This window comes from Medicago sativa, chromosome 7 (genome assembly GCF_051527215.1).
Source record: "Medicago sativa cultivar Bolivia chromosome 7, Bolivia_mono, whole genome shotgun sequence".
Classification (NCBI taxonomy): Eukaryota; Viridiplantae; Streptophyta; class Magnoliopsida; order Fabales; family Fabaceae; genus Medicago; species Medicago sativa.
Genome location: NC_140755.1, coordinates 9,123,759 through 9,185,793, shown reverse-complemented (window position 1 = coordinate 9,185,793; position 62,035 = coordinate 9,123,759). Strand labels below are relative to the sequence as shown.

The window sequence follows — 62,035 nt, the reverse complement described above, 5'->3', positions numbered from 1 at the left end:
TCAATAATTCCATATACAAAACAAATCCCCATTCTTTTTCTTTGTTTTGTTTGCTTGCTTGTTCTTAATAGAAATATGATGAAGTTTCAAAAACATGATAAGTGAGAAGGCTAACTGCTAAGATTAAAATCATATGGATAGGAATAACAATGACAAAAACTATCTTTACCAAGGATGGAACTGGTTATTTGAAATTTGGAAACATCCCTCCTTGAACTCTGATTGTCGTATACCAAAAGACAACTTGGAATGGGACCCATAATACAATTGAAGGAAATACAAGTTATTTGTGCGTCTCTTACACCTTATTCAACAAAGAACCAGAAGAAAGAACTCTACTTATTCAACAAAGAACCAGAAGAAAGAACTCAACTGAGAAGCTTATAGAACCTGTTCTAAGGATGCTCCCTTTCCTCATCCTTAATGAAGGGAATGCTTGTGCGGACCTTGGCCATGATAGCATGATTAATATTTGGTGGGATTATTTACCCTTGTTTCTTAGAGATGTTTTTTTAGAGATAGTCACGGACTTCCAAACTCTTTATTTCCTAAGATCACTTGCTCTTTATTCTTTCTATTTTTGTCCTTTTTGAGGGTTTTGGTTTGGTCCCCCTCATGTACAATTTTTCCTTTTTTAATAAATTTTTGAGCAGATGATATAGGATGGGGGATGCTATGGGGTGTCAACCTGGTTGGGATGCATAGTTACTTGATGCCATTCTTTGCTCATTAAAAAAAAGTATGCTCGTTGGTAACTCTCGTTATCACACGTCAATTCACTACAATTTGATATTTTGTTGCGTATATACACTGCATAAGATAAGCCTATAGTATTTGTGGACATGAAAAATGGAAAGCTACTTCCTATAGAATGCAATTATATTTCCTTAACAGCAAGCTATGAAGGAGACATGAGGATTTTCTTTTCCATCTTGTTTTGCGTTTTTTTTTTTGTATAATTTTGTTTTTCTTTTTAAATACACTATTTCAATATTTGAGTTGTTGTTAGATTAATATTTACTCTTTCATTCAGGTTTAAACCAGGATCTCCAACTCCTTTAACCCTTAACTCAAACCAATTGAACTACCCAATCCCCCTTACGTCTAGATATATGTATGTGTCTCTAAAGTCGTCTCTTAGAATCAATTATGTAGTCTTGAACATTAGTTTCCTTTAGTGTGCGAGCTTTTCTTCATCAACGGGTCAACGTTAATGTCTTTTATGCTTTTAAACATGGAACTAAACAAATAAAATACAACCTTAATTGAAACTGAATTTTTTTCTTTATAGTGAAAATATTTTAGTCCTAGAGAAAAGTTGAAAATTTTAATTTATTTTTGAGAATAAAAAACAACTTTTAGTTCTTGATAAAAATATACTACAACAACTTGGAATAATATACTTTATTTTTTTTTTTTTGACAAGAATAATATACTTTATTTATACTTGAGAAAATAACATAAAACTAAATTAACATATTTCTAAAATTACATTAAGGTCCTCAAGAAAAAATAGACATAACATAGATAATAAAATAAGTATTTTATACGAATTACAAATAATATTAGGAGAATACCCTCAAAAAGAAAAACTACAAAGCCGGAAGCTTAAGTTGCTTGCATCTCTTCCCCTCCTAATTTCTGTTTTGTAACCGTTTCTAATTAATCATTGTTTCATGTATATGTTTGTAGTTTTTGATCAGGTTGGTGCTTCGAAGTTTGCCAATGCAATTATCAATAAGTTGATAATATATGCATTACTAACCTGAACTTTTTTATACTGTCATAAAACATACTTAGAAGGAGAGATATAATGTGGCGAAGCCTTCAATATTATTGTCGTTGCATCTCAAAGGCTTAAGTAGTGTAATCATTCTGGCTATTTTCAATTGTAATCTTATTGTTTCAAATTGTATTGTTTGTAGTTTTCATTTTGGCTATTTTCAGTTTAGGTTTTTGGTATAGTTCTCACATAGAAATCGCATCAAATGAGAGGAAAATGCTAATTATTGAATTTACCCCTCATGTGATGCAAGTTGTTTGATGAGTAAATACTTCTGAAGCTAAGTAATTATCGCTAAGGCATAGGTTGTAATCTTTTACCTTTATTGTCTATATGCTTTACTCTTTGGTTTTACCAGCTTTGGTGACATATCATTGTTTTTGTTATCGATGTGTGTAATGTCTATATTTATTTTTTGAACTGTCTAATCTTACGTAACAAACTATATTTACAATTCCAGAATTGCAAAGTTCGCAATCAAGTTGCCTCTGGTTTGAGTTAGAGATGGAAATTAGTGGAACCAGCGTCTGCTCTATGCAGATTTGACAATAGCTAATTCACCTTGCATATCATTAGTAACTTTTCTATCCATTTTAGGTTTTGAATGGTATTCATAAATTAGCTTGATGCCACGGTTTCGACTCTAGGATCCGTTGCTCGATGATCTAGTCAGTTAGTGCATTAATGTATAACTGTGGGTCTGGTTTCATTTGTTCATGATTTTTTCTTGCTAATGCACTGGTGTGTTACTATTTGGCTCTAGTTCGGGTATGCCTTGTGCTTTAGTTAGAGTTGTTATAAATACGCATCTGCTTCTGTTTTTATACCAGACAGGCATGTCTCCCATTTTAGGCGACTGCACATGCCATACAGGACAGAATTATACAAAAGCATACATCAAGTACCTATTCAATGCTCATGAAATGCTGCCATAAACTCTGCTATAAATATTTGAACTTGCTTCCATGAAATCATAGTCACTAAAATATATACTATATTCTTTTGATATACTTCTGTTAATCTAATTTTTTTTTCTTAGAACAAATGTTACAGTTTATTCAAAATACAGAAAACTTGCAAACAGACAAACATACATTTGGAATACATTACCAACAACATTTTATCACATATGCAAATAAACTTTGACATTGACTTGTTGAATTATACGACACTCAGCATGATTAAGTTTGAAGTTTAGCTTTCAAAGGTTCAAAATATGCAATAATGCTTTGAGTTCATGACTCATGAGTTGCTGCACTGAAATTTCACTCAGCGAAATGTTTAATGGTGCAAGCTCTTTGACAAAACTCTGTGACACACTTTTCATTGATGGTCGAGCGCAAGGGTTGAGATTTAAGCATCCAAATGCTACTACAGCAACACGAATTATGTCAAGTAAAACCTTCACATTATTTGGAAGTGGGAGACGCTGGTCTAATACTTCACATAATTTCATGCCTTGAGTCGATGCTAACTGAAGTGATGCAATTATATCACCAGGGTGTCTTCCCATTAAAGTTTCAAGTGCCACTACTCCAAAACTATATACATCACACTTTTCACTCACAACCATGGTGTATGCAAGTTCTGCATATTTATCAAGTCACCATAAGTAGGTTAAAGGATGCAAAAAAAAATAAATTGAAATTTACTACTCAATAACTATATTTCCACATATATAAAGAAATACTGACAATGCATTTAATGTGTCTATTTTGTGATAAATATTCTAAAAATACCTTTGTTTATGAATTTGTCCAACTCTTACGTCACAACTCTCAATAAACTTTGAAAGAGAAACATATATTAAATTTATTATAAAAAAATTTAACTTTAAAAAAGTGAATATATGTAATTAATAATTTAATACGAGACTTATATTAAGGGACAAAGTTAGTAGTACAATTTTCAGAAATACGTAGTAAAAACTAATGAACATCTATGTTATTTGGGTGGATGATGAATGCTCATGTTATGTATCATACTTAAATGGAAAAATGCAATAATAAGAGACTAAAGACCAATGAAAAATTTACCTGGAGCTATATATCCAATTGTTCCAACAACTATAGTTCGATTCGATGAATCATATTGAAGGAGTCGAGATGTGCCAAAGTCAGAAACACTAGGCTTCCACTCAGAGTTTAGCAAAATATTGCTGGTAGACACATCTCTATGCACTATTGGAGGAGTGCAATCATGATGAAGATATGATAGACCAAATGCAACACCTTTAACAACATTAAGCCTTTTTCTCCAATTGAATTCAACGGCTTCAACTTCATCATACAAGACAGAGAACAAGCTACCTTTCTCCATGTACTCGTAGATCAAAAACATGATTCTTCTGTGGAGGCAAAATCCATAAAGCTTCACAATATGTCGGTGCTTGATTTCTGATAATATTCTCACTTCATTTCTGAAACTCTCATCAAAAGACGGAACCTCTGCTTCATAGCTGTGAAGTTTCTTTATTGCAACAACTTTTCCACATGGTAACTGTGCCTTATAAACACTTCCATATGCTCCTGTCCCAAGGCAATATCTAATGTCAAAGTCTTCTGTTGCTTTAATAATGTCATCGTGTGCTATTTTTCCATCATAATTCCATATACAAAACAAATCCCCACTCTTTGTTGATATTGTTGTGTTTGCAAGCTTGTTCTTGATAGAATTTTGACGAAGTTTGAAGCATATTAGAAGTGAGAAGGCTAAGATCAGAATCAAAAGGATAGGAAGAACAATGACAACATCATAGTTTATATTATTACTTCTGTTGTGGATATATGTTTCATCTGTCCAGATTATTGTGTTAGAATGATCAGTACAGTCTGGAAGAGGACCCTTTAAATGATTGAAGGAAATGTCCACATAATAAACATTACAAAGAGATTGGGGAACCACTCCAGTAAGATTATTATTCCTTAAATTAAGCTTAAAAAAATATCCAAGTTGAGAAGGGATTTCACCGCTAATGAGGTTGTGGGAAATGTCAAAGGTTTCTAATTGGGAGAGATTTGTTAACAAAATTGGAAAGGTCCCACCAATGGAGTTGTTACTTAATAGAAGCACGTTCAATTTGGATAATTGATGGAAGTTATATGGGAGGGAACCAGTAAGAAAATTGTCAGATATGTCAAGGTGTTCTAATTGTGTAAGATTTGTAATGGAAGTAGGAAAACTTCCATTGAGCCTATTGTAAGATAGATCTAATCTTGTGAGATTTTGCAGGAGCCCCAAACCATAAGGAATGGATCCTTGAATGTTATTATATGAGATGTCTAGGTACTTTAATTGTTTGAGATTTCCTATCAAAGGAGGTATCTCACCTTTGATTCTATTTTTAGATAGATCTAATCTAGTGAGATTTTCCAGGAACCCCAAACCATAAGGAATGGATCCTTGAATGTTATTATAAGACATGTCTAGGTACTCTAATTTTTTAAGATTTCCTAGTGAAGGAGGTATCTCACCTTCGATTCTATTCTTAGATAGATCTAATATAGTGAGATTTTTCAAGAACCCTAACTCAAGTGGAATGGAACCGTGAATGTAGGTTTTAGAGATGAGTAGGTACTCTAATTGCTCTAGACTTCCTATTGAAGAAGGTATCTCACCACTGATTATATTGTTAAAGATGTATAGTTTCTTTAACTGTGTAAGATTTCCAAGCGAATGAGGTATCTCACCTTCAAGAGAAGTATAAGACATATCAATATAAGTGAGTTTCGAGAGAAGACCAATTTCTTTCGGGATAATCCCTTGTAGTCCAACTCCCAGGACAACTAAACTTTCCAAATTTTGGAAAACAGACAAGTTGAGCGTTGCAAAATGAATCTTAGACGTTGTTGCAAAGTATTTGTGGATTCCTTTTATGCTTCCAGCCTTGTTGCAAACTATCTCATGCCATTTACAAAGATTGGAGATGTTGAAATATGCATCAGACGTGTTCCACCATCCACTATTCATTATAGTATTTGCTTCCATTTGAAGTTGAGATTTCATTGTGGCAGATTGAGTACCTACAATGAAAATCCAGATAAGAAGAAAGACCATCCTCATTTTTGGACCATAGGAATTGGAAACTAAATATTTTGTCAAGTTCAATTTTTGAGATCTAATGAATTGCATACATTGTTCTAAGATGCATATAAAACATTTATAATGGTGTCATTCTCAAAGATCAATATTCAGTACGATTTAATGATTTGACTCATTGATTGTGCTACACGTGCCACGACATTAGATATTAAAGTCTTGTGTGAACATGGAAAATATTCAAAAGCATCATTTATGAAGGATACATGTTTTTCTATTTTGCATCATTCGTCGAAGGTGAGATTACAACAATTATTCGGTTCTCTTTGTGGTACCACTGGGTACTTCCTTCGAAACACAATGATTTTCAAAGAAAAATTCCTACGAGAAACACCTATTAGAATTTAGAACTTAGAAAGAGTCAACAAAAAAAACAGTTGGGTCAGCTCGGGACGTTCCCTAAAAATTCCTACCAAAAAAACCTATTAGAATTGATAAACTAAATATTAATTCAAGCTTCACTACTAAGCAAAAACAGACTTGTCCATGCATTTTATAATTTTGTCAATGACATAACCATAATAGGAAAATTAATTTAATTCAATTAAAATATAAGTATTATAACTAGAAAGAGAAATTTAAATTTATTCAAAACATGGAAAATTACATTACATACACATTTGAAATACCATAATTATAACATTTTCTAACAACTTATGAAAATAAACTTTTACAATGACTTTATTGAGGTCTTATTTCTAAGACACTCAACTTCCTTCTGAAGTGTTCCCAACGTGAAATAATCCTTTTAGTTCACTAATGAGTTGCTACATTGAAATATCACTCAAAGGAATACTTGATGGTGTAAGTTCAATGGAAAAACTCTCTCTTTTTTTTTTTTTTGAGGAAAATGGAAAAACTCTCTGACACCCATTTCATTGTTGGTAAAGAGCACGGATTGAAATTTAAGCATGCAACTGCTACCACGAAAACACGAATTATGTCAAGTAAAACCATCACATTATTTGAAAATGGGAGATGTTGGTCTAATACTTCACATAATTCCATGCCCTGAGTTGATGCAGATTGAAGTGATGACAATATATCACCAGGGTGTCTTCCTATTAAAGTTTCAATTGTCACTACTCCAAGTTTTGCATATTGATCTAATCACCATGACTAACAAAAAATCTACACTATACTAGAAAACATTTTACTCCCTCCACTTAGAGAAACTTGAATTACATTCCCGTCCATTCTTATGTTAAAATCTAAACTAATCTAACACACTTTAAATAAAAATAGTATTGCGGGTTTATTTTAATATACCACAAGTCTAGAGTTCTCCAGTTTCTTTCTATGTAAAGGCTTTGCCACATTGGTTACGTCTAAATATAGACATGCGTGTGTCTCTAAAGTCATCTATTGACTTAGTCGATCACAAAGTCCTGTGCATAAGTGTCCATTTTAGGATGCAAGTTTTTCTTCGTCATCGGGTCAACTTTACGCTCCTAAACATATAATTAAACAAATAAAATACAACTTATTTTTCTTTACACTGAAATATTGTTTAGTCCTTGATAAAAACTGATTGATAAGAAAAGAACAACTTCATATCTAGACAAAGTTGATTGGTGAAGCTCCCTTTCATAAGTCAAAGTTGAAGAACCATATGAAAAGAAGTACTATACTGTACCAGCCTTTTCATTCCCTTCATGATTATTGAAGGCTTGTTATGCAAATCAGGATGATCATTAGAATTAATACCTTTATATTGAATGAAGGACTAGATTTTAGAGTAAAGATTCATTTTTATCTCAGAAAATTGAGACCAAATTTATTTCATGAAAAAAAAAACTTTTATTTCCAAAATTTTATTCTCCTCAAATTTAGTTTTTCAAAATTGCACCTCACCGGAGTCTATATATCAATTTAGTCTATTTATTTCCAAAATCAATTGCGTTGAAAGGGGAAGGAGGAATCCTGTTCCAAATAAGCCAAATTCAGCCCACAGAATCTCTCTATATTATATAAATTTACGACCTATTTTTCAAGTTTCAATATTGTAGTGACATATGTGGCGCTCTTGAGAAACACTCTTGAAAAACCAAGCATCCTCAAGCATTTGGATTTCAATAACCTTCCATATTTATATTTATAACCATATAAATCATTTATATTATAATTTAATGCGATATTAGTATTAATAAAAAAAAATTTCTAATACAAAATATTATTGTAACATTGACCAATTGATACCCTATTAATTTTTTTTCCAATCCATGAATTTTTTTTATGCGGTAATAAAATTAATAAAATGAACTGACTTTTATTCTTATTTTCATATTGATACCCTGTTAGATTTTATTTTTGCCAATCCATGAATTTTTTTTATGCGGTAATGAAATTAATGAAATGAACTAACTTTTATTCTTATTTTCATGATGATAATGTACTAATTTTATTGTGAGACAATTTTATTATCGTATATTTATAATGGATATCAAGGTATCTCTATCTCTATCTCTATCTCTATCTTTATTATAAACATTTACCTTACATCAAATAAAAAGTACACATGGCATTTTTACATTGTCCATTGCATTTAATGTTTTTTATCAACCAATTAGAATGGATCATGACTCATAATTTTTTTATTAGCCAATCAAAATAGATCATGACTCATTTATTTTTTATGAGCCAATCAAAATTGATCATGACATGATTTTTTTTCCCTATATATAGACAATTTGTTTTTCATCATCTTCATCTACCATCTTATTCGGTGGAATGACAGTAGTTTTAGGTGGTGATTTCAGGCAGATATTGTCTGTTGTCCGAAAAGGAACGAGGCAGGATATTGTTGATGCCTCAATCAATTCATCAAAGATATGGGCTTATTGTAATTTGTTGAGGCTTACTGTTAATATGAGATTGGGTGCATCTTTGGTACCTGCAGAGCAGGAAGAAATTCCTAATTTTGGCAAGTGGATACTCTCAACTGGAGACGACAATGACGCTTCAGATGAGAATGGTGAAATGAAGGTAGAAATTCCTGAATATTTGCTCATATCAGACACAACAAATCCGTTGATGTCAATTATAAACTTTGTGTATCCTGATTTGAATGATAACATTGGTGACCAGCTATTTTTCCAAGAAAGGGGAATACTCGCACCAACACTTGATTCAGTTGAGCATGCTAACGAATATATGATGTAGCTGATTCCAAGTGAAGAGAAAGAGTATTTAAGCTCTGATTCTGTTTGTCGATCGTGTGAAAATTATGATGTCCAAAGCGAGTATTTCACAACAGAATTTCTTAATGGTATTAAGAGCTCTGGAATTCCAAATCACCGGTTGAAACTAAGGGTGGGATGTCCGGCTATGCTGATGAGAAACATCGATCAGGCCAATGGACAGTGTAATGGTACGAGGCTGACAGTTACACATCTAGGGAAGAGCACGGGAGTTGCTACTGTAATTACAGGAGAAAGGGCAGGTACCAGGGTATTCATTCCCAGGATGAATCTTATTCCGAGTGATCCAGAACTATCCTTCAAATTTAGACGCATGCAATTTTTATTGACGCTTTGTTTTGCGAGGACAATAAATAAAAGTCAGGGTCAATCTTTATCTCGAGTGGGAGTTTATCTTCCTAGGCCCGTGTTCACGCATGGACAACTCTATGTCGTTGTCTCTCGAGTTACTTCTAGAAAAGGTTTGAAGCTGCTCATCTTGGATGAAGATAATAATGTTTGCAAGGAAACCAAAAATGTTGTGTATCGTGAAGTTTTTCAAAAAGTATGATCATTGGCTATGTTTTAGCATTGTTGTTGCTATAATTTAAAAAACTAAAGTTATGTATTGTTTGGAAGTCGTTTTTCTTTTTTAATTTCTTTGTAAGGCGTATTGGTAGACATGGCAACAAACCTCGCCCCCGCAAGACCCGACCGCCCCCGCCCCGAATTTAACGGGGAAAAGCCGATTTAACCGGGTGCGGGTACGGGTGTGGGGGAAATTTGGAGTTTTAGTACGGGGGCGGGTGCGGGGTATGCTTACTCCCGCCCCGCACCCACCCCCGCCCCGCACCCATTTTTTAAAACTTTCTTTCTTAAATTTTATAATCTTATTTCCATAAGTACCAACCTATTTTAATATAATATTACTCTTTAGAAACATATTTATTATAATTATTTTGCTCTTTTGAAAAAAGTTTATTAGATAAATAATTATTAATATAATTATTGTATTTTTGTTGCTATGAAAAAATGAAAAAATATGCATTTTTTAAATATTTTATAAAAAATAAAGTTTTCGCGGGTGGGGGTGGGGGCGGAGCCGGGAGTTGAGGGCGGGGTTGGGTGTTCAATTTTTACCCCTGATATGGTTTGGGGACGGAGGCGGGGGCGGGTACGGGTGCATGGAAGCGGGGGCGGGGACGGGGATTCTCAAACCCGCCCCTGGTCCGCCCCGTTGCCATGTCTACGTATTGGTCATTACAGGACATGCATTTTCTCTATAAGCAGATCCTCCTGCCATTGACTTTTAATTGATGCACTTTTCAGGTATAACAGTACGCAGAACTTTTTTTTTACATCATTGTTACCCCAAAATACAAATTTACATTTGACCATTGGTTTTGTAAAAAATAAAAACAAATAACAATCGACGTTTCTGTAGCCCAAACTATATTTAGACACACCCATAAAAAATTTAACGTTTGCATTCACAGGCTATGGGTATACATCTGACACTGACTATTATATAAAAAAAATATAATCTTTTTAGTTTTTATGATTAATAAAATATATTATGTCAACAAATAATAATATACAGTACGTCGGCGTATTTTTGCATAAATATTACACATGCTAAGTTTAACAATGAGTACATCTTATACTACAAATAATTAGTATAAGTATAAATCCAAATACTTTAATCGTTATGTGCAATGTTTAGATATTTCAAAATATATACAAAATTAACAACATTAAGATGATATTTTTTCCATATCAAATTTAAATTATAACCACATTTATAATTTTAAGATAACATAATATAAAATCTATACATTTGATCAAAAAAGTTTTTTATTTCCCGTGCTTGGCACGGGTCACTATACTAGTTATTAATAAATCAGATAGTAAAAACAATATGGAATAAAAAAAATTTAATTAATATCTCAACTCATAAAGATATAAACTAAATAGATTTTAGCCTCTAATAACTCAAGCTTCAAGAACACCAACAAAAAGTGTAATCATGGCAGACATTAACGGAAAGATTTAACAAATTTTGCTATTAATACCCATAGAAGTGTGTCTACTACATACCATTTGCTTCCATTTGAATTTGAGATGTCATTGTGGCTGATTGAGTTCCCAAAACCAAACCCCAAATAAGAAGAAAGACCATCCACATTATTAGACCTAAGAAATTAGAAACTAAATATTTTGGCAAGTTCATTTGTTGTTTTAGATCTAATGAATTGCATATAATGTTCTATGAATGAAAAACCTTTATAATGTAGTTATGTGAAAATTCACTACAAATTGATATTTTGATTCATTTTTTCCGCTACGTATATGTTACTGCATGAGAAAAGTTGTTAGTCAAGCTTTGAAGCCTCTTCTTTCGTATGTGTGGACATGAAAAATTGAAAGAAAATTTCTATAGAATGAAATTGTATTTCCTTAGCAGCCAGCTTTGATGGAGACACGGAAAAAAAAAAATTCCATAGACTTTGTGGTATTATTTGTTTCTAATGCAGGGGACCCCAATGAAGGAATAATCTTTCCCCTCCATGAAATATTTCGTTAACAATTTGTATATCATATTAAATAAATTTATTAAAATATTAAGGAGGATGACTCAAATTATTTCATTGTATTTGTTGTTTGTTGCAAAAGATGTACTACAGTAATATTTTGTTAACTAAATAAATAATAATTAATATAATTGAAAATTTTAAAGGAGGGTTAACCCATTTCTTTCTATGTAAAGGCTTTGCCCCAATGGTTACGTCTATAGACATAGACATGCATTTGTCTCTAAAGTTGTCTATTGACTTAGTCAATGATAAAGTCTTTTGCATATAAGTGTCCCTTTAGGGTAATGTTTTTCTTCGTCATCCGGTCAACTTTACGTTCCTAAACATATAACTAAACAAATAAAATTCAAGTTACTTTTGTTTAAACTGAAATATTTCTTAGTCCTTGATAAAAATTGATTGATAAGAAAACAACAACTTTTAGTTTTTTTTTTGTCAAAAACAAACAACTTTCTGTTTTTGAAAAAATAAACCGAAACAATTTAGTCTTTATTATTGATTTTTTGACATAATTTATTCTCTATCTTATTTATATTTTATCTGGTTGACGAGGAAAAGATAAAGGGGGGTAAAGATAGTGAAAATTTTATAAAAAGAAATGTGCGTTTTCAAAATATAACATAAATGCAAAATTCTTTTTATGACATTTCTTTAATGTCTTTTCTTTCCTCTATTACAGAATATATTTAATATTGCTACTCTCCTAATTGTTCTTTTTACGTGGTTTAATTTTCTTTTACTTGTAATAAAAAACTTATTATGTTATTCCCTAGTAGTTTTAATTCAAGTTAGTTGAGATTAACTCAAAGTTAGTTAAAATATAAAGTAGTTACATAGTTTGTCATGGTTGTTAGCTATTTTTAAGCAAGGTTTTTTAGTTTTGTGTGATTACTTGATAAGCAAGTAATGTGAATAAGTTTGTATATAAGTATAATGTAAACACACTTACATTGCTAATGAGAATAACAGGTTTACAATCAACAGAATATTCTCTTCTTCTCTCTCAATCTCTCACTTCCCTCTTAGAAATTCTGATTGTAAGTTATCTCTGCTGCGCTACCATTCCCTTCACGAATCTCATAGTTGTTCGGTATGCTGCATTATTACTTTTTCCATGGTTATGAGTTGGTTTTCTAGTATAGGTTTGGGATCTCGGAATGTGTTCCTCTCAAGTTTGAATCTTTTTTATGCGAATTTTTATGTGCTAGTTCATATAGAGTTTTGCTCCGGTTGTAAATAGGCCCTCCGCTAGTGGATATCGGGATTGATCCTCTCGAATTAGTTGGTCCTTGGATTTTTCAACTTGAGGTATATATAGAATCATATGAAATTGAGTCAGTACCCCTTATCCAATGTGTTTTGCAATTGATTTGCTGCATTGTTTTGAAACTCCTTCCTGGTGATTTCCTGGATGATTTGTGAAGCTCCCTTTCATAACCAGCCTTTACATTCCCTTCATGATTATTAAAGGCTTGTTATGCAAATCAAGATGATCATTAGGATTAATCCCTCTATACTGAATGAAGGACTAGATTTTAGATCATAGATTCATTTTTCTCTCTAAGAAAATTGAGACCAAATTTATTTCATGAAGAAAAAAAAACTTTTATGCTCCTCAAATTTTGTTTTTCAAAATTGCACCTCACCAGAGTCTATATATCAACTTAGTCTATGTCTCTTTATTTCCAAAATCTAGATAAATATTTCAAATCCATTGGTTTCAAATTATATTTCCTTCCATGTATAAAATCAATTTTCAAATCCATTTTTTTCCTTCCTTCTGCAGATTTTAAACTTGAATTTGCTACATGGACACAGTTCTCAAAGACTTGAGTTCTTTTATGACACCCAAATATCATTTCAGAACAAGATTCAAGCCAACCAAAATATTCAAAACTTGAAACCCCATTAGTTTAGAAAATAGATAAGGGAAAGAAGACAAAATCAAACTAACAGCAAGAAATGCAAAACAAAAACAATAGACAGTAGAAAATAGACAAAGCATTGAATGAAGAAACTAGCTCATGTTCTATTTCTTTAGTTTAGTACGAAAAAGTGTTAGATATTTTCCTCAGATGGTAAAAACAATTTGGAATAAAAGAAAAGTTGAACAAATATCTCAACTCATGAAGATATAAACTAAATAGATTCCAGCCTCTAATAACTCAAGCTTCAAGAACACCAACAAAAAGTATAATCATGCCATACTTTAACATAAAGATTAATTTAACACATTTTGCTATTAATAGCCATATAAGTGTGTCTAATACATACCATATATATTTATTTGATAACTTTGTTGAGTCTAAAAGAAATGGCTTCAAAAAATCATTTGCATTTTACCTGAAGCCTTGAAGAATTGTACATAGGTATGGTGAGTGTCATGTTATTAGGCTCTGCTTCTTTCATGATATTTCTTTGTATTCATTTTAAACTTGTTAATTAATTACAAATAATAATACCTCAAGTAGACATTTAGCCAAAATAGAACATTCAAGCATTGTATACCTCCAATACTTAGCAATACTATACTACTAACTGTGAGCATATTTCTGCAATTAATTTAAGCACTGTATTTGCAGAGAGGCATTATAACTATCTTTATTCTTTTAATTCAATTAAAATAGTAAGTACTAGAAGTAGAAGTAATTCAATTTTATTCCAAACAAGGAAAATTTACAGTAAACACACATTGGAAATACAATAATAACATAATTTATAACATTTTCTAACAACTTATGAAAATAAACTTTTACAATGTCTTCATTGTGAAGGTTTTCTTTCAACGGTTCCCAATATGAAATAATGTTTTTAGTTCTTGACTCATAAGTTGCTGCACTGAAATTTCACTGGAAAGAATGTTTGATGGTGTAAGTTCAATGCCAAAACTCTCTGACACACATTTCATTGTTGGTCGACAGGAAGGGTTGAGATTTAAGCATGCAAATGCTACTACGACAACACGAATTATGTCGAGTAAAACCATCATATTATTTGGAACTGGGAGACGTTGGTCTAATACTTGACATAATGTCATGCGTTGAGTTGATGCTAATTGAAGTGATGTCAATATATCCCCAGGGTGTCTTCCCATTAAAGTTTCAAGTGCCACAACTCCAAAGCTATATACATCACACTTTTCACTCACTACCATAGTATATGCAAGCTCTGCATTTATAAAATCACCATGAGCAGGTTAAAGGATCCACAAAAATAGGTTCAAGTAACTACTCTTTCCTTTATATTACAAAGAAACTTAAGTCTTTTCTATGTTAGAAGCTCTCTTTTTTTTCAACATATATTAGGAAACTGAGCTAATAATTGATGTGAAAAATTAGAACCTTATGTACTTGGTATTAAAAAATAATCAACATGTAAATTATGTATCTAGATTATGAACATGAATGTTTTGTATCATATATAAATCCAAAAAACAGACAAACAATATAAAAGAAACGAATAAGTTACACGGGGCTTGTAATAAAAAAGGAATTACCTGGGGCTATATAACCAATTGTTCCGGCAACTATAGTTCGATTGGATGAATCATATTGAAGGAGTCGAGCTGTTCCAAAGTCAGAAATAGTAGGCTCCCACTCAGAGTTTAGCAGGATATTGCTAGTTGATACATCTCTGTGCACTATTGGAGAAGTGCAATCATGATGAAGATATGATAGACCAAATGCAACCCCTTTAACAACATTAACCCTTTTTCTCCAATTGAATTCCACGGCTTCTACTTCATCATACAAGACAGAGAACAAGCTTCCTCTCTCTATGTACTCATAGATCAAAAACATGATTCTTCTGTGGAGGCAGAATCCATAAAGCTTCACGATATGTCGGTGCTTTATTTCTGATAATATTCTCACTTCATTTCTGAAACTCTCATCAAAAGCTGGCACCTCTGCTTCATAGCCGTGAAGTTTCTTTAATGCAACAACTCTCCCGCATGGTAATTGTGCCTTGTAAACACTTCCATAAGCTCCTGTTCCAATGCAATATCTCATGTTAAAGTCTTCCGTTGCTCTAATGATGTCATCATGTGCTATTTTCCCATCATAATTCCAAATACAAAACAAATCCCCATTTTTCGTTGCCAAGGTGTTTGCATGCTTATTCTTAATGGAATTGTAAAAACGTTTTAAGCAGATGACAGATGAGAATGCTAAGATTAAAATTATAAGAATAAGAACGACAATGGAAACATTATGCTTTAGGTTATTATTGGTACTTTTCTTGTGAGGTGACCATGGAAGGAATTTGTTATATGAATTGGTACATCCATCCTTGTTCCCTATTATCGTATACACAAAATCAATACAAGTTGGAATGGGACCCGTATAACAAGTGCAGGAAATGTCCACATAATAGACATTACAGAGTGATTTTGGTAACATTCCAGTGAGATTATTATTGCTTAAAATAAGTTGTTGAAAATGGCCAAACTCATAAGGGATTTCACCACTAATGAGGTTGTGACTGAGGTCCATAGAAGTTTTGTAATATGATAATGGAAACATTTTGGAAGGAAGGGTACCATGGATTAAATTGTGGGAAATGTTAAGGATTTCTAATTGAGAGAGATTGGTCAATAGAAAGAAACTAGATGGGAGAGAACCAGAAAGAAAATTGTCAGAGAAGTCAAGGTATACCAATTGGGTGAGATTTGTAATGAAAATTGGAAAGTTTTTATTAAGTCTATTATGAGATAGATCTAACTTGGTCAGATTTTTCAGGAACCCCAACTCAAAAGGAATTGATCCATTAATATAGTTGTTAGAGATGTCTAGGTACTCTAATTGTTTGAGATTTTCTAGTGAATGAGGTATCCCACCTTTGATTCTATTCTTAGATGGAAGACTACCAGTGAGAAAATTGTTTGAGATATCAAGGTGTAGTAATTGGGTTAGCCTAGTAAGGGAGATAGGCAAGTTTCCATTGAGTTTGTTGTGAGATAGATGTAATCTTGTGAGATTTTTCAGGAACCCCAACTCATGAGGAATGGAACCTTGAATGTCATTATAAGAGATGTCTAGGTAGTCTAACTGTTTGAGATTTCCTAGTGAAGATGGTATTTCACCTTTGATTCTATTGTGGGATAGTCTTAATGTAGTGAGATTTTTAATGAATCCCAATTCATGAGGAATGGAACCTTGAATGTTGGTGTAAGAGATGTCTAAGAACTCCAATTGTCTAAGATTTCCTATTGAAGGAGGTATCTCACCTACAAGAGAATTGTCTTGCAGAACAAGATGAGTGAGCTTGGAGAGAAGACCAATTTCTATTGGGATAGTCCCTTGCAGTCCAATTCCAACGACATAAAGGGCTTCTAAATTGTGGAAAACAGACAAGTTGAGCGTTGCAAAGTGAATCTCAGGCATTGTTGCAGAATATTTGTTGATTTCTTTTATGCTTCCAGCCTTGTTGCATATTATCTCATCCCATTTACAAAGATTGGAGATGTTGAAATATGCATCAGACGTGTTCCACCATCCACTATTCATTATAGTATTTGCTTCCATTTGAAGTTGAGATTTCATTGTGGCAGATTGAGTACCTACAATGAAAATCCAGATAAGAAAAAAGACCATCCTCATTTTTGGACCACAGGAATTGGAAACTAAATATTTTGTCAAGTTCATTTTTTGAGATCTAATGAATTGCATACATTGTTCTAAGATGCATATAAAACATTTGCATATAAAACATTTATAATGGTGTCATTCTCAAAGACCAATATTCAGTACGATATTTAATGATATGACTTATTGATTGTGCTACACATGTGTCACGACATTAGATATTCAAAAGCATCATTTATGAAGGATACATGTTTTTCTATTTTGCATCATTCTTTGAAGGTGAGATGACAACAATTTTTCGGTTCTTTCCACACGCTATAGCAAAAATAGGTATCTCGAAAACACAATGATTTTCAAAGAAAAATTCCTACGAGAAACACCTATTAGAATTTAGAACTTAGAAAGAGTCAACAAAAAAAACAGTTGGGTCAGCTCAGGACGTTCCCTAAAAATTCCTACGAAAAAAACCTATTAGAATTGATAAACTAAATATTAATTCAAGCTTCACTACTAAGCAAAAACAGACTTGTCCAAGCATTTTATAATCCCGTCAATGACATAACCATAATAGGAAAATTAATTTAATTCAATTAAAATATAAGTATTAGAACTAGAAAGAGAAATTTAAATTTATTCAAAACATGGAAAATTACATTACATACACATTTGAAATACCATAATTATAACATTTTCTAACAACTTATGAAAATAAACTTTTACAATGACTTTATTGAGGTCTAATTTCTAAGACACTCAACTTGCTTCTGAAGTGTTGCCAACGTGAAATAATCCTTTTAGTTCACTAATGAGTTGCTACATTGAAATATCACTCAAAGGAATACTTGATGGTGTAAGTTCAATGGAAAAACTCTCTATTTTTTTTTTTTGTTGAGGAAAATGGAAAAACTCTCTGACACGCATTTCATTGTTGGTAAAGAGCACGGATTGAAATTTAAGCATGCAACTGCTACCACGAAAACACGAATTATGTCAAGTAAAACCATCACATTATTTGAAAATGGGAGATGTTGGTCTAATACTTCACATAATTCCATGCCCTGAGTTGATGCAGATTGAAGTGATGACAATATATCACCAGGGTGTCTTCCTATTAAAGTTTCAATTGTCACTACTCCAAGTTTTGCATATTGATCTAATCACCATGACTAACAAAAAATCTACACTATACTAGAAAACATTTTACTCCTTCCACTTAGAGAAACTTGAATTACATTCCCGTCCATTCTTATGTTAAAATCTAAACTAATCTAACACACTTCAAAGAAAAATAGTATTGCGGGTTTATTTTAATATACCACAAGTCTAGAGTTATACTGTTTCTTTCTATGTAAAGGCTTTGCCACATTGGTTACGTCTAAATATAGACATGCGTGTGTCTCTAAAGTCATCTATTGACTTAGTCGATCACAAAGTCCTGTGCATAAGTGTCCATTTTAGGATGCAAGTTTTTCTTCGTCATCGGGTCAACTTTACGCTCCTAAACATATAATTAAACAAATAAAATACAACTTATTTTTCTTTACACTGAAATATTGTTTAGTCCTTGATAAAAACTGATTGATTAGAAAAGAACAACTTCATATCTAGACAAAGTTGATTGGTGAAGCTCCCTTTCATAAGTCAAAGTTGAAGAACTATATGAAAAGAATTACTATATTGTACCAGCCTTTTCATTCCCTTCATGATTATTGAAGGTTTGTTATGCAAATCAGGATGATCATTAGAATTAATGCCTTTATATTGAATGAAGGACTAGATTTTAGAGCAAAGATTCATTTTTATCTCAGAAAATTGAGACCAAATTTATTTCATGGAAAAAAAAAAACTTTTACTTCCAAAATTTTATTCTCCTCAAATTTAGTTTTTCAAAATTGCACCTCACCGGAGTCTATATATCAATTTAGTCTATTTATTTCCAAAATCAATTGCGTTGAAAGGGGAAGGAGGAATCAGATAGTAAAAGATAGTAAAAACAATATGGAATAAAAAAAATTGAATTATCATCTCAACTCATAAAGATATAAACTAAATAGATTTTAGCCTCTAATAACTCAAGCTTCAAGAACACCAACAAAAAGTGTAATCATGGCAGACATTAACCGAAAGATTTAACACATTTTGCTATAGACACCAACAAGAAGTGTGTCTACTACATACCATTTGCTTCCATTTGAAGTTGAGATGTAATTGTGGCTGATTGAGTTCCTACAACCAAACCCCAAAAAAGAAGATAGATCATCCACATTATTGGACCAGAGAAATTCGAAACTATATATTTTGGCAACACTACTAGAATCTCTCGATTTTCCTGCGGAATTACCTGCGGATTTGGGTGAAAATTCCGCAGGAAACCAATTTCCTGCAGATTTTACCAAGGATTTAGGTTCCCAGGTATAACCTTCGTGGGTAATTGTTTCCTGAGGATTTCAGTAACCGCAGGAAACGTTCCTGCGGAAATTTCCTCAGTTAAAGTGCAAAATATCCGCAGGAAATCATTGGGCAGAACTGGATAAGTTTCCCTGCCCGTGTATGCGCTTCCTGTGAACATACGGCAGATAATTCCGCAGCAAAAATCCCCAGGAACTTGAATATTCTGGCAATAATACAAATCTTTAAGATAAGCTGCAACGTATATTGAAAGCGAACCTATCAATAATACAAATCTTTCAGACTAGAAACAATACAATGTCTCAATTTGATAACCATTATCACATAAAAATATTTATTGTAAACCATTTGATAAACATTTCGGAAAAACTTATAACAACTTCAATATATTTGAATACAAGTATGCCCCCACCCATTATAGAAAACTAAAACCTTGAATACAAATATTTCTACTTAAAATTATTTACATATGATAGAATACAAGTGTCCAGTAAAAGCTTGTTCTTTCTCATCATAGCTTGCTCCTCCTCGAAGATTCAACCATAACCACCGCAGACAATGAAAGGAAAGCTCTCGACACTTGCACAAAAACACATAAGTCCTCCCTCATTACAATTTGATATTTGAAAACAGAGTCGCAATTCAGAAGTCTTCAAATCCATAACTGGAAGAAGGAAAAACTGGACTATAATAAAAAATATTAAGGTTATTAGTATTTAACTAAATTGTTGAAGAGATTACTAACCTTTAAAAAGGGACATTCCCAGAATCAAACTCGGGACCTCTTGCACCCAAAGCAAGAATCATAACTCTAGACCAAATGCCCTGATATCCGTCCTATCCACATCACATCAGTAAACAAGTTAGTGATAATATTTCTATCTATCTAATATCTACCATATGCATTAGAATCACTATGTTTTCTGATCAGGATTGAAGCAAAAAAAGCATTCAAATCAGACTGTTAGCAACATTCTATAGTGTGACCCAGAATCAACATTGTATACATTTAGAAAGTGAATTTATTCTCTTGTGGTACTTCACCTAATATAAATCAAAAGGTACGAACAAAAGTGAAAGAAAAACTAAATTGAATAACACAAAATTGTGCACATATTAGAACTAGCATAGTGTACAAGTGATATAAAGCAGGGAATTAAATATCACCAAAAAGAAGAAAATAATATAAGGAAAATAATGAAGTACTCATTAACAACCTTTACATTCATCCTTAATTTCTATTTATAAAGCTCATACTCTTATTTATTAATAAAACAAAGACCCACTAAGGCACTTATCTATCATACAACATGAACTGAAACCAACTATCATTAGCATTTCAACAAAAGGAAGCTTTAAGCGTGAATTTCAAATCTAAATCAATCCACCCCCTAATGCCAAAGATTTTCATTAATGTTGGAGCTATATAAAGAGAACATGAAATGGTTAATCATTTGGTTTAGAGAATTGGTACTCACCTCATTATAATAGGCTCATAAATCAGAACATAGCAACATCATTTGGACATCTCCAAACCAAATTACATCCCCATGCAATTAACACGGTCAACTGACATACACCATTACTATACTAAGCTATCAGGAATGGCAGGACAGTCAGCATAAACGCCTCATAGGAGAATGTTGCAGAGCTAGTATACCCAGTATCCTTCTCCTTGAATTTGTCTTTTAGCCCCTGCAATACACACAGTCAAAAGTGAGGTATTTTATCATCCAATGAGGAACATATTGTACGCTTGATTTCTAGCTCCCTGAGTTAGAGCAAAATTTAAGGTTCAATTCAGCAATCAATAAGATTTTGGTATATGTTGGTGAAGATAAATGGGTTTTTAAGTTTTAACATGCATCTCTAGATAAAGGTAGTCCATAAAAGACCAGAACACTAGGTACATAGAGCTACGAAGACTAACCTTATTCGGTCTAATTTCATGTCTTTCACATATTTTTCTTTTGTAGGCAAAACTGGGCAGCTACTGCTGTTTAGCAACAACTGCACCAAAAGAAACTACCAGAAGTGAGTTGCCAAACAAGGCTCATGCACCCCATCGGAATCAACCATCTAACCAACATCTGTTTGACGTTAGTTGTTATTGGTAATTTTATATAGTTTTATAATATGAAATGTGATATTATCTTAAATCAAATCAGTTCAAATCATTCACAATAATGAACTTATAGCTAAATCATTCATAATAATGCCAACAGCTGCAACATACTCCATGTAGTACCAAATCAGTAAACAATTCTACAAACTTTACCAGCTCTTGTTTCTTGAACAAGCCCCAATCATAGCAGACAAAGTAAACAGATTCCTCACAATCATTTCATCGAACACTTTATGTGCCTTCTCTAAAATTCAATTTTCAGTAAATAATGAATGAACTACCTCTAAAAAACTAAGCAACAATAATTTCACATGCATAAACAGTGCAAAAAATACATCAAACAAGTAAAATTCACTTAGCATCAATTTTTTTTTTTTTTCACAATCCTAAAAAACAATTAATAATTGAAATTCTCTTTTTCTAAACTCTCATCATAACTTAGAATAATTAAGCAAATTCTCAATTTTCACAGCAAATACAGAATTGAAATCTAAGAACAAATTAACAACAACACTATCAACTATCACATATCATTGAATAATCGAATTAAGCAGCAAAATTTTCGAAATTGATAAAAAGGAAACAAAAATTGAAATTAGGTTTTAAGCAAACAAATTCAGAAGACGAAAGTGCTGAAACAAAAGCAAAATCGGATCAAGAAATTGGAAGTGAAGTAGAGAAAACTAACCGAACAGTAGAAGTAAACAATAAAGGTGGAAAAGAAATCGGGAGTGATCGGAGAAGCACCGTGCACGGCAGCGAGAACCTACGTGAGAGATGAGAACTGCGCCGTGAGAGTGAACGTTGAAAAAAGGTTTGGGGATAGTGTTTGCGTGTTCTGTTGTGATGAAGCAATGATTCAGTGAACGTTGAAAACTAATATATCAATTAATGTAATAATTCAGAAATTAAAAACCTAACAATTTTTTAATTTTAAGTTTAAATAAATCCGCAGGAAAATCCGCAGGAAAGGTTACATAAACATTCGCAGGAAAATCAGCAGCAAAAGCAATGGTTACCTGCGGATGTTCCTACGATAATAGAATCCGCAGGGAAAGTCTACTGGCTAACAATTACCGCAGCAAAATCCTCAGCAATTCCTGCGGATTTTCCTACCACAAGTTGTTCCGCAGGAAATTTCGTCTGGCTATCGTTAATGGCAGCAAAATCCTCAGGAATACCTGCGGATTTATTTCCCTAGGAAAATCCGCAGGAAAATCGCGAGATTCTAGTAGTGCAAGTTCATGTGTTTTTTTTTTTTTTTTAACTAATGAATTGCAGATAATGTTCTAAGGTGTATGAAAGGCCTTTATAATGTTGTTGTGAGACTAGCATGCTCGTTGGCCACACTCATTCTCACGCACCAATCTATAAATCTTACAAAGGAGAAGTCACCAATTTTACTGTGCGTTCCTCTTCAAGTGAGATACGCTCTTCTCCTTGGTTTGGTTGTCTTTTCAAAGAAAAAATAAAGGCAGAGCAGCTGCCAGTGCAGTGGTGCAGGTGCAGGTGACAGAATTTGCAGTGCAGCACAGGGCCTTTCTCTCCAAGGCTATTTCTCTCTCTCACGCTCCAAGCCCTTCCTTTCTCTCCAAGGCTCTTTCTCTTCCCTCATGTAGTATTTAAAGGCAAGAGCCTTGCCTTGCCATCACATTTTGCAAGCCAAACATATTGTGCTGTATTATGCATTTTCATGATGTTTGATAAATTTCCATTTTCATACTCTACAATTGATGATGCAGGTCTAATATTATATGTGATACAACGAAGAGCTTATCTCATTGGTATGTATTCTTTTTTATTCTTCTTTACAGCATAAGTAGAAGTGTACATGAACATCTTTATGTCACTCTCCATCATGCAACTTTATGCCTCTTCTCCATCATGCAACTTTATGCCTCTTCTTTGTCTCCCATCCATAGGTTTCCACAGCCAACTCAAGGAATTCTTGAAGGAGGAACCATGCCAGCAGAAAGCAGCATGAAGGCAAGTCAAAAGAACACAAAAATTAGAATTATACTTTTCTACATTGACAGCTACATCTATTTTATCCCTAACAATTATATTTATAATTATACTTTTAACCCTTTATTGTCTTATGCAGAGTCACTCTTCATTCACAACATTCTTAGTACAAAACAGAGGTATATGGCTAAATGTATATGGCTAAATATGTGTGTGTGTGTGTGTGTGTGTGTGCGCATATATTATTAGGTGAAAAAAATGATATCCTGTTCTGCACAAAACAATCAAAAACCAATTGCAAGTTAAAAATAATAAACTTTCTTCAAATTCGCAACAGCTTACAGTTGAATAATAAAGTGAATGAATGAAAAAGAACTCAAGTAGATTACAAGTTCTACACAATTGTTTTCATTTTTTTACTTACAGTGATAATGTGTATTATGGGCAGCAGCAAACAAGCATGTAACAAGTCCTCATCAGATCTGCAGATTTGTGTGGATCCTTCATCGGACAATTCCTCAAAGCGTTTGGATAGCAGCCAAGCAAGCATGTCGACAAGAATATGATCTGCAGATTTGTGTAGATTAAGAAAGATGCATCATATCCACAAATTCCACATAATCAAGGGAATAACGTGTAACAAAGTTGTAAAAATCAAACAAATTCATTTGATGAAATGAAAAGGATATTGAAGAGTCTTAATCATTATGATGCCCTTGGATTTAGCTGCCACAAAAAGATCTATGCAGAAGCAGTTTTGAAAAAGGAATACCGGAAAAAGGTATTCATCGTTATCAAAAGAAGGCATGCAAAACTGTATCTCGAAAGAAAAATGTAAAAAATTTGGATACCCATTTTTGTTTGATTCTTGCATGGAATTTGGATCCTCATCAGCAGCTTTGACAGCTCCTTCATCACACAGTTTCTCAAGGTGACACCTGCAGATTTGTGTAGATTAAAAAAGTAGCATCAGCCATAAGATATTAGCTTCAACAAGGAATTATAACATATCATGTTGCCAATTTATTAATTTTTGCTTCAGTAATTTATTCATATATTATTATTAATATTATATATTTCAAATGTTTAATGAAAGGAAGATATGACAAGTCCTAGAAGCATGCAATGGAATTCATGTTCACAATTTGACTAAGAGAGTCGATTAAAAGGCATGGCGAAAGAAGTATTGACTTGCAAGTATTCTCCATAACCATCTTTTGAAAACTTTTGTGGTTATGAAAAAGATCATAACAAGTGAGTGTGTTTGTTACACGTGGTTTCATGGGAAGTTTGAATCGTAAAACAAAGAATTTGAGTTATAGTCAAAGGAAACAACAACCAGATTCAGAAGCAATGTTGTAAAGGGATAATTTGCTACCTCTGGCTTTGCACTAACAAAACTCAAAGTATTAACAAGACTTTTAAAAAAAAAACAAAATTGATAAGAGCAGAAACACAAATCCAAAGGCAAAACGATGCATTAATAAGATTTTTTTTAAAAAAAGGGACTCACCCAACTGAAATTTACAACGAATTTTAAAATTCAATATGTCATATGATAAAGTTTAACCATTTCCACCTCTTCCACAAAAAACAGATAAAAAAAAACTTTTTTCAAGAATATTGAATTATTAATATATACCTAATTCATTTCCGAGTTCAATGGCATCATTTTGATGGCTACTCTTCCTTCCTGCCAGGACTACTTCCACAAAGACACGTGCTCTCTTGAACTTTTATAACCTTATCTTACATTTTGTCTTTTGTATTTGTTACCTGCAAACATGCCAAAAGTTTCACAATAGACGATTTACAAATAGTATTGGACAAAATTTGTAACATTTTTTAGCAATGGCAGCAAACATAGTTTGAAAAAAAAAGGGCCAGATTGTATGTCAGATATGGCAGCAAGAAAAATATAGCTATAGCAGAAAAGGCCTTAAAATGTGGGAAGAAAAAACAAAGAGCTATCATGTAGGTCAGGAATATAAAGCCAGATTGTATGTCAGATATGGCAGCAAGAAAAATACAGCTATAGCAGAAAAGGCCTTAAAATGTGGGAAGAAAAAACAGAGCTACCGTGTAGGTCAGGAATATAAAGCCTTCCCCATATCAAGTTCAACCTTCCCCCGTAAAAAACAAAAGTATTCATTGTATTTCAATTCCCTTACCTTCCCCAAATAAAGCCTAAATATTACTCCCTCCGTCCCAGAATAACTGACCCATTTCAATTTTCAATACAACTTTCATCATTCCCAATACAATATAACACTAAATAATACTACTTTTATCATTCCCAATACAATATATTTCACTTTCCCTTTTATTTATACATTTTTGTTAATATGTGTGAAAAACAAAATTGTGTCAATTAAATTGGGACGGAGGTAGTAACAATTTATTCTTACATGTAGTAGTATTTGGTGGTATTTAAAGTCTTGCCATCTTATTCACTTGCATATCCATCCTTTTCTAACCCTTACCATGTCCATAAAGTTAACCTTTCATACTGTTCGTTTCAGGAATTTATTATTATTATTACATGAAATGAAAATATGAAGAGAATAAGAGGAAAGAGAACTTACAGAAGGTTCATCTAGATGGGGAGAAATGGTTGTCTCTTATCATGCCCCACTCCATGAATGGGTTTCCTTAATTTGCCACCTGTGACTTTGCAGCACTAACAACACTGAAGAGTGTACTTTTCCCTGCATTGGAGCACCAACTATACCAACATCCTCAACCAGCTTGGGTTTTAACCCCAAACACATGTTCAAAAGAAATCAACCTTCTTAAACTCTTAGGAAAATTAAGCTCAAACAAAGAAAATGAACTCAAAGTTAAGGGAAAGTGGGATAATCTAAAAACACGATAGGGAATAAAGATTGTGAGAGAAGAACGCAAAGCCAAAGGCAAAAACATAGCATTAACAAGACTTGCAAAAAAATACTAAATTGATGAAAAATTTATAACACTGACAGTCCATGTATCAAAACAAATCTAAAAGCATATCAAGTTGCTCACATGTTCTATTTTACAGTCCATGTATCAAAAAAATTGATAAAACGATTTCTACCTAAATCATGTATAACTTAGATACATATGTTAATTCAACAAAGAGAAGTATCACTGTTTTTAAGTCAAAAAGGTTTGTACGCAACTTAGAACATGTTCTTTTTTATAAAACCCTAACCTTTATTATTTATTCATTTATTTTTTAAAACCCCATCCCCCGTCCTTTTTTATTTTTCGTTTAATTTTAAAAATCTCATTTTGAAGCTGTATGGACCAAAAGAGGAGTGTATTACCAAAATAAGAGGATCCAAAACTCAATCTCATACTCTAAGAGAAAAGTCTTTCCCGCAAATCCCAAAATTAGTTCAATCGATTCAATTAAAAAAGGTTAAGGTGGTTGGGGTTTTAGAAGAAGAAAAAAAAAACCCTATGTTACAGGTAGAATAACAAACCTTTTAGGTTCAAAACTAACAAATCAACAAATCAGAGACCAATGAAAGTAAAAAACAGAGATGAACCCTCACTGTTTTAGATCTAAGCTTTGGTGTTGAATCTTCTTTCATCTATGCTCCGGTGTCGTCTGCAGTTTTCATCTCTGTGTGTGGTTAAGGTCTTAGAAGCTTTGGGATTACACATGCCGTAGGTACCACTGTCGCTTCTAGGCGTCTAATATCACGATCTGATAGAGGGTTGCCGGTTGTAGTGGTCGTCGACAAATGTCCTCCATTCAAACGAACGCGGCGGATCCACGGTGGCGGGATAAACAAACGCGGCTAGAAGCAACAAAAAAATTAACTTAACAGATCTGAAAAATAAAAAGGTGGGCTTTGTAGAGATGGAAGAGATGAGTTCGAAAACAGTGGTGGTATGGCCTAAGAAGGCGGCCGGACGGCAATGTAGAGGCGGCTGTGTTTGGTGGTGATATGTAGAGAGAGAAGGAAGAGAGAAAGAAAACATGCTAAGAGTCATAGAGCCGTTGCCTTGGTAGAACGTAGAAGTCTCTAGATATTTTGTGAGGGAAAGCTTCTGGATATTGTTAAGTGAGTTATTTAACTTTTTCACGGGAAAATAAAATAAATTATAAGATAATAAATAAATAAATTAACTCTTAACCCTAAATACGTTTCTACTTTAAAAACAACCCGTTACCATTTTATTTATTGGATTTGGGCTAAACACTCAATTATTTAAAATTATATGGTATCTATCACCATGACCAAAGTTATTAAACTTTTTTTAGTAAAGGAAAGTTATTAGTACCTCAATTTTTTAGTACCTCTAACATGTGTAATATTGCACATATGTAAATCACTATTATAAGCAAAAATTAACTTTTTAGGTTCATTCATTAAATGATGTATTTGGTCTATATTATTGACCAAATACATCATTCAATTCAATCAATACATAATATAATAATCTATATTTTCTACTTCTAGGTTTTCTGAATGGACAATTTAATTTCTAAACTAAAGAAGTAAAAATTAAGTCGATATTCTATCATTTAATGAATGAACCTAAAAAGTTGATTTTTGCTTAGAGCAATGATATTTGAACAATCATTTGCTAACAACTTTTATAACAACCTCCTTTTTCTCTCTTTTCATTGGTCAAAAACAATGGAGAGAGAAAAAGGAAGAAAGAGAGTAAGAATATAATGTGAGTATGAGAGAAAAAGTTGTCAAAAAAAAAGGTTGTACAAATATCATTTCTCTTTTGCTTATAATAGTGACTGAATTGAGTATTGCACATGTTAGTATATTACATGATGATAGTTTAACATATAAAATAAACAAATATTTTACGGAATTATCACACAGGGTTCAAGTGGATTGTTCTAAGTGGTAAAGGATCACCTTGAGCATGTTGTCAAGAGCTCAATTTATGGCTAAAGTCTATGGAAAAAATTCGGTTGTTTGATTTCTGACTCATGCATAGGAAAACAACATGATGGTTCGATTTCTCGCTCATGCATATGAAAAAAATTCGGTTGGATGAGGAGAATTAACACTATGTCTCTCATAGGTTTGTCGACGAAGATTAGTCACTGCTAAGCAGCAGTGTGAACTTAATATAAGGTTATTAAAAAAAATAGTGTTACATAGACACATAATCATGTTACTTAAAAAACTAATGAGAATGTTGAATTTTGCCAAATCATAATGATATTATGAAATTGGTTAGAATTTACTATATTTTACCTTTGTAAATGTACAATGATTTTACACATACATGAAGTGGTGTGTTGTCACGTCAATTAATAGATATGAAAACACGTGAGTGATCATATTCATTAATTGATATGCGAACGTATCATTAGATGCATGTGTAAAATTATTATGCGTTGACAAAGTATGATACCGCAAAACAGTAGTTTTAATTAAATGACAATGTAAAACTATTTCAGACCGACAATGTATGTACTATGAACTTTTTAGTGAAACACGACCGTTGACTCAAATAAAAGGACTTGAATGGACAAAATTGCCCATAATGAATCGACCAAACTATGAAATGACTACTTTGCCATCCTTCCAAAAACCGCCCTTAGCGGTTCTTCTCCTTTAATTCAATTCCATCTTTATCCTTTCATTGTTCTTCAAAAAAAATGCCCTTGCTAAAAAGGATGAAATTGTTTTTCATTGTTTTTCTCCTTAATCAATTTCATCTTTCATCGTTTCTTCATGGTGAGCGTAGGTTTAATTGCATCGGTTCAGTAAAATGAATCCAAATCTCACTTTCCTCTGTGTAATGACTTTTATTCTCGCCAGTGAAGTGCTCGATTTAGTTTTTGAAGCTTCCATTTCATTGTTGTTCTGGCGACGTCGTGTAGTCTGTAGCCGACAATAATCTCATTCGTCCATCACATATATCTTCATAATACGTAACAACTATGATTTTTTTTCCTTCATTTGTGCGATAGTGCAAGATCTCCGGGCTATTCGCACATATAATCAATATTTGTCCTTATTATTGTTATTTAAATTTTTTCTGGGTTATTGATTAGTACATGTCAATGACTTTGGGTCAGCGGTTAATTTTTATTTGGACATTTTTTTATTTGACTGTGTGCGTAGTATCCTTGATCGTGAATGGTCTATGATTGAAAACTTATTGATTTTTCCTCTATTGCGTATTGACGCTTGCATCTGTGATTTATTTTGAAATCGGAATGATTTGTGATTCTTAAAGAATTGTATTTTTTTTCTAATAAATTTTCGTAATACAGAAAACCTTTTATTTTTGTGGAGTTGTAATATGTACAATTTTCCTTTTTTGTTTCTCTTTGAGACTACGATGTAGGTTGAAAATATTTGATATTCAAAACGTATGGTATTGTATTGAGTGATTTTGTTTGCGTTGATAAACCTAAATTGTTATATATTTTTTTCAAAAAGATTCATATTTCAGTAGAGTTTTCGTTCATCCGTGGTTGTTGATATGTAGTGGTTGTTTTTCGTTCGTAATGTTTTTTTTTATTTTTATTTGAATCAACAAATATTATTAAACAACCAGATCCCTGCTCAAGACGAATAGAGACCGTTCGTAATGTATAAAAACGGATTATTATTTCCCGCCATATTGCTTGATTAATTGATGAACATCACAATTAATTGTGATCCCGTGGCATCGACACGGGTCTCACACTAGTTCAGCACAATTTGATATTTTCATTTATATTTTGCGCTACGTATATGTTACTGCATAAGATAAGCCTATAGTATTTGTGTACATGAAAAATTGAAACCAACAATCCTTTATATGTATAATTACTCTCGCCCCTAAATATAGAATATATTTATTTACATAACAAGAAAGTTAATTGTATTATCAAATTTGTTATCAATCTTACCTCAGTTGGTAGGGACATCGCATGATAATATGAAAGGTCCGGAGTTCAAACTTCGGCCACCACCAAAAAAATTTGTTATGCAAGGTCCGGAGTTCAAACCTCGGCCACCACCAAAAAAATTTGTTATCAATTTGTATGCCTTATTTTTAATTTATCAATCGGGATGATGAATTAATTTATCTCGTAGTATTTATTGTTAGTTATAAAAGAAGATGTGTTACGTCCAAAAGAAGTAAAATAACCAAATTTATTGTTAGTTATCAAATTTAATTTAATTTGAAAGAAGCCATACTATAAGTTATGAGAAAAGACCAACGAGATTAATTCTATCATCGCAATTCCTATGAAAGGAACTTGGTTACTTCAGCTAATACAGAGTTCAAGAACAATCCCGAAAATTCAACCATCTTGTTTTTTTTTCTTTTTTCTTCTTCTTCATGATAATAGTTATTAGAAACTCATACACACTCAATAGTTATTAGAAACTCATACACACTCATGTGAAAGATTTGAGATTCAAACCCTGATTATGACATCTGATATAACCATCTCAAACATTTTTATGTGTCGAGCTAGGATATGTGGATATCTTGTTTTAGTTTTTGATTTTTTTTTTTTGGTCAACCTTGTTTTGCTTTTTAAAAACACGATTTTCATATTATCGTGACATAAACTTTCGCAATTATTTATATACAGCCAATTCTTATTATTAAAATAATTTTTTTTTGACAAAATTATAATTAATATAATATAATATGATATAATTGTAAAGGCTTTGCCCCAATGGTACGTCTAGGTATATATGTGTCTCCAAAGTGGTATGTTGACTTAGTATGTTATTAGAAAGTCTTGTGCATTAGTTTTCTTTGATGTGTGAGTATTTGTTCGTCAACCGGTCAACTTTAGTGTCTTTTACGTTCCTAAACATTCAATTAAACAAATAAAATACAAACATTTTTGTTTAGAGGAAAATACATTTTAGTCCTCAAAACAAGTTGCATGATTTAATTTGGTTCTCGATAAGAAAAAACAACTTTTAGTTATTGTGAAAGGAAACATAAATAATTTGGTCTCAATCTTTTTTTTTTTTTGTTGTGACAAAAGGTCTCTATCTTATTTGTACTTTGTTTGGTTAATGAATAAATAGTAGAGAGAAAAAAGATAGTGAAAACGTAAAAACAGGTATATATGTTTGTAGTGTTTAATCAAGTTGGTGGAGCTCTGAAGTTTGGAAATCGTTAAGAGTTCCACATCGGTTAGGAGTTGGTCTGACAATTTGTTTATAAGTGGGGGCAATCCTCACCTCACAAGCCGGTTTTGTGGGGTTGTGTTAGGCCCAACCACGATTTCTAAGAGAAAATTGCTTTTTTGACAAAGAATACTTCCAATTGACACAAGTAAATGACCTTAATGCCCCTGGCGGTAGTTAACTACCGCTGGGAAACACGCCGGTAGTTAACTGCCGCTGGAACTCAGCGGTTGTTAACTACCGTTGAGTTCTGCGTTTTTATGAGCGCAGAACCTTCACTTTCACATTTTCCAAAAACACAACTTCTTCAAATCTCCAAACTTTCAAATTTCTACTTCACGAATTTGCGCCCAATTTCTTCAATTAATTGAAAAGTAAGTTCTTTCCTTCCTTTTTACATGCAATGTAGTTTGTTTAGGGTGTTAGTTTTTATAATTTTGAGCAAAATGTTAGTTTTAGGTAGTTTTAGGGTTAGGTTAGAAAATTGCAAATTATGCATGATTTAGTTGCTTTGATGGATTGTTTATGCTGGAATTGATGTTTAGAGACAATGTAGGTACAATGTAGTTGAATTTGATGTTGAAATAACACCAATTGTGCTAGTATTTTGAATAGCACTTAAGGTGTTTGATGAAATGCCTAAGTGAGAGAATCTTGTTTTTTTGTGTAATTTTTTTTTTTTTGCAAAAATGTTAAATTATGTAATGTATATATGTTATGGTGTTTATAAGTTTTTTTATTTTTTTTTGCATTTTTGGCAAGTTTGATGGATGACATAATGATGAATGACATAATGTGCCTAAGTTTAATTTTTCATATGCGTAAGTTTAATTTGTGATAATGTAATGGTTATTGTTAGAACCATTGTTCCATAAATTTGGCATAATGATAACCATAATGTAGAATAACCATATGTGATAATGTAGTTAGATTAGGTTTGATGAATGCATAAGTTAGATTAGATTAGAACCATTGTTCCACATATTTATGTTTTTTAAATTTGTTTTGTACAGATATGGCTAGGGATACGGATGAGCGGCAGCGGGTTATTAGAGAGGATAGGATGCGGAAAGGTAAAGAGGCGAGTACCGCTAGTGCTCGGAGAGAAAAGTGGGTTGAAGACCCGTATGTTCCTAAGACTCGGAAGCGCAGGGACCCGAGGATACATGGAGAGGGCTTACAGGCACATGTGGATGACTCCTCCCAGGTGGTTGATCCGGCACTAGCGCATGCTTATGCAGATGAGGGTTTTGTTGGATATGATCGGATAGAGGAGGAGAGGATGTTTTTTCAACCGCCGCAGGACGAGGCAGAGGATGAGGGGATGCCACAGGATGTTATTGAGGATTATCTTGTGGCAGATAATCCTGTTCCTGAGGGTGAGCCTGAGGCAGCGACTCAGACACGACGACGTCGTGTTCCATTGATACCGCCGTATCCTGCTGGAGAGCCTCCCTTTCCTGGAGGACCTGAGACCACGTCACTGTTGACCGACTACGCGAGGCACGTGGCAAACCCTCTTTGGATGAACCATAATGATGTAAGTGTTTAAATTGTTTAAAATTCTTTAAATGCTTTAAAGTGATTATTTAAAATATTATGTAGCGTAAGTGTTTGAATTATTAAATATAACGTAGCGTAAGTGATTTGTTTATTTAAAATAATGTAGCGTAAGTGATTTATTTATTTAAAATAATGTAGCGTAAGTGATTTATTTATTTAAAATAATGTAGCGTAAGTGATTTATTTATTTAAAATAATGTAGCGTAAGTGTTTTAATTATTAAATATAATGTAGCGTAAGTGTTTTAATTATTAAATATTATGTAGCGTAAGTGATTTAATTATTAAATATTATGTAGCGTAAGTGTGTTATTTATTTAAAATAATGTAGCGTAAGTGATTTATTTATTTAAAATAATGTAGCGTAAGTGATTTATTTATTTAAAATAATGTAGCGTAAGTAATTTATTTATTTAGAAGAATGTAGCGTAAGTGAATTAATTTATTTCATATTATGCAGCGTAAGTGTTTGAATCATTTAAAATAGTGATAATGTCTTAATTAATTTGAATTTCAGATGTGGCATGATTAAGTGGGTTACAAGAGCATAAATGCAGGGAAAAGGTTGAAAGAGCTTGATAAGCCGGAGGCGGCTTTGAGGTGGTTTTAGGAGCCTGTGGAGGGGTCTGGCCTCCAGGGTTTGATACACACTGGGTATTCGACTGTGACCCATGCCATGATACGTGCTCTATGCGAGAGGTGGCACACGGAGACCAGTAGTTTTCATCTACCTGTGGGGGAGATGACGATCACTTTGGACGATGTGCATAATCTCCTGCACATTCCTATTTACGGCCGCATGCTGGACCACGACGAGGCGATGGATAGGGACCGTTCGATTGATCTGATGACCAGGTTGTTGGGCATGTCAGATGCTGATGCCAGAGCTGAGGTTAGGAATGAATCTCCTGGTCATATCTGTTATCCCGCACTGAAGTGGGTTTATGAGGAGCACCTGACAGAGGCTAGACGACTTGAGGATCCATAGTCGAGGGAGGAGCTGCAGGAGAGAGCCATGAGGAGGGTGTGGTGTATGAGGAGTTTCCTTCTATATCTCGTCGGTTGTGCGCTGTTCACTAACAAAACGAACAGACACATCGACTTGATATATCTTGATTGCATGGCGGACTTGGGGGCGATTGGGAAGTGGTCATGGGGAGGGATGACCTTAGCCTACCTGTACGCGTATCTGGATGATTCTGTTATCTTGAATAACAGAACGATGGCTGGCTGTACAACTCTTTTTATGGTAATAATTTAATCTTTATCTTAATTTCTTTAGGAATTTATTAGAGTAAATGATATTATCATGTTAGATCATTTTATAATGTTTTAGATTTATTGAATATTTAACTCGAATAATTATTTTTGTGTATTATTTATTTTGTTGCAGGGATGGATTTTGGAGCATTTGCCAGGTCCTTACCCAAGGAAGTGTAACCCGGAGTGGGAGCTGCAGAGACCATGTGCTGGGAGATGGCTTACTAGCAGAGGGCATAAAGATGTGCACCATTACCGCCTACGCCTGGATCGCTTGGAGGTGGATGACGTCAGGTTTTCTACCTATGGTGATCACAAAGACGTGCACCCATTTCAGATCTTGTCAACTTACTCGAGATGTCTCATGTGCGGGAAGGAGAGGGTGTACCGTCATTTACTTGAGCGGGTAAAGAGGTAGTTATCCTTTGTGCAGGACATTTCCAGACATCCGTCAGATGTCCCTCTGGTGCCTACACAGATGCTGACCACTGTGTTGATGGACGCTCAGCCATGGTTATTCACTGTTTGGGGAGATGGGTGTGAGAGACCATGGCAGCATGCTCCTGGCTACATGGCTTGGTATGCTAGAGTCTCTCACCCTCGCATTCTCCCACCTGATGAAGGATCCCCTCCTAGGCCGGCGAACGTGGAGCAGATCATAAAGGAGGAGCATGCCAGGGAGATGCCTGACACACCGACGATCGTCCGGGATGTGGCGCACATAGCTAATGATATTGTGGCCAGGCAAGCCGAGATGAGCAAAGAGGAGATTGTCCAGGAGGTCATGCGGATAGCTAGTGCTACTCGCCCTGCCCTTACTTATCAGATTGCCAGGCGGCGCAGGGGGCAGCAGAGGCAGGGTAGGCAGGGCTAATTATTATTAGGATTTTTTTATGTATTTTTTGACTATGATGATCATGATGTATTATTATGACATGTTCTGTACATTTTCCTATTTCTATGACATATACGTACTATCGTTTTATATTATTTCTTGCGTTTTAATTTTACCATGTTCCTGTTATATATTGGATGAATATGATTAGGTATCAATTGGTTATTATATGAAAATTTTAGAAGAATTTTCAAGTGGTTATTTGATGAAAATCTTAGATGAAAATGAATATGAAAATGAAAATTGGTTAGGAAAGAGCTTCTGGAAAATGGTCAAGCACGTAGCGGCAGTTAACAACCGCTGACTTCAGCTTCAGCGGTTGTTAACAACCGCTGAGTTCCAGCGGTTGTTAACTGACGGAGTATCATGTAGCGGTTGTTAACTGCCGCTGGGGGTATTAACGTCATTTACTTGTGTCAATAGGAAGTATTCTATGTCAGAAAAACAATTTTCTTTCTAAGATGGTATCAGAGCCTCTTCACGATTCTGGGCCACCTGTCGTCAGGTTTCCGTTATCGGGCCACCCGTCATTTATGTTCACGCTTCAGATGTCTAATCCTGAGCGTGAGGGGGTGTGTTAAGAGTCCCACATCGGTTAGGAGTTGGCCTGACAATTTGTTTATAAGTGGGGGCAATCCTCACCTCACAAACCAGTTTAGTGGAGTTGTGTTAGGCCCAACCACGATTTCTAAGAGAAATGTTTATCATTTTAAGCATTAAAAGACCATTGTCTTGTAGTCAAACATCCCCAACCAGTGCCATGTGTTGATAGTTATTTACCAATGCAATTATCGATGGAGTTGATAATATATGCCTTACTATAACTTGAATTTTTTATAGGCTTAATTGCACTTTTGCCCCCTATCTTTCCAAAACCGGCGGTTACTGCCCCTTAACTAATTTAAATACAAAACAGCCCCCTAAGTTTGGATTCTATGCCAGTTTTGGCCCCCTGGTGCTTTTTTGACTTGGTCAGTGATGACGTGGCACCCAAACCCCTTATGTTTGGTGCCACGTGGATATTTGTTTAATTTTTTTTTAATATTGCAGTCTTTTTTGGATTTGGGAAATTAAAAAAAAATGGAAAAAATTTAAAAAAAAAAGGAAAAATAAAATAGCAAGGCAGGTCACGTGACTTGTTGAGAGACAAAGGAGAGAAATGCAGGAGGACATAGATGTACTCGTCGACCTCAACAAGAAGCTGAAAAGTCAGAGGGAACAATTTATTGTGGAGAGAAATGATTTCTGAATTTGTGCTGTCTGATTTACAATCTTCTGCTGACATTGAGAATTTAGAGGTGCCTTCTCTTCCAAAATTGGTTGGTGATATTACACAGGGTGGTTCTGATGTAAATCTGGATTCTTGCAAAACACCGGAGCATCCCCTGCAACTGATACAAAGTCCCCTGTTCCTGGTGGAACTGTCTCCTGGCTTCGAAAATGCAGCTCTAAGATTTTCAAGATATCTCCCATAAAAAAGATTGAATCTGATGTTCATAGTTTAAGGAGTGTGGATACTTTGCCTTTTGAGAAAACTAATGAAGATTTGCCAAACCCGAATTCAAATCCAAAACCCTTACTGCTTCATGTTCTGATCCAAACCCGAATTCAAATCCAAAATCCTGCAATCCTTAACTCAATGTGAAATTATCACCCTATTCTTTGACCCAATTGCGTTCAATTTTGAATAGGGTCTGAAACTGGAATTTTCATGAATTAGGGTTAGGGATTTGTGCGAATTGGATTGGGGTTGGGGTCTGAAACACATATTTTTCGCGAATTTGGGTTCTGTTTATAGCAAAATAGGATCGAAAACTTATGGCTAGTAGGTTTGCAAAACTGAAAATTGCAATACGAAATCAACTAGTGACGAATGGTCGAAGGTTTTGTCTGTTGCTGCATTTTCAGATTCGAATCCTTGAAGGGGGTGAAGAATTAAATGATTGAATAAACTGGGGAGATGTTGAGATTGGTTTGATGATGAAACCGAGAGTAAATTAAGCTGGAGAAAAAGAGGATATGGATAAAATTGGAGATTGGGTTTGATGGGTAGAAGATGAAGGCGAGAGAGGAGATGAACATAAATGAGATGATTGGGTTTGATGGGTAGAAGATTGAACATGAAGAACATGAAAGAGAAGAGAAAAGAAAAAGTTTGGAGGTAAGAGAAGAAAGAATAGATTCATGTGTGTTCCTTCCTTTTTCGTTTTCTTTTTCCTTTTTTTTTTTTTAATTTTATCCAATTTAAAATTGCCAAAAAAGACTGCAATATTAAAAAAAAAAATTAAACAAATATCCACGTGGCACCAAACATAAGGGGTTTGGGTGCCACGTCATCACTGACCAAGTCAAAAAAGGACCAGGGGGCCAAAACTGCCATAGAATCCAAACTTAGGGGGCTGTTTTGTATTTAAATTAGTTAAGGGGCAGTAACCGCCGGTTTTGGAAAGATAGGGGGCAAAAAGTGCAATTAAGCCTTTTTTATATTATCATGCTACCTGCTTAGAGGCAGAGATATATTATGGTGAAACCCTTAATATTATCGTTAATGCATCTCAAAGGCTTGAGTAGTAATCATTCTGGCTATTTTCAATTATAACCAAAAGCAAGTTGCCCAATTTAGGAGACTGCACATGACTACATTGACAGAATTATACAAAAGCATACATCAATCACCTATTCAATGCTCATGAAATATTGGCATAAACAGACTCTGTTATAAATATATGAATTTCTTTGCTTGAAATTTTGACTAAAATATATATTCTTTTGCTACACTTCTGTTAATCTAATTTTGATTCTTTTGAACAAATGTTGCAGTTTTATTATTCAAAATACAGAAATGTTGCAAGCATGCATGCATACATACATACATACATACATTTGAAATACATTAAAACAACATTTTATAACATATGCAAATAAACTTTGACATTGTCTTGTTGAATTATACGACACTCAGCATAATTAAGCTCGAAGTTTAGCTTTCAAAGACTCACAATATGCAATAATTCTTTGATTTCTTGACTCATGAGTTGCTGCACTGAAATTTCACTCAACGAAGTGTTTAATGGTGTAATCTCTGTGGAAAAACTCTGTGATACATATTTCATTGTTGGTCGAGTGCAAGGACTGAGATTTAAGCATTCAAATGCTACTACGGCAACACGGATTATGTCAAGTAAAACCATCGCATTATTTGGAAATAGGAGACGTTGGTCTAATACTACACATAATTTCATGCCTTGAGTTGATGCCGAGTGAAGTGATGACAGTATATCACCAGGGTGTCTTCCCATTAGAGTTTCAAGTGCCACTACCCCAAAACTATATACATCACACTTTTCACTAACAACCATGGTATATGCAAGTTCTGCATTTATATGAAATCACCAAGAGTAGATTAAAGGATGCAAAGAAAATAATTGAGATTTACTACACTATTAGCATGCTCGTTGTCCACTCTCATTCTCACACGCCAAAATTCACTACAAATTAAATTGATATTTTCATTCATTTCCGGCGAGGCTCCGGCGAGGGTTTCTCCTTGGTTTCTCACCGGTATTCTTCGTTCTAATCACTGATTCTCTTCAGTTTCAAATTCAATTGAAGATTCCTACTCTTTCCGATGAAGTTTTTCTCGACGAGGTTCCGACGAGGGTTTCTCTTTGTTTTCTCACGGGATTTTCTCGATTGCAAGTTTGTTTTGGTGCTTGCGAGTTCTCTATGGTTTGTCCCTGGCCTTTCTTGGCTCCGTCGGAGGCGACAGCGGCGACTAACTCCGGTAAGACATTTGCTCAAGCCCTGCTACCTGTGACATTCAATTGAATCATGCACCTTCAAAGGTTTTCATTGGTGACACTGTTAGCGTGAAGATTTCACAAGATGAATATGAATCGGGGCTTGCAGATTGTAGGAGTAACCTACATGGGAGATTAACTTGGAATAAGGGTGATCCGCCATTAACAACGAAAGCTTTTACGCTTAAGTTGTCTGGTTTATGGCCAAGTCTCAGGAATTGGTCAGTAATTCCATTAGGGAAGGGATTCTTTGAGTTCAAATTTCACTCAATCGAAGATATGAGGAAAATTTGGGCTCCTGGAGTGGTGAATCTGAAACCTGGTATTATGCATTTTTACGGTTGGTCCAAGGATTTCAAGCCGCAGCAGCATGCTCAAACCCATGCTCAACTGTGGGTGAGGTTGATACATCTTCCACAAGGTATTGGAGGCAGAAGACACTCTACGAGATTGCTTCTGGTATAGGTACTCCTCTGACTATTGACGATGCTACACAATCTAGGCTTTTTGGATTGTATGCTAGAATTCTAGTAGATGTGGATATGTCTGCAAAATTATTTGATTATGTGCTGGTTGAGAGGGAGGGACATGCTTTCCCTGTAGCAGTTCAATATGAAAAACAACCTGCTTATTGTGCTAATTGTAAGATGCTAGGTCACACACTTCAACATTGTAAGAAATTAAATTCTTCTAACATGAATGAGGGCACAAAGAATACAAATAGACAAGTTTTACCGAAGAGCAAAAGTAGTGAGCACATACAAACTCGTTCCAAGAAGGGTGTAGTCAAAAGTAATCCTAAATATTTGTGAGTTTTTGCTAGTAGATAGATTTGTTGTTTGGCAGTTTCCTTTAGCAAAACTATGTGTCTCACCCTTTTCTTTTATCAGAGACTTTTTGGTCTCCATTTTTAGACTCTCTCATTTGTACTGTAATAGGGTGCAGGCCCACTCCTGCAAATTTTATTGCATTTCTTAGCCTTTATAAAAAAAAAAAAACGTATATGTCACTGCATAAGTTAAGCCTAGTATGCGTGGACATGAAAACCATTTCTTAGCAGCAAGCTTTGATGGAGTCATGATAAAAAAAATTCCATAGACTTTGTGGTATTATTGGTTATGCCGGGACCCCGATGAAGGAATCATCTTTCCCCTCCATGAAATATTTCGTTAACAATTTGTATATCATTTAAATTTATTAATAAGGAGGATGAATTAAATTATTTCATTGTATTTATTGTTTGTTATAAAAGAAGATATAGTACAGTAATGAACTTTTTTTTTGGTCTAGACAGTAATGAATATTTTGTTAACTAAATAATTAATATAATTGATAATTTAAAAGGAGGGTAAATATTTCTGTGTTAACCCCCTGATTCTCAGAAAAATGAATTATAATAATCCGTAATGGAGCTTGGATTCATATGGAGTTCAAAAATAAAAGTTTTTTATTTTTTGAATCCAATATCTTTTGAAGTCTATATATCAATTTAGTCTATTTATTTCCATAATCAATTACCTTTGGAAGGGGAAGGAGGAACCCTGTTCCAAGTAGACCAAATTTAGCCCACAGAATTACTAATAAATCAGATAGTAAAAACAATTTGGAATAAAAATATAGTTGAATTAATATTTCAACTCATGAAGATATAAACTAAATAGATTTTAACCTCTAATAGCTTGAAAAACATCAACAAAAAGTATAATCATGGCATACATTAAAAGAAATATTTAACACATTTTGTTATTAATACCCACAGAAGTGTGTGTCTAATACATACCATATAGATTTATTTGATAACTTTGGTGAGTTTAAAAGATATTGCTTCAAAAAAATCATTTGCATTTTACCTGAAGCCTTGAAGAATTGTACATAGGTATGGTGAGTGTCATGTTATTAGGCTTTGCTTCTTTCACGATAATTCTTGTACTCATTTTAAAATAGTAGGTAATAGAAGTAGAAGTAATTCAATTTTATTCAAAACAAGGAAAAGTTACAGTAAACACACATTGGAAATACAATAACTACATAATTTTTTTAACATTTTCAAACAACTTATGAAAATAAACTTTTACAATGTCTTTATTGAATTCAAATATCAAAGACACTCAACTTCATTGTGAAGGTTTTCTTTCAACGGTTCCCGATATGAAACAATGTTTTTAGTTCTTGACTCATGAGTTGCTGCACTGAAATTCCACTCAAAGGAGTGCTTAATGGAGTAAGCTCTGTGACAAAACTCTTCGACACAGACTTCATTTCTGGTCGAGAGCGAGGGTTGAGATTTAAGCATGCAAATGCGACTACGGCAACACGGATTATGTCAAGTAAAACAATCATGTTATTGGGAAATGGGAGACGTTGGTCTAATACTTGACATAATGTCATGCGTTGAGTTGATGCCGATTGAAGTGATGACAATATTTCACCAGGGTGTCTTCCCATTAAAGTTTCAAGTGCCACTACTCCAGAACTATATACATCACACATTTCACTCACAACCATAGTATAGGCAAGCTCTGCATTTATAAAATCACCTTGAGCAGGTTAATGGATTCGCAAAAATAGTTTCTAGTAACTACTCTTTCCTTTATATTACAAAGAAACTTAAGTCTTTTCTATGTTGGAACCTCTATTATTTTTTCTTCCATATATATTAGAAAAAATAAGCAGTGTATTTAATAAGCTCATTTTATTATAAGTGAATGTCCACAAATATCCTTTTGAATGTGGATTTTCCCGACTCTAACTTCTCATCTTCGAAAACACTTATGTTAGAAATTAAAAAAATAGAAAAAAAAATTGTACATTTTACAAGATGTATATTTAAACAAAAAGTAATATTATTAATGGATCAATAGTTTGAAATTCAGTTTTTTTATAGAGACAAACTTTTCTAAAATAGTCATAAATTAAGAAACAGAGTAAATAATTGATGTGAAAAATTAGAACCTTATGTACTTGGTATTAAAAACTAATCAACAGGTGTGTTATGTATCTAGATTATGAACATCCATGTTTTGTATCATACATATATGAATCGAAAAAACAGACAAACGGTTTAAAAGAATTACCTGGGGCTATATAACCAATTGTTCCAGCAACTATAGTACGATTGGATGAATCATATTGAAGGAGTCGAGCAGTTCCAAAGTCAGAAACACTAGGCTGCCACTCAGAGTTTAACAAGATATTACCACTAGATACATCTCTATGCACTATTGGAGGGGTACAATCATGATGAAGATATGATAGACCAAATGCAATCCCTTTAACAACATTTAGCCTTTTTCTCCAATTGAATTCCACGGCTTCAACTTCATCATATAGGACAGAGAACAAGCTTCCTTTCTCCATGTATTGATAGATTAAAAACATGATTCTTTTGTGCAAGCAGAATCCATAAAGCTTCACAATATTTCGGTGCTTTATATCTGAAATATTCTCACTTCATTTCTAAAACTCTCATCAAAAGATGGAACTTCTGCTTCATAGCCGTGAAGTTTCTTTAAGGCAACAACTTTGCCACATGGTAATTGTGCCTTGTAAACACTTCCATATGCCCCTGTTCCAATGCAATATCTAATGTCAAAATCTTCTGTTGCTCTAATGATGTCATCATATGCTATCTGTCCATCATAATTCCATATACAAAAGAAATCCCCATTCTTTTTTGTTGATTTGTTTGCTTGCTTGTTCTTGATAGAATTATGACGAAGTTTCAAGCACATGATAAGTGCGAAGGTGAAGATTACAATAATGAGTATAGGAAGAACAATGACAACGTGAAGCTCTACTTTATTACTTTTCCTTATTATTGTATAATAGGGAGATGTGCAAGGTTGGAATTCGGTTTTCTCATAGAATTTGTTAGTACATACATCATTGTTCCCTATTATTGCAGAAGTATCAGATATACAAAATGGAATGAGCCCCCTTAAATAATTGTAGGAAATGTTCACATTTTGGACATTACAAATAGATTGGGGAATTGTTCCACTGATATTATTATTGTTTAAAAGAAGTTGTTGAAAGTTTCCAAGCCGATAAGGTATTACACCACTAATGTGATTGTGACTGAGGTCAATGGAGATTTTATAATCTATCATTGGGATAAAATTTGAAGGAAGGGTGCCATTGAGTAAATTGTTTGAAATGTTAAGGAGAGTTAATTGAGAGAGAGTATTCAATGAAATCGGAAAGGTCCCACCAATGGAGTTATTATTTAACCGCAACATTCGCAAGTCACTTAATTGGCCGAAGTTAGATGGGAGACCACCAGTGAGAAAATTGTTTGAGATGTCAAGGTCTAGCAATTTGGTGAGCCCAGTAAGGGAGATAGGCAAGTTTCCATTGAGTTTGTTGTGAGATAGATATAATCTTGTGAGATTTTTCAGGAACCCCAACTCATGAGGAATGGAACCTTGAATGTCATTATAAGAGATGTCTAGGTAGTCTAACTGTTTGAGATTTCCTAGTGAAGATGGTATTTCACCTTTGATTCTATTGTGGGATAGTCTTAATGTAGTGAGATTTTTAATGAATCCCAATTCATGAGGAATGGAACCTTGAATGTTGGTGTAAGAGATGTCTAAGAACTCCAATTGTCTAAGATTTCCTATTGAAGTAGGTATCTCACCTACAAGAAAATTGTTTAGCAGAACAAGATCAGTGAGCTTGGAGAGAAGACCAATTTCTTTTGGGATAGTACCTTGTAGTCCAATTCCAGAGAGAGAAAGGATTTCTAAATTGTGGAAAACAGACAAGTTAAGCGTTTCAAACGTGGTTGAGGAATCTTTGTTGATTTCTATTATGCTTCCACCCTTGTTGCACACTATATCATCCCATTTGCAAAGATTGGAGATGTTGAAATATGCATCAGAGGTGTTCCACCATCCACTATTCAATATAGCATTTGCTTCCATTTGAAGTTGAGATTTCATTGTGGCAGATTGAGTACCTACAATGAAAATCCAGATAAGAAGAAAGACCATCCTCATTTTTGGACCATAGGAATTGGAAACTAAATATTTTGTCAAGTTCATTTTTTGAGATCTAATGAATTGCATACATTGTTCTAAGATGCATATAAAACATTTATAATGGTGTCATTCTCAAAGACCAATATTCAGTACGATATTTAATGATATGACTTATTGATTGTGCTACACATGTGTCACGACATTAGATATTCAAAAGCATCATTTATGAAGGATACATGTTTTTCTATTTTGCATCATTCTTTGAAGGTGAGATGACAACAATTTTTCGGTTCTTTCCACACGCTATAGCAAAAATAGGTATCTCGAAAACACAATGATTTTCAAAGAAAAATTCCTACGAGAAACACCTATTAGAATTTAGAACTTAGAAAGAGTCAACAAAAAAAACAGTTGGGTCAGCTCAGGACGTTCCCTAAAAATTCCTACGAAAAAAACCTATTAGAATTGATAAACTAAATATTAATTCAAGCTTCACTACTAAGCAAAAACAGACTTGTTCAAGCATTTTATAATTCCGTCAATGACATAACCATAATAGGAAAATTAATTTAATTCAATTAAAATATAAGTATTAAAACTAGAAAGAGAAATTTAAATTTATTCAAAACATGGAAAATTGCATTACATACACATTTGAAATACCATAATTATAACATTTTCTAACAACTTATGAAAATAAATTTTTACAATGACTTTATTGAGGTCTAATTTCTAAGACACTCAACTTCCTTCTGAAGTGTTCCCAACGTGAAATAATCCTTTCAGGAGGAATGCTAGGGTCACACCCTCTAACACTCTCCAATAACACACTCCAATAATAATAAGTCACATCATCAAAAAAATTATTCTCTTTACCTATTAACCGGTTAAACTGGTTGACAAAAACACCCACTTCTTTTTTTTTAATAATTTGTCTGCAATATTTACACACACAACAAAACTGCAACTTTGCAATCTCCATGGTTCCTTCAAATATCTCTCACACATAGATGCTGCCATTGTCTCTACCCCCAAGCTTTTTTGGGCATTTTCTCAAAGATTCACCATAACCCATTTACGGTTCCATAAAATTGGAATCAAAGATTCAAACTTTACCAAAATCCTTATGGGGACTCTTTGATGGGGTTCAAATATAAATCAACTGGGAGTGGAACAAGTTGAAAAAGATTCAAACTTTGATGTTTGAATTTAAGAAAACGGTGGGGATTGAACTGTGAAAACGGGGTAATGAATTTGTGATTTAAATTAGGTTTGATTTAATTTTAAAATGCAAATGGTGCGTTTTTGATATCACAAAAGAAGAAAAAAAAATCAGAATCACTTAATTCATTGCAACTATGTATCCAAAATATATTTTGCAGGTTCGGTTGAGTTGAAGTATGAAGTGAACAGGAAGATGAAAAGGTGATTTTTGACACAAATAATAATAATAAATAAAACAAATAGTTACTCACAAAATGAAACCGGTAGCAAGTTAAAAAATAAAAAAGTTGGATGAAGCGGCTAATTCTTATTGGAGTGTGTTATTGGAGAGTGTTAGAGGGTGTGACCCTAGCATTCCTCTCCTTTTAGTTCACTAATGAGCTGCTACATTGAAATATCACTTAAAGGAATACTTGATGGTGTAAGTTCAATGGAAAAACTCTCTGTTTTTTTTTTTTTGAGGAAAATGGAAAAACTCTCTGACACGCATTTCATTGTTGGTAAAGAGCACGGATTGAAATTTAAGCATGCAACTGCTACCACGAAAACACGAAGTATGTCAAGTAAAACAATCACATTATTTGAAAATGGGAGACGTTGGTCTAATACTTCACATAATTCCATGCCCTGAGTTGATGCAGATTGAAGTGATGACAATATATCACCAGGGTGTCTTCCTATTAAAGTTTCAATTGTCACTACTCCAAGTTTTGCATATTGATCTAATCACCATGACTAACAAAAAATCTACACTATACTGGAAAACATTTTACTCCCTCCACTTAGAGAAACTTGAATTACATTCACGTCCATTCTTATGTTAAAATCTAAACTAATCTAACACACTTCAAAGAAAAATAGTATTGCGGGTTTATTTTAATATACCACAAGTCTAGAGTTATGCTGTTTCTTTCTATGTAAAGGCTTTGCCACATTGGTTACGTCTAAATATAGACATGCGTGTGTCTCTAAAGTCATCTATTGACTTAGTCAATCACAAAGCCCTGTGCATAACTGTCCATTTTAGGATGCCAGTTTTTCTTCGTCATCGGGTCAACTTTACGCTCCTAAACATATAATTAAACAAATAAAATACAACTTATTTTTCTTTACACTGAAATATTGTTTAGTCCTTGATAAAAATTGATTGATAAGAAAAGAACAACTTCAGATCTAGACAAAGTTGATTGGTGAAGCTCCCTTTCATAAGTCAAAGTTGAAGAACCATATGAAAAGAAGTACTATACTGTACCAGCCTTTTCATTCCCTTCATGATTATTGAAGGCTTGTTATGCAAATCAGGATGATCATTAGAATTAATACCTTTATATTGAATGAAGGACTAGATTTTAGAGCAAAGATTCATTTTTATCTCAGAAGATTGAGACCAAATTTATTTCATGAATAAAAAAACCAAAATTTTATTCTCCTCAAATTTAGTTTTTCAAAATTGCACCTCACCGGAGTCTATATATCAATTTAGTCTATTTATTTCCAAAATCAATTGCGTTGAAAGGGGAAGGAGGAATCCTGTTCCAAATAAGCCAAATTCAGCCCACAGAATTATTAATAAATCAGATAGTAAAAACAATATGGAATAAAAAAATTTTAATTAATATCTCAACTCATAAAGATATAAACTAAATAGATTTTAGCCTCTAATAACTCAAGCTTCAAGTACACCAACAAAAAGTGTAATCATGGCAGACATTAACCGAAAGATTTAACACATTTTGCTATTAATACCCATAGAAGTGTGTCTACTACATACCATTTGCTTCCATTTGAATTTGAGATGTCATTGTGGCTGATTGAGTTCCCAAAACCAAACCCCAAATAAGAAGAAAGACCATCCACATTATTAGACCTAAGAAATTAGAAACTAAATATTTTGGCAAGTTCATTTGTTGTTTTAGATCTAATGAATTGCATATAATGTTCTATGAATGAAAAACCTTTATAATGTAGTCCTGGAAAAATAGTTGGTTGCAATCCAATTACCGAGGAAATTTCCGAGGAACTTTTATTTCCGAGGAAAAATGTCCTCGGAATAATGATTTGACAACTGAAACTCAGACTGACGCGGCTGCTAAGGCTGACAGAAAAGTGACTAGCATTTCCGAGGAACTTTGTCCTCGGAATGTATTTTATTTAAAAAAATATTTAAAATTATAATTATTTTCCTGTGGTTCAAAATTAAATTTCAAAAATGCGCCAATTTTTAAATTTCAAATTTCTAAAAAATGGCCAAATATTTTTAAATTTCAAATTTAAAAAAAGCTCCAATTTTTGAATTCACTTTCATCCTTTCCTCTTTCATCCAATAATCCTCTTTCATCCTTCCATTCCGATACTTGTCATCAATAACGTTGAATTCGCTCCACTTTGAAGTTGTTATCTATATTTCAAAGAGGACTCGTGTTAGACAAGAGTGAAAAACCAAAACACATAAACAAAACAAAGACACAAAAGAAAAGTAAATCCTCTTTTATCTAGAACAAAGAAAACGGAATGAAGTAAATCATTTTTCCTAAACTACAGTTCGGTGGTTTTATACCCAGATTGGTATCAGTTCCATTCGGTGGTTTTAAACAAAATTACCTTGTACATAAAAAATCATATAGCCAAAATCCTCATTAGCTATTTATTCAAAAAGAATTTATCTCTAGCTATCTATGGCACACAGAACCTATGTACTTAGATGGGTTTAACCCCAAATCTTAATAAGCTTGATAAGAAGGGTACAACCAGATTCACGTTTTCAACCAAACAAAACCCAAATTACTAGCTTGAAATAACTCCAAAACCATAAAAAGTGTACAATGGGATTCAGAACCTTTAGAAGAAAAGAGGAATACAATTAAAAAAAAATCCCCAAATCTAAAGGAGAAAAGATTAGTAAACAAAGGATTGAGCAAGATTGAACTCACTTGAGATGAACGATTGACTCAGCATATGAGATGAACAAAGCTTCCGAACAACGATTGAGAAACCCTTCTGAAGAAGAAAATGAAATGAACAACACAGGAAAACGATTGAGTAAGAATGGCTAATGAGATGAGTACAGCTTGAGATTGAGATGAGAACGGTGGATGATTCTAGATTCTAAAATGAAAACTGGTGTGATGAAGATACAAGCTTGAAAGTGGGTTGATGCGATTCTAAGATGAGAACGGTGAGATAGGAATGGTGTTTCCTCATGTTTCTTCTTCCCAAACACAAATGGGTCTTTCTTCTTTCTTTCTTTCTTTTTTATATTTTTTACTGTAAATTTATACTAAATAAAATTAAATGGTTTTTCTTTCAATTGAGCGGAATTTGGGAAAGATGGAGGGATTTTCTAAAATTTAATAATAACAACATACATTCCGAGGAACTTTTTCCTCGGAATTTAATCTAGAAAGGCGTGTCAACTGATTTTGAAGCAGGGTGGGTAGAGATTCCTGACATGTGCATACCGAGGAAAAAGTTCCTCGGAATTAGCTCTGTTTAACGAGAAACAATGGTTCCTCGGAATTTATTGGTCGGAATTACCTTTGTTTCTTGTAGTGTCTATTATTGATTTTTTGACATAATTTATTCTCTATCTCACTACAAGAAAGCTTGTGTATTCCGACCAAAAATTTCCGAGGAACAATGGTTTCTTGCTAAAATTAAGTATTTCCGAGGAACTTTTTCCTCGGTATGTATATGTCATAATCTCTACTTCCCCCTCCTGCAAACGTCAGTGGGGTGCTCTTTTCCAAGTTAAATACCGAGGATCATGTTCCTCGGAAAACATGTTGTCATTATTAAATTCTTTTCCAAGCGTGTAGGACCGTTGTAATGTACTCCCTCCGGTCACTATTATAAGCAAAACTCCACTTTCTAGGTACATTCAATAATCAATGTATCTAGTCTTTGTTATAGACTAGATACATTAATTGTTCAATGTATCTAAAAAGTGAAATTTTGCTTATAATAGTGACCGGAGGGAGTATTAAACAAGGATTTTATATAGCATTGGCAGCTAGCTTGTAATAATTTCCCTCAGTAATTTTTACAGCAAACTTTTAATTATATTACCTACCTCCCTCTTCAATAATTTTTACAATCTCTAAATGCTCATTGCTTCTAAAAAATGCAGATATCTCTCCTCTAAACTTTTTCAAGAATTTCTCCATTCTCTAAAAATCATTTTCACTTAAATCATCTGAAATTTAGCATCAAATCATTGTTATTGGTAAGTTTTACAAATGTATTTTTATTTTATGTATATTGTTGATTTAGATTTTTTGTACAATGTTAATTTATCAATTTATTTATAATCTCACTATCATTAATTAGTTATATACTTTTGATCATAGTTATTTATAATCTCACTGTCAATTTCTTGTTGATGCTTAATTTTTTTCTATTTATTGCTTAATTTTTTTATTTTTTATTTTTATTTTTAATTCTTTAAATGTAAGGTTAATTAGTAGTAATAAAAATGTTAATTTGTAAAAAGAAATTGTGTTGGTAAAAAAATGTTAGTAAAAAGTTAAGTAGTTTTAAAATATTAGCTTCTGTAAAAAATTAATAAAAATATTAGTTAATAAAAATGTTAGTTAGTGATTAAAATGTTTTGAAAAAAATTTGTTAGTAATAAAAACGTCGATACTTAATTAAAGAAATTGTTAGCTGGTAAATAGGTAGTAATGAAAATGCTAGTTAGTAAAAATCTTAGTAACAAAAATCTTAGTTCATAAATTTTAGTATACATACATGTGATATATAATATGTGTAATTCATGTAAATTGTAAATAACTAATTTGATAGTTTTTTTGTCGTTAGACGTGCATGTTGTGGTTGTTGCCGCTGTTGATTTTTCTGGATATTTTTCATCGGATTATAACTTGATCAGGTTAGTTTCTTAAATTAATTTAATATTATTACATATGTATTTTAAATTTTAAATTTATTTATATATAACTTTATTGATTAAATATGCATGGATATTGGTATAAAAAAATATAATATGCATAAATATTAGTTTTTGTTTTAAGAAATGCATAAATAGTTTTTTTTTTTTAAAAGAATTTAACCAAATGTCAACAGTGCAGAAGATGGATCAATATTATTAATACCGAAGTTGGATGTACGATAGAACATTTCCGGGGAGAACCAAACTTAAACCGCAATTTGAGGAAGGAATTCATGGATTTGTTGCTTTCGCCATGTCACAAAACATTTATGAGAGGGAGGGAGGGATAAGATGTCCGTGTCTTACTTGTACGTGTAGATTGATACAGAGCGGAGAAGATGTCATCAAACATTTAAAAAAAGTTGGCTTTATGGATTCCTATTGGGTGTGGACTAATCATGGTGAACAAATGCCGCCTATTAATACTGGGTTCGATGTGAACACACGTGCTTCATGCAGTGGAACACATACAAAGAATGTTGAACAGTTTGACATGATGGATGATATGATTGGTGACGCTCTTGGAGTGAACATGTCTTATGATGAGCCGGTTGAAGAGGAGCTACCCCCGAACAAGAAAGCACAAGATTTTTACAACCTGTTGGAAAAGATAAATGAACCGTTGTTTGAAGGATCAAATGACTCTAAATTATCCATGTGCGCGAGACTTTTAGCTGCCAAGTCAAATTGGAATGTACCTGATAAGTGCTTGGAGCACTTTGTGAAAATGCTTTTGGATGCTACTCCCATCAAAGACAATCTTCCGAAAAGTTATTACGAGGCCAAGAGATTAGTGTCGAAGTTGGGATTAGAATCTAAAAGGATTGATTGTTGTAGTAATGGGTGCATGTTGTTCTATGACAATGAATTTGGTACAAATGATGGTGCACTAGAGGAGTGTAAATTTTGCAATGAACCTAGGTATGTTGTTCGCAATGATGATGTTCACCGTAATCACAAACGAATCCCGGTTAAGTCAATGTTTTACCTGCCAATAATACCAAAACTGCAAAGGTTGTATGCATCAATGCAAACTGCTGGTAAAATGACTTGGCATTACTACAATAAGTCAAATCCACCTGAGATGCGGCATCCTTGTGACGGTGAGGCATGGAAGCATTTTGACCGTGTTCATCATGATTTTGCATCAGATCCACGAAATGTGAGATTGGGATTATGCTCTGATGGCTTTACACCATATATCCAAGCATCTGCAACGCCTTATTCTTGTTGGCCAATTATTGTTACCCCGTATAACCTCCCTCCTGAGATGTGTATGTCAAAACCTTACATGTTCTTGACTTGTATTATATCGGGACCATCGAGTCCACTTGATGGCATTGATGTGTTTTTACAACCCTTGATTGATGATCTGAAGAGGTTGTGGATTGGTCAATTGACATATGATATTGCAAAAAGGGAGAATTTCAATATGAGGGCGGCTTTGATGTGGACTATCAACGAATTTCCCGCATATGGGATGTTGTCTGGTTGGAGTACTCATGGTAAACTTGCTTGCCCTCATTGTATGGAGAAGACAAAGGCGTTTACTTTGGACTATGGAGGAAAGGCTTCATGGTTTGACCATAGGATGTTTTTACCAGAAGGTCATGTATTTCGGAGGAAAAGAAATATGTTTAGGAAAGATAAACTAGAAAAAGATGGTCCGCCTCCTAAGATATCATCTCGAGAAGTGTTCCGCAGGGTCCGTGGGCTATTGAGATTCCCAGATGTTGGCAAAAGAATTAGATACCATAAATATGGGGAAGAGCACAACTGGATCAAAAGAAGTATTTTTTGGGACCTTCCTTATTGGAAAGACAATTTACTGAGACATAATCTTGATGTTATGCACATTGAAAAGAATTTTTTTGACAATATACTTCACACAGTGATGAATGTCTCAGGTAAAACAAAAGATAATGAGAAGGCTAGACTGGATTTGTCGGTGTATTGTAAGAGACCAGAAATGGAACTACAACCTCTTCCAAATGGAAAATTTCAAAAACCCAAGGCTATTTTTAGTCTAACCTCTGATGAAGCAAAATCTATTTGTATGTGGTTAAAAGAGCTGAGGATGCCAGATGGTTATTCTTCAAATTTAGCAAGGTGTGCCGACGTCAACAAAGGAAAGGTGCGTGGGATGAAAAGTCATGATGGTCATGTTTTCATGGAACGCTTACTTCCAATTGCGTTTAGTTCATTGCCAAACAATGTTATAAAACCATTGACTGAAGTTAGCCAATTTTTTAAAGATCTTTGTGCTTCAACTCTAAGAACGGATGAACTTGTTAAAATGGACCAGAATATGCCAGTCACTCTTTGTAAACTTGAGCAAGTTTTCCCACCGGGTTTCTTTGATTCTCTGGAACATCTGTCGGTTCATCTCGCTTACGAAGCCATGCTCGGCGGACCTGTTCAATATAGGTGGATGTATCCTTTTGAAAGATGCATGGGTGATTATAAGCGATGTGTGAAGAATAAGGCTAAGGTTGAGGGATCAATACGCATAGCTTACACATTGAAGGAAGCAAATTATTTTATCTCTTATTACTTCATAAAATCGACATTGACTCCAACAAACACACAAAATGAAGTTGATGCTGCAAGTGGAAGTCACTCATTTGCATTATCGGTCTTTTGTCTTCCCGGGCGTCCTGTTGGGAACAAAGAATATTGGATGAAAGATAAAGAGTTGCGGTCAGCTGAAGTTCATGTGTTGATTAATTGCACTGAAGTTAAACCATACCTCGAGTACGTCCATCATGTATATGTTTATTTTAATCCCTTTTTTTTTAATATTACTAAAGTTAAGTTTTCAATTGCACCACAGGGCATTTTTGAGTTGGGCAAACGTTGGTGAACAACAATCTTCTGGTTATATATATGCTAATTTTCCAGAATGGTTTAAATATCAAGTATCAATTATTGAACCTACTAGAGGGGTCAGTCATCTGAGAGGACTAGCTCAAGGGCCAGAGAGGCTTGTCAAAGAATATCACACTTACTTTGTGAATGGATATAAATTTCATACTCATGCATGGACGGTGGGCAAAAAAACATATAACAGTGGTGTTTACGTAAAAGGAGTCGGAGAAGGAGGTGAAGATGACTTCTATGGCTTGATTAAAAACATATATGAATTGTCTTACCAATATGTAGAACATGAGAACAAAGTTGTGTTATTTTACTGTGATTGGTTTGACCCTTCTAGGAATGGGACAAAAATTGACCCAATCACCAAAATTGTTGACATACGAATGGACAAAAGGTATAATGCGTTTGACCCATTCATCATGGCACATAATGTCAAACAAGTGTATTATGTACCTTATCCTTCGTTTCAGCAACGCAAGCGAGGATGGTGTGCAGCCATCAAGACAAACCCAAGAGGTCACATTGAAATGAACATCCCAATTGAAGATGCAGCTTACCAAGATAATGAAATGTCATCTGTTCCTAATGAAATTGAAGTCGAACCAATTACAGGTTTGGTTGACCAGAAAAGATCCTCATGTATCTAGCTAACAGCCCAGATAGACCAGAAAACACTAACCCACACTCAATAATATTAGAACTCATGTATATATTAGTTGATGATTAGTTAATTATCTAATTAGTAATCCAATTTGATGTCTGGTTTATTCATTTACCATACAGGAGGGGTTTGATGAGAGGGCTAAAAAGGTATTATCTCAATCTGATGGCTCATCTCCGACGGGTACAATGGGTTCACTTGATCATTCTACTGCACAAACCATTTGGAAGGAAACAGTCGGACGTGGAAAAAGTAGCAAATATTATGGTGCTGGAACCATGTCCTCCAACTTGGTACACAATAGATGTATTTATGAACGATCTATTGATGGAGAAGGCGGTTCTCGTAATGTGGAGATGACCCCTGAAATGGTGACACTGATACAACAATTGAGTCAACAGATGCAGGCTCGAAATCAAGAGCTTGAACAAGTGAGGACTCAAAGTCAAAAAGAGCTTGAAGAGATGAGGACTCAGTTAAAACAACAACAAGACTTTTTCATGCAAGAAATTCGGCGTAACAGAGAGTTGGTAGAAACGATGGCAGGAGATAGGACCGCAGTTCCTCCCTCGCTTCTGCTGCAATTCTGCTGCCAAACTTCCACCATAATACGGCTGCTCCAGCAGCGCCTGTGGCTTGAGACCAGCTTCTCACCATCGTATGTCTCCTAATAGTAATGAGAGGATTCCATGGATCCAAACTATGCATATGTGTTATGGATAACATAAGACTTTGAATTTAGCATTTTTTTTTTTATAACGTTGGCTAAACAATTTATTAGAAGTTTCCCAATTACAAGATGGGCTTGAGATTGGAATTACATAGTCAAATTCAAATTATGCAGAACAGAAAGTTGCAGTTTAAGGCACAAAACAAAAACTAGGAACAGCTCCTAGTGAATGAACTACTATGGTAGTAAAAACAATTTGGAATAAAAAAAAGTTGAATTAATATCTCAACTCATGAAGATATAAACTAAATAGATTTTAGCCTCTAATAACTCAAGCTTCAAGAACACCAAGATAAAGTATAATCATGGCATACATTTAGAAAACGATTTAACACATTTTGCTATTAATACCCATAGAAGTGTGTCTAATACATACCATATAGATTTATTTTATATATTTGGTTATTTTCAAATAAATTGCTTCAAAAAATCATTTTCATTTTACCTGAAGCCTTGAAGAATTGTACATAGGTAGGGTGAGTGTCATGTTATTAGGCTTTGCTTCTTTCATGATAATTCTTGTACTCATTACAAATAATAATACCTCAATTAGACATTTAGGCAAAACAGAACCGTCCAAGCACTGCATACCTCCAATGCTTAGTAATCTATAGTACCAACTCCTCATTATAAGTCCAACTGTATGGTACAAAAGTGATACAAGTCTTGCATTACACACAAGCTTCTTTTTACCATTTGATCAATATGTCATTCCATTGGATCAAATATGATATGACGTGACGTATTGATCAAATAGTAAGAAACAAACTTGTTCATGATGTAAGTCTAATTTATATGTGTGCATTTGAAAAAGTTGTCATCTCATAATATAAAAATTGAAAATAGAGGGAAAAGACCAAACTCCAAAAGTTATACGTAAAGATGAACAATTGAGGATTTTTTTAGAGAAATAAACATCTGTGGAGTTACTCAGTATTAGGACTTAAATTAGATTTTTAATTCTATATATCATATAAGGATTAAAAATAAATTGGGCCTAATATAATTCAACAACTATGACATTATAAGCACTGTATTAATTTAAGCATTGTATTTGCAGAGAGTCATTAAAACCATCTTTATTCATTTTAATTTAATTAAAATATTAGTAAGCATTGGAACTAGAAGTAATTCAATTTTATTCAAGGCAAGGAAAAGTTATAGTAAATACACATTTGAAATACGATAACAACATAATTTTATAACAATTTATGAAAATAAACTTTTACAATCTCTTTATTGAATTCAAATATCAAAGACACTGAACTTCATAGTGATGGTTTTCATTCAACGGTTCCCGACATGAAATAATATTTTTAGTTCTTGACTCATGAGTTGTTGCACTGAAATTTCACTCGAAAGAATACTTGATGGTGTAAGTTCAATGGTAAAACTCTGTGACACATATTTCATTGTTGGTCGAGAGGAAGGATTGAGATTTAAGCATGCAAATGCTACGACGGCAACACGAATTATGTCAAGTAAAACAATCATATTATTCGGAAGTGGCAGACGTTTGGTCTAATACTTCACATAACTTGAAAGACCAATATTCTGTACGATTTAATGATTAGTCTAATTGATGGTGCTACACATGTATGTGTCACGACATTTAGATATAAAAGTCTTATGTGAACATAGAAAAAATGTAAAAGCACCATTTACGAAGGATACCTGTTTTTCTCCTATGCATCATTCTTTGAAAGGGAAATGACAACAATTTTCCCGTTCCTTTGTAGTAGTACTACGGGGAATGTGCTGGTCCTAAGGAAGAAAGCATTTATTCCACATGGGTAAGTTATTATGAGTTAATTTTTTCCTTTATCAAATTTAATTTTTGAAAATTCAACCTCACCACTGTGTGTCAACATGTCTATTGATTCTATGTCTCTTTATTTCTAAAAACTAGATAAATGTTTAAATCCATTGAATTCTAATTATATTTACTTCAAAACATCCATGTATAAAATTCGGCAATCATGCATTAACGATCATTTCATCTTAGTATAAGCATCCTATTAAATTATTTCAAACATATTAAAAAGAAATTAGGCTTAATTAATGATGTGGTCCCTTAAGTTATTTGTTGGTTACATTTTAGTCTCATAAGTTATTAACGTTACAATTTGGTCAGAGACCAACTGCTCAGATCTAATGTATCCTAATAGTAATCAGAGGATTCATGGATCCAAATCATATGCATATGGTTGGAGAGTATAAGACTTTGAATGTAGATTTTTTTTTTTTTTTTTTTAACGCGGGCTAAACAATTTATTAGAGCATTCCCAATGACAAGATGGTCTTGAGATTGAAATTACATAATCAAATTCATGAAATTATGCAGAAGAGAATGTTGCAGTTTAAGGCACAAAACAAAAACTATAAACAGCTCCTAGTGAATGAACTACTATGACTGCCCGTCTTGTCCTCTCAAGGTTGCATTGTAATTTTATAATATTTGAATTATTAAATAAATGATTTTATTTATAGAGCTAATTGTGCTGACAAACTAAATAACTAACTCCTAACTTCTAAGGGTGTGTTTGGATTGAGGATTTAGGAGGTGAAAGGAGGGGAGAGCTCACTTTTATTTTTTAAATTGTAAAATATTTTTTTTTTAAAATAAATCAAGTGTTTTAGAAGTATTATATAATCATTTATCAATGTTGTTAATTCAATTTTCTAAAAATTATTTTATAATGTCCGTAATTTTAAAAAATAAAAGTAAGTTCTCCTCTCCTTTCCCCTGCTAAACCCTCCATCCAAACACACCCTAAGAGAATTATTTACTCTTAATTAACATCACTGAAACCCTATTTATGTGTATGTCTTTATGTCAATCCATTACATTGAATTGCCAAAACAGAAGGTAAAAGCCAATACATTAAAAGACATGAAGCTTCAAAGTAAAATAATCCGCCATGGATGAAGGGAGAAAAAGCTCCAAAATGGAGAAAGATGAAAACAGTTTCATTAGATTGTGATAGTTCATTGCAAGTAGTTATATACACATAAGTGACAGCTCATTGTAACTACTCTAACTAACTAGATGAAATGTAAACACAAGTGAAATGAATTGTAAATGCAAATGCATCTAATTAGTTAACTTGCGCGCCAAGCTAGGTTATTTTCTTCATATTCTGATAAAGCTAATGTAAAAATTATATCATTAATTAAGTTACAATTTCACAAACTTAATACTTGTTTTTTCCAAATAGTATGTCTGAATAAGATTCTTGATATGCAAAACATATTCGAAACATGAAATCCCATTAAGTTTTACACTTTGGAATAACCAGTCAACCACTAGTTTTGTTAATATATAAAGGAAGGAGACAAAATTAAACTAACAATAAAAAATGCAAAACAAAACAATAGAGTGTATATAACTCCAAACTCTGAACATAGTTGCAAACTGTGTAAGAAAAAAAAAAGCCTTCTATATACGTATGTAGTTAAAGTTGAGGTAAATTTGAATTAGCTTGTTTACTTTAAGTAAATTCAATAGCAGAGTGTATAGCTTCACAACATAAATCTTTAATAATAAAATATTAAAAAAAAAAAAGGTTAAAAGAAAAATAAGCAAGGGAAAACATTGAATAAAGAAGAAACTAGCTTAAATTCTATTTCTTCTCAAAAATCAATTACCTTGAAAGTGGAAAGAGGAATCCTAGCCACGTCCTGTCTAAACTGTTCCAATTAAGCCAAATTAATCTCAATCCTCTTCAGTAAATAACCCCCACAGAATTATTGGTCTAATATGCCTATTCAAGATGAGTATATATTAATAAACCAGAATGGAAAAACAATTTGGAACAAAAAAAAGTTTAATGAAGCTTCAAAAACACCAACAAGCCAAGACTAAAAACGAAAAAATAATTCATTTAGGGGGGCCAAAAACTTATTTAACAATATTAATTAACTACTGAGAATAGTTCCTCTAGTAGACATTTAGAAAAGGGTAAATACAGACTTTGGTCCCTTAACTTATTTTTGCGTTTCATTTGGTCCCTTAATTTTAAACTGTCTCAATTTGGTCCCTTAAGTATCTCTCCGTTTACCAAAGTGATCCCTTCCGTTAGTTTTCCGTTATGTTTAATAAAAAAAGTTAAATATGGTACACGTGTCATTTTTTCATTTGTTGAAAACTTATTTTTTTTTTTTTTGTTATTTCCTTCATCTTCTCCATACAAATTTCTAATGGCACGTGAATTTCTTCTTAAAAAAACACCCAAAATTTCTTCTTTCCAAAATCCAATTCAATCCATTTCATATATCAAAAAATATAACAATCAAACATGATTTCAATTCCAAATCTAGTGTGTAAAGGCATAAATAGCAGTTGAAATATAAACCACAACAACAGAAGAAACAAGAATAGCCATAACAGCAACAGCATGAGCTGCAGATTTACTCCCACAAGACAACATCCACAATCTTATCTCAATAACATTCACCATCGTCTGTATTTACCCTTTAGAAAAAATTGAAGTTCTCCAAGCATTTTTAACTTCATAGTGTATCATGTCATACGTGAAATCTTTTTAACATCATCAATTTCACAATTGCAACAGCATATATGATTAATTTCATGATAAAACCGAATTAGAAAAAATAAGAAGCAAATTAAACTAAACATAAAAAGACGGAGGTAGGACAGAGGAGGAAACAGTGAACATTATGGATATGGAAAAGTTGAATTACACACATTTGAGAAAACGTAACAACAAAATTCTTTCACATTTTCTAATAACTTATGAAAATAAACTTTTACAACGTCTTTATTGAATTCAAATTTCAAAGACACCAAAATTCAATCCAAAGTGCTTATTTCAATAGTTCCCGATATGAAATAATGTTTTTAGTTCTTGACTCATGAGTTGCTGCACGGAAACTTCACTCAAAAGAATGCTTAATGGCGTAAGTTCAGTGGAAAAACTCTGTGACACACATTTCATTGTTGGTCGAGAGGAAGGATTGAAATTTAAGCACGCAAATGCTATTACGGCAACACGAATTATGTCAAGTAAAACCATCACATTATTTGGAAGTGGAAGACGTTGGTCTAATACTTCACATAATTTCATGCTTTGAGTTGATGCTAATTGAAGAGATGACAAAAGATCTCCAGGATGCCTTCCCATTAAAGTTTCAAGTGCCACTACTCCGAAACTATATACATCACACTTTTCACTCACAACCATGGTATAGGCAAGTTCTGCATATTGATAAAATCACCATTAGTTGATTAAAGGATGCAACTAAAATAATTTGTAATTTTAATTAGTAACTCTGTAATAAAAACCAAAGAACATTTATGTTGTTTGTGTGGATGATAAATATTCATGTTATGCATCATAGATAAATGGATAAATACAAGAATTAAAAGAACACAGAGAGCAATGAAAAATTTACCAGGAGCTATATATCCAATAGTTCCAGCAACTATGGTTCGATTGGACGAATCATATTGAAGGAGTCGAGCTGTTCCAAAGTCAGAAACACTTGGCTGCCACTCAGAGTTTAACAAGATATTACCACTAGATACATCTCTATGCACTATTGGAGGGGTACAATCATGATGAAGATATGATAGACCAAATGCAACACCTTTCACAACATTAAGCCTTTTTCTCCAATTGAATTCCACGGCCTCTACATCATCATATAAGACAGAGAACAAGCTTCCTCTCTCCATGTACTGGTAGATCAAAAACATGATTCTTTTGTGCAAGCAGAATCCATAAAGCTTCACAATATTTCGGTGCTTTATATCTGATAATATTTTCACTTCATTTCTAAAACTTTCATCAAAAGCTGGCACCTCTGCTTCATAGCCGTGAAGTTTCTTCAAGGCAACAACTTTTCCACATGGTAACTGTGCCTTGTAAACACTTCCATATGCCCCTGTTCCAATGCAATATCTAATGTCAAAATCTTCTGTTGCTCTAATGATGTCATCATATGCTATTTGTCCATCATAATTCCATATACAAAACAAATCCCCATTCTTTATTGTTGATTTGTTTGCTTGCTTGTTCTTGATAGAATTATGACGAAGTTTCAAGCACATGATAAGTGAGAAGGTGAAGATTACAATAATGAGTATAGGAAGAACAATGACAACGTGAAGCTCTACTTTATTACTTTTCCTTATTATTGTATAATACGGAGATGGGCAAGGTTGGAGTTCAGATTTCTCGTAGAGTTTGTTAGTACATACATTGTTATTCCCTATTAATGCAGAAGTATCAGATACACAAGATGGAATTGGACCGCTTAAATAATTGTAGGAAATGTTCACGTTTTGGACATTACAAATTGATTCGGGAATCGTTCCACTAATATTATTATTGTTTAAAAGAAGTTGTTCAAAGTTTCCAAACTGATAAGGGATTACACCACTAATGTGATTGTGACTCAGGTCAATGGAGATTTTATACTCTATCATTGGGATAAAATGTGAAGGAAGGGTACAATTGAGTAAATTGTTTGAAATGTTAAGGAAAGCTAATTCAGAGAGAGTATTCAACGAAATCGGCAAGTCCCCACCAATGGAGTTATTATTTAACCACAACATTTTCAAGTCACTTAATTGACCGAAGTTAGATGGGAGGCCACCAGTGAGAAAATTGTTTGAGATGTCAAGGTATAGTAATTTGGTGAGAACAGTAAGGGAGATAGGCAAGTTTCCATTGAGTCTGTTGTGAGATAGATCTATTTTTGTGAGATTTTTCAAGAACCCCAACTCATGCGGAACCGAACCTTGAAGGTTGTTGTAGGAGATGTCTAGGTACTCTAATTGTTTGAGATTTCCTAGTGAAGGAGGCATCTCACCTTCGATTATATTGTGAGATAGATCTAATCCTCTGAGATTTTTCAAGAACCCCAACTCATGAGGAACCGAACCTTGAAGGTTGTTGTGGGAGATGTCTAGGTTCTCTAATTGTTTTAGATTTCCTAGTGAAGTAGGTATCTCACCTTTCAATCTATTGTTAGATAGATGAAATCCTCTGAGATTTTTAATGAATCCCAACTCATGAGGAATGGAACCTTGAATGTTGTTGTAAGAGATGGCTAAAAACTCCAACTGTCTAAGATTTCCTATTGAAGGAGGTATCTCACCTACAAGAGAATTAGCATACAGGGAAAGATGGGTGAGTTTGGTGAGATTTCCTAGTGAATACGGTATCTCACCTTCAAGATAATTAGCATACAGAGAAAGATTGGTGAGTTTGGTGAGA

General features: G+C 33.5%; 5 protein-coding genes, 1 long non-coding RNA gene and 2 pseudogenes across 14 annotated transcripts in view; 3 read left to right on the top strand and 5 right to left on the bottom strand.

The window, feature by feature from the left end:
- Nucleotides 1-2,731: 2,731 nt before the first annotated feature.
- LOC146904050 (uncharacterized) lies at nt 2,732-11,330 on the bottom strand. 2 transcript variants are annotated; one of them, XM_085724080.1, is made up of 3 exons: nt 11,158-11,330; nt 3,820-5,805; nt 2,732-3,370 (listed from the first exon to the last, which is right to left on the bottom strand). In XM_085724080.1, exons 1-3 carry the CDS (start codon nt 11,288-11,290, stop codon nt 2,985-2,987), a joined length of 2,505 nt encoding a protein of 834 aa, XP_085580206.1. In that variant the 5' UTR covers nt 11,291-11,330; the 3' UTR covers nt 2,732-2,984. The 2 variants fall into 2 exon arrangements, with proteins under 2 accessions (XP_085580206.1, XP_085580207.1); XM_085724081.1 differs by lacking the exon at nt 11,158-11,330 and having other exon boundaries at nt 3,820-6,447.
- Nucleotides 11,331-14,436: 3,106 nt separating this feature from the next.
- LOC146904049 (uncharacterized) lies at nt 14,437-19,505 on the bottom strand. The gene is made up of 4 exons (XM_085728220.1): nt 19,418-19,505; nt 16,261-17,214; nt 15,151-16,227; nt 14,437-14,822 (listed from the first exon to the last, which is right to left on the bottom strand). Exons 1-4 carry the CDS (start codon nt 19,503-19,505, stop codon nt 14,437-14,439), a joined length of 2,505 nt encoding a protein of 834 aa, XP_085584346.1.
- Nucleotides 19,506-19,954: 449 nt separating this feature from the next.
- Nucleotides 19,955-27,771, bottom strand: LOC146904048 (uncharacterized). 7 transcript variants are annotated; one of them, XR_015018515.1, is made up of 10 exons: nt 25,818-27,771; nt 25,381-25,514; nt 24,590-24,676; nt 24,163-24,305; nt 22,793-23,720; nt 22,462-22,611; nt 21,579-21,658; nt 21,127-21,343; nt 20,394-20,485; nt 19,955-20,312 (listed from the first exon to the last, which is right to left on the bottom strand). It is a non-coding gene; the product is annotated as an uncharacterized LOC146904048 (long non-coding RNA). The 7 variants fall into 7 exon arrangements; XR_015018516.1 differs by having other exon boundaries at nt 21,579-21,738; nt 26,324-27,771; XR_015018514.1 differs by having other exon boundaries at nt 26,324-27,771.
- Nucleotides 27,772-32,870: 5,099 nt separating this feature from the next.
- LOC146904047 (uncharacterized) lies at nt 32,871-33,407 on the top strand. The gene has a single exon (XM_085728219.1). It carries the CDS (start codon nt 32,871-32,873, stop codon nt 33,405-33,407), a length of 537 nt encoding a protein of 178 aa, XP_085584345.1.
- A 1,130-nt stretch (nt 33,408-34,537) lies between these two features.
- LOC146904046 (uncharacterized) lies at nt 34,538-35,551 on the top strand. Its single transcript, XM_085728218.1, has 3 exons — nt 34,538-34,666; nt 34,811-34,999; nt 35,111-35,551. The coding sequence occupies exons 1-3, from the start codon at nt 34,538-34,540 to the stop codon at nt 35,549-35,551; spliced, it is 759 nt and encodes a 252-aa protein (XP_085584344.1).
- A 3,008-nt stretch (nt 35,552-38,559) lies between these two features.
- On the bottom strand, nt 38,560-44,493 carry LOC146904045 (uncharacterized; annotated as a pseudogene).
- Nucleotides 44,494-50,684: 6,191 nt separating this feature from the next.
- Nucleotides 50,685-54,732, top strand: LOC146904044 (uncharacterized). Its single transcript, XM_085728217.1, has 3 exons — nt 50,685-53,277; nt 53,357-54,017; nt 54,184-54,732. The coding sequence occupies exons 1-3, from the start codon at nt 50,696-50,698 to the stop codon at nt 54,730-54,732; spliced, it is 3,792 nt and encodes a 1,263-aa protein (XP_085584343.1). The 5' UTR covers nt 50,685-50,695.
- A 4,711-nt stretch (nt 54,733-59,443) lies between these two features.
- Nucleotides 59,444-62,035, bottom strand: part of LOC146904043 (uncharacterized) — a 3,028-nt pseudogene continuing 436 nt past the window's right edge. Inside the window, exons 1-2 of the transcript XR_015017551.1 lie at nt 60,207-62,035; nt 59,444-60,009 (exon numbers count right to left, since the gene is read on the bottom strand). The exon at nt 60,207-62,035 is cut by the window's right edge and continues 436 nt beyond it. The product of XR_015017551.1 is annotated as an uncharacterized LOC146904043 (transcript). The remainder of the gene's footprint in view (nt 60,010-60,206) is intronic.

Bases quoted from the DNA above. Each gene is read 5' to 3' on its own strand.
- LOC146904050 (XM_085724080.1), bottom strand. From the start codon at position 11,290: ATGAACTTGCCAAAATATTTAGTTTCTAATTTCTTAGGTCTAATAATG. The intron at 5,806-11,157 runs GTATGTAGTAGA...TTTTCATTGTAG, and splicing joins AATTCAAATGGAAGCAAATG to GTACTCAATCTGCCACAATG. The intron at 3,371-3,819 runs GTAAATTTTTCA...ATAAATATGCAG, and splicing joins AATTGGATATATAGCTCCAG to AACTTGCATACACCATGGTT.
- LOC146904049 (XM_085728220.1), bottom strand. From the start codon at position 19,505: ATGTGGATGATCTATCTTCTTTTTTGGGGTTTGGTTGTAGGAACTCAA. The intron at 17,215-19,417 runs GTATGTAGTAGA...TTTTCATTGTAG, and splicing joins ACTTCAAATGGAAGCAAATG to GTACTCAATCTGCCACAATG. The intron at 14,823-15,150 runs GTAATTCCTTTT...TTATAAATGCAG, and splicing joins AATTGGTTATATAGCCCCAG to AGCTTGCATATACTATGGTA.
- LOC146904047 (XM_085728219.1), top strand. From the start codon at position 32,871: ATGGCTAGGGATACGGATGAGCGGCAGCGGGTTATTAGAGAGGATAGG.
- LOC146904046 (XM_085728218.1), top strand. From the start codon at position 34,538: ATGGCGGACTTGGGGGCGATTGGGAAGTGGTCATGGGGAGGGATGACC. The intron at 34,667-34,810 runs GTAATAATTTAA...ATTTTGTTGCAG, and splicing joins GCTGTACAACTCTTTTTATG to GGATGGATTTTGGAGCATTT. The intron at 35,000-35,110 runs GTGCACCCATTT...TCCTTTGTGCAG, and splicing joins CCTATGGTGATCACAAAGAC to GACATTTCCAGACATCCGTC.
- LOC146904044 (XM_085728217.1), top strand. From the start codon at position 50,696: ATGTACGATAGAACATTTCCGGGGAGAACCAAACTTAAACCGCAATTT. The intron at 53,278-53,356 runs GTACGTCCATCA...ATTGCACCACAG, and splicing joins GAAGTTAAACCATACCTCGA to GGCATTTTTGAGTTGGGCAA. The intron at 54,018-54,183 runs GTTGACCAGAAA...TTTACCATACAG, and splicing joins TCGAACCAATTACAGGTTTG to GAGGGGTTTGATGAGAGGGC.